At 45.8% G+C, this 72089-nt stretch overlaps 1 long non-coding RNA gene across 3 annotated transcripts; it reads right to left on the reverse strand.

The window, feature by feature from the left end:
• Window positions 1–1569: 1569 nt before the first annotated feature.
• On the reverse strand, window positions 1570–54104 carry LOC118079159 (uncharacterized). 3 transcript variants are annotated; one of them, XR_015948666.1, is made up of 5 exons: window positions 53964–54104; window positions 51439–51626; window positions 49685–49773; window positions 48841–48953; window positions 1570–1861 (listed from the first exon to the last, which is right to left on the reverse strand). It is a non-coding gene; the product is annotated as an uncharacterized LOC118079159 (long non-coding RNA). The 3 variants fall into 3 exon arrangements; XR_015948665.1 differs by lacking the exon at window positions 1570–1861 and having other exon boundaries at window positions 45710–48953; XR_004691809.3 differs by lacking the exons at window positions 1570–1861; window positions 51439–51626 and having other exon boundaries at window positions 45710–48953.
• Between the last annotated feature and the right edge of the window lie 17985 nt (window positions 54105–72089).

A 72089-nucleotide genomic window follows, 5' to 3' on the forward strand; every position in this document is an offset into this window, starting at 1 on the left:
TTACCTGTTTTGCATACCACGAACCCTTTCAACAAATTGCTTCCACACTACACTCTTAACTTTTGGAGGGAAATTTTCAAAGTCCAAGGGTTAAGAAATTTAAACGTTTAAAGAGTCATGAAATGGACCGTTTCCGCTTCCCATCTGGCTTTTATCAATTTTAAGTCAGTTTCAGAAGTACTGCTACACAATCAAAACATACAATCTCCCTTAGTCGGATAATTCAATTTTATAAATGAATTACTTATGTGCCTATAAGTAAATGCATTCCTATGCAGGGAGATATTGACTGCTGTCAATGAAATAATCAAGTCCAGGGAGGGGTGGGGGAGCTGTCCCTGGAAGCGGTCTGAGCTCTAGAGGGCTCATAGTATGCTAGCCTTGGGTCCAAAGGAGGGTAGAGGGAGAATTCACATCTGTATTTAAAACAAAACAAAACAAAACAAAAACCCACGTTTTTACAAGCAAGAAACCCTGGCAGGCCTCAAATTTCTACTGCTTATTGACGGAACCAAATGCCTTCCCTACAGGGCTAAGTTATGGGCGATGGAAATCTTGCTTGCTAATAGGTTCAAAATTGTTTCAAATTTGGGCATGACCCAGTCAAAGTAAAGCACGTTCAAGGTGCTTATTAAGAACTCATGTGGATCTTTTCTGCAAGAACTTCCCTGCCTATGATGGTGGCTGTGTGTCCTACTTTGTAGAGGGCAGATGTTTATTGGAAGAGCTGTCATTGGACTGCCTTCTCTTTGGAAGGCTATTTAGTCAAAGTCTGGGTTAAAGATATAGAGCCATAAGGAGGGCGAGCAGGAGGGACCTTGAAGTTGTCCTTCAACCATAGTTTCCTGGATGGCAGACTAAGAAGGCACACAGACCATAGTCTCCTTTGCTAGAATGAAATGTACTGTACTTCTGTCAAACAACAGTGATTGTTATAGAAATTTGCATCCATAAATATTTCTATTTAAATTACGGTAATTATTTCTAAATTTGCAACTACCACTGGGCCAGTAAGATACAATCTAAATCAAATCCCTTATGAATACACAGTGTAAGTGAGGAACAGGTTTAAGGATTTAGATTTGGTGGACAGAGTGCCTGAAGAACTATGGATGGAGGCTCGTAACATTATACAGGAGGCAGCAACAAAAACCATCCCAAGGAAAAGGAAATGCAAGAAAGCAAAATGGCTGTCCAACAAGGCCTTACAAATAGTGGGGGAGAGGAGGCAAGCAAAATGCAAAGGAGATAGGAAAAGATACAGGAAGCTGAATGCAGATTTCCAAAAAATAGCACGGAGAGACAAGAGGGCCTTCTTAAACGAGCAATGCAAAGAAATAGAGGAAAACAATAGAATGGGGAAAACCAGATATCTGTTCAAGAAAATTGGAGATATGAAAGGAATTACCATAATAAAGGACAAAAGTGGTAAGGACCTAACAGAAGCAGAAGACATCAAGAAGAGGTGGCAAGAATACACAGAGGAATTATACCAGAAAGATATGGAGGTCTCGTACACCCCAGGTAGTGTGGTTGCTGACCTTGAGCCAGACATCTTGGAGAGTGAAGTCAACAACAACAACAGACTATTTATTTATTTATACATACCCCGACTTTTTCCCTGATGGGACTCAAGCCAACATACAGATAAAAAAATGTTGTTGTTTAGTCGTTTAGTCGTGTCTGACTCTTCGTGACCCCATGGACCAGAGCACACCAGGCACTCCTGTCTTCCACTGCCTCCTGCAGTTTGGTTAGACTCATGTTGGTGGCTTTGAGAACACTGTCCAACCATCTCGTCCTCTGTCGTCCCCTTCTCCTTGTGCCCTCCATCTTTCCCAACATCAGGGTCTTTTCACATCTGTATGTTTTAAATGCAGATAATAGTTTTAAATACAGATAAAAAATAAGGACTGCTAAAAACAGAAGAATCAGTCATTAAAATGCTATTAAACATTGATAGAATTCAAATTACAGACATATAAAATCTGTTTTAAACATACCAGTAATTACAAAAAAGGGCCACCGACCATTTCATTAAAAGCAGTCAGTTCCTCAAAGCCTGTTGGAACAAGGTCTTCACCTGCTGGCAAGGAGGAAGCCAGTCTAGTTTCCCTAGGGAGAAAGTTCCAAAATCTGGGAGCAGCCACTGAGAAGTCCCTTGGCAAATTTAGTGTAAAGCAGCATCCTGTTCATTGGCAGTGTGTTCCCTTGTTGTTGTTGTTGTTGTTGTTGTTGTTGTTGTTGTTGTTGTTGTTGTTGTTGTTTTGTAGTGCCTAGCCTAGTGTAACTGGAAGGGTCAGGTGCTCCTGTCCATGCCACTGCCGGTCCAAGCAACACAGCTGCTAGGGTCAGCCCTATCATTAGGCTGAGTGAGGCAGCTGTCTCAGGTGGCTGATGCTGGGGAATGGGAGTGGTGGCAAGGTGTTGGAGGACGAAGGTGTCTGTGCCACCCATCTGCCTGGCATCTCCTCAGGTAGCAGGCTGCCCTTAGGTGCAGTGGGCAATGCCATCCCTGCATCAGGGTGGAAGTGATATCAAATTGCCACCCTTTTAAAAGTTTTTGCTTACATATCAAACCTGAATTGCAACTGCACCCTGTGGGATAGATCAGATCCACAGAAAGGTGTGCTTGATACAGAAAAGAGACTGATATGGGAAGTCTCTGAGTCTAAGGAACTGAGGCGGATAGTGGATATGAGAGATGAAGTTCTAGGCCTAATGGACAAAATAAAGGCTGACAAATATCTGAACCCAGATGGTGTCCACCTAAGTGTTGTCAAGGAACTCAAATGAGAAAAAATATGGTTCCAAAGCTTTACTAACAGAACTTGTTCCAAAACAACTCAAAACATTAAAGCTGCATCCAAATAGTTGCATAATATGTGTTTCTCCAAACACAGGTACAGAATCTTAGATAAATGAAATTACTTCATCCAGAGCTGAAAACAAAGCTCTGCCTCTGCCGCAGCCTCCATTACAGCCTAAGAATGTATTACTAGAGAAAACCATTTGCATACCTTTCTACCCAATTGCTTCAGAGAGAGAACAATGATGAAATCAAACACAATGGAGATTTGCAACTGAATACCCCATGTGATCTAAGTTAAATGCATCACGAGAGCTGGCAGAGATACGGTACATTCTAAGTTACCAGTAATTATCAACTGTTAAGCACTCAGCTGCTCTTGCTTAGCTTCAGTGGAATTATCCTTTTGTTGTTGTTATTGTTTAGTCGTGTCCGACTCTTCGTGACCCCATGGATGATAGCACACCAGGCACTCCTGTCTTCCACTGCCTTCTGCAGTTTGGTCAAACTCATGTTCGTAGCTTCAAGAACACTGTCCAACCATCTTGTCCTCTGTCGTCCCCTTCTCCTAGTGCTCTCCATCTTTCCCTACATCAGGGTCTTTTCCAGGGAGTCTTCTCTTCTCATGAGGTGACCAAAGTATTGGAGCCTCAGCTTCAGGATCTGTCCTTCCAGTGAGCACTCGGGGCTGATTTCCTTCAGAATGGATAGGTTTGATCTTCTTGCAGTCCTTTAGCAATACTCATACAGAGTTACTTCCCATTTCACTATACAATTAAACAGTTATATTTAACAAGCCCTGTAGTCTGTCCAATCAGGGTTTCTCATCACAAGGAAGACACCTAAGTGCATACAGTTTGGCCAGTCAGGATTCCCAGTTCTACACATGTACAGCCACCCCCATGTTGAGTCCCTGCTCATTCAGACCAACCATGCAGCAGAGGGTGTGGTGATCTGTGGGGACGCTTCCCTTATACTTTTGGTGTTATGGAATCGGAATTGGGCGATTCCTCCCTATGCATTCTTCTAAGCATAGGGGAAGTACCGGTAGTTTGAACCTAGGTTCCCTGCTCCGAAAACAAATGCCTCATAATTAAATTTATTATTTTATTTATTTAAATTCTTTACCGCTCTTCATCCAAGGATCACAGGGTGGTTTACAATATAAAAACACAAAAAAATCATAGCATAGTAACAAATGAAAACAATACCCCACCCACCCACCCATTTTTAAAAACGATGCCTTGCATTTTTGTTTTCCCACCATGCTGTGTAGAACAACTTTCACCAATCAACACCCCAGATGATTTGGGCAACAAGTCTCATCAAACCCACCCAGCAGGGCCATTGTAGTCCAAACCATCTGGAGAGGGCATCTGTACAATATCTGCCTTCACCCTAAATATTATTAGAGCACAAATAATAGAATTGTAGAATTGAGGAGCTGGAAGGGACCCAGAGGGTCATCTAGTCCAACCTCCTGCAATGCAGGAATCTCAACTGAAGCATTCATGACAGATGGCCATCCCACAATCTGTGTTGATGCAAAGACCTAGGTTCACATATTCAGAGACAGGAGCCATATAGGTGAGGAGAAAAGGGAGATATTACATTTTCATTTGTTGCTCTACCCACTTCTGCCTCTGGCCCCGTCCACCATTGGCATGTGGCCCTGGGAGGGTTGCTCAGAAGGGAATGTGGCCCTTGGGCTGAAAAAGTTTCCCATCCCCAATCTACAGGATTTTCTTTGCCATCTTCCCAAGAAATTGTGGTCCTGAGTTCACATCTATCTTCCACACCTCAAAGATAACAGCAATTAATGGCCAACCCAACTTTCAGTTTCATAGTAGGGTTGCTTCTGTGTGAGTTAGGCCTATGTACACAATAAGGGCCCCATCAAATCTGGAATCAGCCCTACTGTGACTGGAGGTAATAGTTTTTGCCAGCATGTCTGCACAGATTTCCCTGTTCAGAAATGCCTTATGGTGTTTGAGAAACACCCACCTTGTAAGAGCTAGTAGACCATCTTGGAAAATTCCACTCAAGGGACCACGCCATAGAGAATATTGTTATGAATTCAAGCGTTATAATTTAACCATGTCTTATAATTCTTGGAATCGCCAGGTTGGCCTCCTGGTGAGGTGATAGCCTGGGTGATGAGCCATTATGGGGGAACAAAAGAGGCTCTGTATGAGATGAGATGTGGGGGCTCCTTCCCTCAAGAGACGAAGCCAGAGTTTAGGATCAAAAGCTGCATTGAAGTGAGATAGAGGGGAAAGCAGCAAGCTGGAGAGAAAGAGCAATGTTTGATTTCAATCTGAATCTAGGATTGCTGCTGTGGAAGAAACAAGACCCTTTCGGGGAGGCAATGTTTGTGAGCCCCTCCATCATAGACTCAGGTTGTATATACAGTATGTGTAAATAAAGCACATATCATAAAGATGCCACAGTCTACGATATCCCTCATTCTAAAAAGGAAACATGAACCCTGGGTAAGTGCCTGGAACTCTTGGAATCTTGCACCACTCCAAGATTGGGGTGGTGTGCAACAAATCATAGGGCAGCGACCCGGAAATGGATATTTTCTGCTTTTGCTTCTGGACTGGGGAATGCTCTTCTCTCTACCATTTAACAACTCTCGGTTGCCTCAGACATCTCGTGAAGACTTACTATTTGCCTAGGCTTTTCCTGACCTGGGTTTACATGTTTACATCTTTTTATGTGTTTTTATACTACGGTTTTACTGGTTTGAGGTTATCTTTTTTGTTTTGACATTTTGATGATATATTGTATGGTTTTTATACGATACCATACACAACTTGGAGGTTTTTGAAATATTAAGCGGTTCATAAAAAGCTTTTAAATAAGTAAGTAATAAATGTTCTAGAAAGAAACCAACATAAATCCTATTCAGCAACTTTGACAGGTTTCGAGGTGCTTTTGTGAGGTGCTTACATTTCAGGATTACTGGGACAGGGTTGGTTGTGGGCAGGGGAAACAACATCTAGAATAATAAATCTGTACTGTTATGCAGGCCCTAAAAAGGGTGGGGGTTGATAAGCTTCTCTGCAGTCAGCTCTCCGCAAAGTTCAGGAGGTCCCTCTTTCCATGGGGGAAGTGCTTTAATCAAGATTACACCCCCCTTGAAGTAATTGGAGCCCTTCCTGAGTTTTCCTCCACTTTCCTTTAGGATGAAATTATCAAATTTCCATGGCAATTAAATGGAAAAGTTTGAACATATGGATCACTTCGTACAATAGATGGCATGAAGCAAGTGAAATTAAGTAGAAAGAATATGGAGGGGATCCCCAGGAAGGATTTCCACCACTGAAACATCAACCTGTTCTAAATCTGCGATTATCAAAGCCACTTCAAATGCATTTCCATCTATCAGTTCTAATCTTTTGTCACTAGCTAAACAAACTCCAACTGAAATGTTGGACGATGATCTGAAGCACAAACTGCAGAGGGGAATGAATTAATTAGGCAATTAAGAGGAAAGCAAATAGCCTGCACATTAATGTTAGCCAGACTGAAATAATTTTCTGCCCTTCCAGGATGGCTATATTTCTAGGTGGGACAGATTAGGGGCCCTGAAGCAATTGCAATTTTAGGGAGTCCCTAGGGTGTGACAATCTCCCTGCCTTTCCATAATATAGGCATATTTTATGCAAAACACATGACCATTAAACGAATCTTATTGAAGCTCCTTTCATTTGCCAACCAGGTAATAATGTGAAATGTGAAATGATATAATGTCTGCACAGCTTCCTTTAATCTGTGCTTAACACGTCAAATGCATCTCTGCGGCTTCCCTTGAGGTCTGCTGTGTGGTGATTTAATAAGAGCTAAGAGTTCTGCTGGATCACACCAAAGGCCTATCTGGACTACTAGGGGAAGCCCTCTTCCAACTTGTGACGCAGAACATTAGCAGAAATTGATGGCCATATCCTTCATGAAGTGCATTGAGTTGTACTGGATCAGTCACCATCCTTTGGCTTAACATGTTTCCCAGGGTTTTTGTGAGGATAAAATGGGGGAAGGGGAGGAGACTGTGAACGTCTTCTTGGGCTGCTTTGAGGAAAGGTGGGATAAACATGTAATAAGTTAATAACAATGCAACTCAATGCATGCTTACCGTGTTTCCCCTTTTTTAAGACACTGTCTTATAACTTTTTTTCCTTAAAAAAACCACAGGGTGGCTTATTTTGGGTGGGGTGTCTTATGGTCTCCTTGGCCGGGCCAGGCCGCTGGTTCGGGGTGCTGCTGGGCACTACGCACAGCGCTGCTGAGCTCTGTCCTACCTGACAAGGCTGTTGTATGTATTAGAACAATACAATGCATGCACAAAGATTTCAGTGCTCTGAGGTGCTATTGAGCTTGGACTCTCCTACATGGGGGGTTTTTAAACCCAGGTTTGGATAGCCAAGGCTTCTCCAGCTGTGACTGCCATCTGATGGGGGATTATTTTAGCTGTGATTCCTGCATTATTGCAGAGGGTGGGACTGGATGGCCCTTGGGGGACCCCTTCCAGCTGTACAGCACTATATTCCCAGGTCTTCAGGTTCACAGGTCTTTTCCATTGGTGACGGGGAAACCTGTGTCCCTCCAGATGATCATAGAATCGAAGAGTTGGAAGGGACCCTAAGGATCATCTAGTCCAACCCTCTGCAATGAAGAATCATCAGCATCATGCTCAGTCAAACCAATGGAGCAAATATAGATATAAATAGGGTTGCCATGTCTCCTATTTTTTCCAGGACACGTCCTCTTTATCACAGGCAGAGTCGTCATAGCGATCCATAATTAAAAGCAGGAGTTGCCAAATGCGTCCTCTTTTTTGCTTTTGCAAAATATGGCAACCCTATTAAATAATGAAATAGAAAGCCCACATCGGGCGCGTGCTCCCATCTTCCCACCGCATCCCCTTCTGATCGCCCTTTAAAGGTGTTTTCTCCGCTGCACCCCTTTTAAGACAGGCCGGACGGAAGAAGAAAGGGGCAAGGGCTCTGCTGGGTGCTCCGAGCTGCTGAGCGCTCCGCGCGCTCCAGCAGCTGGTTCTGGGCAGCAGGACGGCAAGCCTCCTTGGCCGGGCAGAGGCGAGGCCGCTGGCTCCGGCGCTCCGCCCGGCGCTGCCGGGTGCTCCGAGCTGCTGAGCGCTCTGCGTACTCCAGTAGCTCGTTCCTCATGGCGGGACAGCTGGCCTCCTCGGCCGGGCGGAGGCGAAACCGCTGGCTCTGTCGCTCCGCCCGGTGCTGCTGGGCGCTCCGAGCGCTCGCCACTGCGGAACGCTCCGCTCTGCAGCAGCCGGTTCCGGGCGGCGGGGCGGCAGGCCTCCTCAGCCGGGCGCTCCGCGCGCTCACCACTACAACAGCAGCTGCTTCCAGCGCCCACTGGCTGGCTGGGTCCCGCTGGCTGGCTGGGGCGCTCGGCGGTCTCGCTTTTAAAATCCAGTCACTTAAATAGGATCTCAGTCTAATTCAGCAACATCTTACTGCCAGTAGTGGCCATTGAGGGTGTTAGTTTTCATACACGGCATGGAGGTATGTCTTATTTTCGGGGTATGTCTTATCTTTCGCAAATGCTTAAAAATGCTGCCATGGCTTACTTTATGACTACGTCTTTAAAAAGCGGAAACACGGTACTTGGAAGAAAGGCATAATGTTCAATGTGGCTTTCTTCCAAATGAGGCCTGTGTAGGATTGAAGTCTAACATTCCGTCTTCTTGAAACCCAGTATCTCTCTATCTGCAGGAGTAGGAGAGTTCAGTCTGCATTGACCACAGAACTTCACACTAGTAACCTTGCAACAAAAAGAAGAAAAATAATGGCAAATCTCAAACTAATATATTTTTATATATCGCAAGATACATATATGTGGAGCAGAGCTCCTGGCTGTGACCATGTAACACCATTATTATTATTATTATTATTAGTAGTAGTAGTAGTAGTATTAAAATTGGTATAGTTCTCTATACCCATAGATGTCAGGGCGGTTCACAACATAAAATTATAATATAAAAACACAAAATGCATAATAAAATAGTTAGATAACTGCACTGCTTGCATCTGACAATCCATTTAAAAGGAACAAGTTCTGCCCACCCCACTTAAAGGTTGAGCAGAAATAGGGGCCACTGACACATCTAACAACCCTCCCAATTAAAAACCATAAGCCTGGGTAAATAAGAATGTTTTTGTCTGGCACCTAAAAACAGACAGTGATGGTACCAAGCAGAGTATTTCTGGGACTCAGCTATGTTACTGGTAGTAAAAATAAAACATTGTAAATGTGTTATAAGACAGTGACACCGGATGGCGCTGTAGAGCTGAAATCGGAACTCTATAAAATTTTCCATTGTGAGCTTTAAAACAGTTTCCCCCCAAAGCAGTTCCAGAGCCTTATTTAAAAAATAGCTGTAGATGCGGCCCTGTTCTCTGCCACCACCCTCCACACTTCCCGACTAGGGGGATAAATGCAGGGATGCAATTCAAAGTGGTGAATCCAGAATTTAGGAATGAAATTCAAAGTAAAAGGTGAAAGATTTATATGATCTGAGGTGAAACCAGAGTACTCTGAAATTGAAAGTGACCTTGGTAGAATAGAAAACTATGCTGAAACTAAAATGAATGAAATTCAAGAGACAGAAATGTAAAGTCCTGCATTTAGACAACAACAACAACAACAACAACAACAACAACAACAACAACAACAACAACAACAACAACAACAACTGAATCATACAAGTTCAGTGCTTGGATATTAGGATTGTAGTGGTCCATGAGCACAACATGAGCTAACAGTGTGATGCAGCTGCAAGCTAAAGCAATTTTAGATTGCATTCTTAGAACCACTGCTTCCAAGTCATAGTAACAATTTCAGTTTAGTCTGCATCTGAAGTACAGTGGGCATTTTTGGTTGCCACATCTTAAGGAGGACATAGACAAATTGGAATGTGTTCAGAGGAGAACACCAAAGATATTTGGGGTATGGAAAACAAGTTCCATGAGGAAAGTTTGAAAGAACTGGGTATGTTTAGCCTGAAGAAGAGAAAACTGAGAGGGAACACAATCATATTCTTCAAGTACCTGAAGGGCTGGCAACAGACATTTCCTTCTGCCTCAAAGGGCAGAACTAGATCAAATGGGTTTAAGCTGAAAGAGGGCAGATTTAGGCTGAACACTTGGAGAAATTATAAGAGCTGCTCAGCATTGGAACCAATAACCTGGTGGCAGAGTGTCCCTCACTTGAGGCCTTCCTTTAGGAGCTGAACCACCCTGTATTGAGGATTCTCTAGCTCTAGATTTTTGGAATCATGCAGGGGAGTGGAATAGGCGGCCTTAGAAGACCCCTTCCAATTCTGTGATCCTATGACTCCAAGTGCATGAGATAATTTCACTCGACTCTGAACATAAATCTGGCCCAGATGTGTAAAGAAGAGAAAAAGAAAGGCAGCATTTCTCTGGCAGCCATAGCGTGAGTGTCCTTGTGGCTGAAGAACCCTTGGAATCCCTTGGTAATTAGTTGGAACAAGATGACCTGGGAAGTTCCAGTAATGAAGTGCATCCTGATACATCTCAGTCAACAATTTAAATGCAGCAGCTGGATTATGATGTTGAGAACTAGCTGTTACAGGTAAGCCAACTAAAAAATGTATTTTGGGTTTTTAAAAGTTGATTAAAGTAATTGTGCTATTGCCATCAGCCTTGCAGCTGAGAGCTGGCTAATTAACTATCTCAGTAATCAGATGGGAAGACAGACCAACACAAGCCTCAAATCTTGCTGGAACCGTGGGAACAAAGCAATGGCTAAACTATAGCATCTGGAGATTCTCTTTGGTAAAGTTTTCTTGTTGAAGAAGTTAAGTTTCACTGACTGCACAAGATTGTGCGTAGGGTTGCCAGACTCAATAGAGGACAGGACTTCTGTGCCTTTAATTGCCCTGCTCTCTTCTGAGTCTGGAAACCTTAAAGAGAAACCAGCAGACCCTTTGTTTAATTTCCAAGCAAAGGGTCTGCTGGTTTCTCTTTAAGGTTTCCAGACTCAAAAGAGAGCAGGGCAATTAAAGGCACAGAAGTCCTGTCCACTATTGAGTCTGGCAACCCTAATTGTGTGCTTGAATTTAGGGTGTGGCTGCATCACTTGGGACATCTAAATTTACACACACAGTCCCATGGCTTCCATAGATCTGAAATTCCTTTGAACATTTTTGCAGTGATATCAGTAACTGCCATGCTTTTTAAAAAATGCATCTGTTGTATGCTTGTTGTGGGTCAGAAAACATTTATTGTCTCATATGTTTCTGTCAACAAGCACTACCTGGACTTACAATAGCTGCACTATTACGATGCTAGAATGTATGTTCCTTGGGGCATAGTCCACCCAGTCTTTTTAAAATGTGTGCATATGTTACTTTATAAAGGTGCTATAGAAATAGAGGAAATGGTCCTCCAATATAGGGAGAAAAATTTGATACAGTGCACACTTAAAGGCAAACCTTCATAATTCTCACTCTCTGAAACAATGTGCAAAACGAAACATAGCCATCCCTCAATATTTGCACCTCTCTGAATTTTGCAATTTTCCAGCCAAGTAATGTGTCACAAAAATGCATATACTAGGATAAAGTGTGCATACATGGGCACATATTAATGAAAATAAAATACAAAAATGTACAAAAATTGATCCACAATAAATAAATAAATAAATAAATCACATTACAAATACCAATGAATTTTCATAAGGACTTTTTTTAAAAAAAAAAAAGTTTCAGACTTGATGTGGAAATAAAAAGGACTGAATATAAGGTTGTAAAAATGAGAAATTGAGAGAAATCAAAACTGGCACAGTTGTCCATCCCTTGATACTACCCAGTGGTGTTTTCCCCCCTAAAATACAGAAAAGCTATTCTGTTCTAAATCCTGGCCATTTGAAGATTAAGATCATAAAACACAGAGGCACACGAGAAGGGATTGGACAGAATATATGACAAATGGGAGAGAAATTAAATACTGGAGGGGAAAAGGAAGAAACATGGTCCTTCACACGAAAGAAGGAGGCACATGGTGGTGTATTTTTCCCGTCTCTCCTGACAGGGTTGTTGGTTTGACGTGGTCACTGTGGCTGCAGAAAGGCCAGTCAAAGGCCAGAGTTATGGGCACATGACTCATTGTGGTGACTGGCTTAGGAAGCAACTGCCATAGGCTCTCTTCTTACCGTAGCTATTCACTCAACAGTGGGGAAAGAAAAGAAAAAAGCAAGAGCAGTAAAGGCATGGGTAAATAAGATATACAGGTCCTTGTGTGCGAATAGATTGGCCCCAAATGATAAGGATATATCACACATGCAATTCATGCAATGAAGTTGCAAAACTGGCTGCAAACGCAAGAAATGTAAAGCATTCAGAATGTGAAGCAATGGAGAGCACACCAACGATACTGTTCATCCACAACACCATTTGGCCACAGTCCAGGCAATTCAGAAGCAGGCAGGTGAGAATACCTTCACCTGCCTCCCCAGTGGAGGCTGGTTCCTTAAGAAAAGTGGACCGCTACCTCACCCACCCAGTTCACTTTGCTCTCAACCGCTTTCCACCTGCCCACCTTCTTACTTTCAACTAGTCCTGACAGTGGAACTGGCTCCTGTCTTAATAGAACTCAGCAGGGAGGATGATGGGGACAAAACCAGAAGGAGCTGGCTCTAACTCTGCCAGCCATTTGCTCTAGCTCTCCTAATACTACAGTACCTTCCCCCCAGTGGCAGAGGAAGGGGGTGTGGGGGGTGCTGGTTGCCCCGGGTATCATCACTGAGGGAGGGGGTGACAAAATGACCAAAAAAATGGGCTCACGGAACTTTTTAGTTCACAAGCATAACAAAACGTGGCTGGCACTGGGCGCCACACCGCGGGGGCCAGCACTTACCACGGGGCCTGCAGCATGCCTGAGCCACGCGTCTCTCCTGGGAGTGACATGGTGGCTTGGGTGCCTGCAGGCTCTGCGCTGCCTGAAATGGCAGCGTGTGGCTTGCGTCTGCCCACCGCCTCTCCCTCAGCCACCCTACAGCTGAGGGGGAGGTGGTGGAGAGGCTCCATGCAGTGTGCCCTGCCCCCATGGACAGCTCACCTCACCCCATGGGTGGCTTACTCCACCCCCAGCTGCAGGACGTGCGTGCCGCACTGGGCAACTGAGCGGCTAGCTACGCCAGTGTGAGAGAGCCAGTGTGGTGTAGTGGTTAAGAGTGGTAGACTCGTAATCTGGGGAGCCGGGTTCGCGTCTCCGCTCCTCCACATGCAGCTGCTGGGTGACCTTGGGCTAGTCACACTTCTTTGAAGTCTCTCAGCCCCACCCACCTCACAGGGTGTCTGTTGTGGGGGAGGAGGGGAAAGGAGATTGTTAGCCGCTTTGGGACTCCTTCGGGTAGTGATAAAGCGGGATATCAAATCCAAACTCTTCTTCTTCTTCTTCCACCATGCCTTATTCTCTAGGCCTCTCTAAGTCTTTCTCAATGAAAATACAAACTTGACATGCCACTATTGCACTGAAAACATTTTCCCAATCCTGGAGTCTTAAGGTTAGTTTCCAAATTCACACAGATTCAAATGTCTCAAAACACTGTCCTTGGATGCCTTTGCAGCAGACATCAAAGGCTCAAAGCTGCAACTTTGGCTCAGGCAGAAAGGCCTGAAATGCTCCAGGCTCCAGGAACTTTGCCCAGGAGAGAAATCACTGTTTTATCATGCCATTTTCTGTGGCAGATGGTGGCAGGATCAACAAACAACAAGGGCATCAGAATTAGAAAGTATTTAGCAGCTAAGTCCTTGATGCAGTTGTTTCTGTATTTGCATCCCTGAAAAGCAAGCACCTTTGGTACAAGTTTAAAAATGGAATTGAATCAACAATCTTAGGTTGCACCTTTTCCCAGGTAAGTCCTATTCAGCTCATTGGAGCCTATATAGGATTGCAGTGCACATATGTGGGAGTAGACACCATTGACTATAGTTGGGTTTACTTTTGTGTATGCATGTATAGTATCGAACTGTTAGCCTCTGTGCTCCTTATCTTTGGTATGGACATTTACTTACCGTATTTGCTTTTTTCTGTCACAATTCTATGCATGACTATGCAAGTTGCACTGTGTTCAGTGGTACTTACTGCCAGGAAAGCACATGTAGAACTGCAGAATATTAGCTGGTTATGTTAATACAGTCAAAACTTGGTTCTCGAACTGCTGAATGTTTCGGTTCCTGAACATCAAAAACCTGGAAGTACCAGTAAATGCTCTGGGTTTTTTTAAGTTCCTCAGAAGACGAACGTCTGATGCAGCTTCTGATAAGTGCAAGAACCAATAGGAAGCCATGCCTCGGAACTCGAATGTTTCGGAACTCGAACGTCCTTTGGTACATGGATTATGTTTGAATTCTGACTGTATTTTGATGCTCCTCTGAGCAATCTGGCCACTGTATTCTTCTCTAGTTTTAGCTTCCAGACTAGATACAAGGGCAGCCCTGCATGAAGCATGTTACAACAATCAAGCCTTGAAGTTACCAAAGCAAAATAAAAAAATTCCTTCAGTAGCACCTTAAAGACCAACTAAGTTTTTATTTTGGTATGAGCTTTCGTGTGCATGCACACTTCTTCAGATGCATGCACACGAAAGCTCATACCAAAATAAAAACTTAGTTGTTCTTTAAGGTGCTACTGAAGGAATTTTTTTATTTTACTTCGACTCAGACCAACACGGCTACCTACCTGTAACCAGTTACCAAAGCATTGTGGTCAGGCTGCTGTGGTCCAGGAACAGTTGCAGCTGGTGCTACTGAAAAGCACTCCTGACCACAGGGGTCACTTGGGCCTCTAGTGACATACATGGAGTACCCCTAGACTTGCCAAACCACACTTGTGAAACAACTCCCTTTTCCATTAAATAGCTCACATGGGCTTCCTGCACTCACACTGCTTGCTTGCTCGCCTGCCTGCCTCCCTGCCTCCCTGCCTCCCTGCCATTCTGTCATCATGCTGGGGGTGGTGTGTCCTACTGGTGGTCATGTGAACTGCAGCATGAGAACAGCCTTACAATTTTATGTATATAGGAAGATTCTCTCTCTCTCTCTCTCTCTCTCTCTCACACACACACACACACACACACACACACACACACACACCATACCTGCCAAGTTGCTGTCAGAGAAATAAGGGACCGGGCCGGAAATAGCAGACCGGAAGTAGCGCTGCCGCCATTTTGGAACTGGGCGGAGCATGCTCAGAAGTGACTTTTGATGCTGCTTTGCCCAGTTCCAAAATGGCCGCCACGCCAGAAGTCGCACTGCAGCCATTTTGGAACAGGGCAGAGCTGCATCAAAAGTTGCTTCTGAGCATGCTCCACCCAGTTCCAAAATGGCCACCGCGCCAGAATAACCCAGGGAAAAACAAAAAAATCAATTTTTTCAGCTAGGAACAGCTGGAAAAACGGGGATTTCCCAGGGGAAATGGGAGACTTGGCAGCTATGCACACACACTCGAGATGAAATTGAAACAAAGAGATTCTTTCACAGCCACAAACCACTGTATTTAGAGTTAGACAGATATGTCAATATCAGTTTCTCTCAGTTCTTCATTTTTCCAATCTTAAATTCAGTTCTTCACATTTCTACATCATTAAAAAATTTTTTTTAAAAAAATCCTTAAAGTCCTCATGAAAATCCATCTATGTTTTTTGTGTACCTTTCTCTTACTATACACATTTTATCTGCATTTTTGCCTAATATACATTTTTTCAAAGCCATTTTCCCTGCTAAAATACTTTTTCATATATTGTTTTCATTAATATATGCATTTGTATGCACCCTTTACCAATTTATGTGTGTGTGGGTAAAGGGCACATATAAATGTACTAGTGTATTTCAGCCCGTTTAATAACGGGCGCTAGAACATCCTGGGGTTCGGAGAAGCGCTTGTGCAGCGCTTCTCCGAACCCTGGGACCTGTCCTTGCTGTCGGCGGCAGGGGGACAGGAACGGAGGAGGAGAAAGCACTGCGTTCTCCTCCTCCGTTCCTCTCCCGCAGCCGCCGACAGGAAGAAGACATCCCAGGGTTCGGAGAAGCACTTGCGCAGCGCTTCTCCGAACCCTGGGACCTGTCCTTGCTGTCGGCGTCAGGGGGACAGGAACGGAGGAGGAGAAAGCGCTGCGTTCTCCTCCTCCGTTCCTCTCCCCCAGCCGCGACAGGAAGGACGCGTGCACTCCCCCCCCCTGCCTCCTCCAACCGCCGCTCCTCACGGCCAGGGAGGGTTGTGAGGAGGCCTTCGCCGGTCTCCACCCTCGCTTCCCTGACGTGCCCTGCAGTGAGGCGGTGTCCGGCGGGAGCGGCGGTTGGAGGAGGCAGAGTGGGGGGAGAGTGCGCGCGCGCAGTCTCTGCTGTCCAATCCCTGTATCCCTGGGGCACATGCGCAGTGACCCAGGGACACACGGGACAACTGGACGCAGGGACAACTTGGACATTATTATATAGGATATGTGCATTGAAGAATATGGATAGGTGTGACTATTCAAGAACAGCTCTGTTTCAGTCCACATGTTGTTTCAAAAAATGTTGATTTGGTATGCCTGTCTGTAAATGGTGAACTGCATTAAATTTCTCCGCCATCCCTAGTTGTACTTATCCTGGTATCACTAAGGGAAGTGTGAACACACCCATTGTCTCTGCCATTCTTCTTCCTGTCTGCATGATTTCCATTTTCAGCACATGATGGCTATCTTCAGATGCTCCCTGGATGGCTTCCAGCTTCTCAGCCATTTTGTTATATCTCACTGACCTCACCATAGTCCCTCTCTTCAGTTCCTTACTAACTTCTAATTAACATGCTCTCAGTTTCCTCTGCACTTCAAATGGAAACTTCTTCCTTAGATAAGAGCCTTACCTACTGGATGATGTTGCTCATCTTTCCTGGGTCTTAATGTGTTTTGCAGCAGTGACCCTTGAAGAAAAATCTTGCAAGATAGACTTCCTTCTCATTGCCATTTGGAAGAGCTCAAGCAGCACCTTGATTTTCGGGAAATATCTTTTCGTTTATGTCATACCTCAAACCACAAACTGTTTCAATCAGCGTTTTGTATTATTAGCAGAGTTCGGAATAGGCAACAAATGCCTTTTAAGTCCTTGGCTTTTGCCTTTATCATCAGACATCTGAGATGGCTTAGAGTAGAGTCCCCCCACCGCCCACTTCTCCTTCTGTTTATCTCCAAGCTAAGCCTCAGGCTGCATAATTTAACAGTAACATTATCACCCCAGAGTTGATGCAAAAAAAAAAAAATGTTTAAAGGATAGGGTCAGCAAGAAGACGATGACGGTCTCTTTCTTCTGAAGACTTCATTCGCCATTCCTGAAGATGGTGTTTCCTCACTTCCCCAGTGGTAAACTGGGGGAGAAGCATTCAAAGTTCTCTTTGTGTATACCAGGGTGTTGTCAATATGCACATGCAGCCACAGACGCCTTCCCTACTTATAGGGTTCTCTCCTGCTGATATTAAGTTTGAAAGAAGCCTTCTGTTGGAGCCAGTAAACTAGTTTGGTTGTGTGTGTGCATGGTTTTGCAGCTGTCCTCTGTTTGAAGACCTCAAGTGAGGGAGAGCTCATAGTGATCCTTGGTAACTGATTCTGTTGTCAAACTGCTCTTACTGTCAAGAGCCAGTATTCAGCTAAATAAAACTCAATGATTAGTGCCACCATGATAGCATTTCCCCTCACTCCTCTGCCCATGGGCACACCATCCCCAAATCTGCTCCAGAGGGCTGAGGGAACCCCCAGAAGAGATTTAGAGATGAGTGCAGTAGAGGAGGAGGAGGAGAGGGGAGGATGTTCCACTGTGCAATGAGAAATCATTGCACAATCCAATATATTGAGCACAATCCAATATATTTCTCCTAACATTCTATCAAAATCTATCCTCCTATAAGTTAAGCCTATTTATTCTAGTACTGCTTTCTGGAGAGGCAGAGGAGGATTGCATCCAACTAAGTTATACTGAGGGAAGACCTGTTGAAGTTTATGGGCTTGCTAATGATGCTCATTAATTTCAGTAGATCTCCTTTGAGCAAGACTAACATAGGATACAACCCCAAGTCTTTGCCCTTCAGGTATATCTCCCCAAGTGGCAGCCCTTCAGGTATATCTTCCCTCACTCTACCTGCTAGAAATTCTGAATCCTCCTCAACAGTATCACCACCTGAGCTTCAGAAATTGCCTGCATACTTTCTAGACCACATATTTTCAAACCTTTCAGACCCAGGATTCACTTTTCACCCACACATGTATTTGGGGACCCATTGCTTTATCCTTTACCATATATTTGCATGGTGGCTGTGCTCATGTTGCAACCTGGTTAGGATCACGGCATGACCCAATAGTGGGTCCTGACCCATCAGCTGAAGGTAATGTTCTAGATCTAGACTATTGTTAAGGCTCCTTACTGTTAGGCAGGTTTCTGGTTAGCTGTCCAAGACAATAGGATGGTGCTTCACCAGTGGAAGCTTGTAGGAAGTTGTGGTCCTCCAGATATTGTTGGATGCAAATTCCCCATGGGCACAGCCAGAATGGATCATGGGAGTTGCTGTCCAACAACTTCTAGAAGGCTATCCCTGGATTACAATGTGGCATTTGGGGACCTCTTTGTGTTTCTTTTTATTTTAAAAGGTTCTCTTAATAAAAAGAAGAAAAATAATGAATATGCACATATAGCTATGGTGATAAAAGTCACCATAATAAATAAATTAAGTACAGTATATTCTTGCCAGAAAACTAACATCAGAAAAAGATACGTGAAGGTCACAATAGCAAAGGTAGCATTTCTGCCTGCACATTTTTTTATAAGTTGTCTCTCTGTGTGACTGTGTTCCAGAATTAAATAAATAGATGCAATTATTCATACAGTTGAGAGACAGGGTTATAGTTACCTTTCCGTGAGTTTCGATAGGACACAAAATTATTCAAGAGCACTGTATGCTGGACTCTGTGCAGCTAAAAATGGAAACTGGGTTTGTTCCCAATATTTCAGTTAGGATCTGCCTGCCATAATACAACCCTTTATAAAAACCAAAAAGAGGATAATAAAGGTATAGTTGATATGTGACATGTCACTAAGGTGGTAAGCCTATGTCCCTGTATTTGCAAGCAAGCCTTATTTAACCCAGTGAGGCTTACCTCCCAGCAGTTACACATAGAAATACACTGAGAAAATCCCCAGATACTTGTGTATAGAATTTCAGCTTAGTTTAATTTTTGTAGGGTGAATTAAACATCTTTCCAAAAGGCTTGGACACAAGGTAATACCACTCCATATATAAATAAATGGCCCTTCAGATGACCTGTGTGTTCAGCATTGGTCCTGATTTGCTTGCACAAAGCTTACATGGTGTTCAGACGATGTTTAGTCTTTACTGATTTGTTTACAGGGTGGTTACATGACAAAAACATTCCTCCTAATTTACTTTCAGAGTGCTTACAAGTCTTCCCACTATTCATTCAATCCACACTTTTCAGTGCATTTCGCTAGCACTTTCCTAACCATAAAAAGTCATGCAAACACACAAACATACACACACACATATATTAAAAGTAGATTTATTGTGCTAAGATGACAAAGCTTGTGAATCTACTTTAATTGCACAAACCTATATTCCTTGTACTGTATGCACTTGACTCCCTCCTGCAAAGTAGCGAAAGTTTGGAGGCATCCTACAATCCATCCTTATAACCTACCCAAGTCCCATTGGTGTATGGGACCATTGGTACATTATCTTATAACAAGGTTCCTTTAGAGAGGTTCAAGGAAGCTTATGATTATAAGATCTTCCTTTGGGCATTTCCCATGCCTTAGAAGGAGATACCCATTGTGCCTTAGAGAAAATGGCACTCCTCCAACTGAGGGAGGGGCCAGATGTGTGTATGTGTGCATGAAACAGCTGTTGACAGTTTTGGATAAGGCAGAGGGGCAGTGTGTGTGGTGGGGTGCTGACACTTCCCAGCTGGAGAGAGCTGCCCAGTTGGTTCACTGCAGGCATGCTTGCCTATACCTAAATCCTGCTTGCATGTTTGGAAATAAAACTAGAGTTACAGAGATACATTAAAGTCTGAGATAGACATATCAGAAAAGTTTTCCAGCAGAAGGGAAATGCTTCTGCCTCCACAGTCAGAAGTAATTATGCCTCTGAATTCCAGTTGCTGGAAACCACAGAAGTTAAGAGTGCTTTTATGCTTGGGTCCTGTTCTCAGTTTTTAACCCTGGGCTGTGAGTGCTCCAGTTGGAGAACAGCCTTTACCAAAAGTGTCATGGGCTGTGAAGAAACTCGATCTCAGGACGCAAGGGAGAATCGTGCTAAGAGGAAGGCATGCTTGGCAAATCCACACTGTGATCAATTTCCGCCTGGAAACCAATGTCCCCACTGTGGAAGGATGTGTGGATCCATTAGCCTCCACGGTCACTTACAGACCCATTGTTAAAATCGTGTTTATGGAAGACAATCTTACTCGGATATGAGTGATCGCCAAAGAAGAAGTGAAAAAGTATATATTAGGTAAAAATTATTTCCAAGGTGGGTATATTTGGAGAACTGGATTTAAGAGTTGAAGAATGAGAAACTGAAAGAAACCATAACTGAAAGATTCACTCATCCCCAGCCACAGCCCACCTGAGAATCTTTCAGCAATGCTGGATCCAGCAGTTGTCCCCAAGCTGCAAGGCTGCTTCTTAGAACAGATCATGAGCCCATCTCAAACCTTGAAATCAGTGGGATTTAGGAATGCTTAACCTTGGCTGGATCATGCTATTGTTCCTTAGAACTGTCAGTCAACAGAATACTCTACTTGTTGTTGTTGTTTAGTCGTTTAGTCGTGTCCGACTCTTCGTGACCCCATGGACCATAGCACGCCAGGCACTCCTGTCTTGCACTGCCTCCCGCAGTTTGGTCAAACTCATGTTCGTAGCTTCGAGAACACTGTCCAACCATCTTGTCCTCTGTCGTCCCCTTCTCCTAGTGCCCTCAATCTTTCCCAACATCAGGGTCTTTTCCAAGGATTCTTCTCTTCTCATGAGGTGGCCAAAGTATTGGAGCCTCAGCTTCACGATCTGTCCTTCCAGGGAGCACTCAGGGCTGATTTCCTTAAGAATGGATAGGTTTGATCTTCTAGCAGTCCATGGGACTCTCAAGAGTCTCCTCCAGCACCATAATTCAAAAGCATCAATTCTTCGACGATCAGCCTTCTTTATGGTCCAGCTCTCACTTCCATACATCACTACTGGGAAAACCATAGCTTTAACTATACGGACCTTTGTCGGCAAAGTGATGTCTCTGCTTTTTAAGATGCTGTCTAGGTTTGTCATTGCTTTTCTCCCAAGAAGCAGGCGTCTTTTAATTTCGTGACTGCTGTCACCATCTGCAGTGATCAAGGAGCCCAAGAAAGTAAAATCTCTCACTGCCTCCATTTCTTCCCCTTCTATTTGCCAGGAGGTGATGGGACCAGTGGCCATGATCTTGGTTTTTTTGATGTTGAGCTTCAGACCATATTTTGCGCTCTCCTCTTTCACCCTCATTAAAAGGTTCTTTAATTCCTCCTCGCTTTCTGCCATCAAGGTTGTGTCATCTGCATATCTGAGGTTGTTGATATTTCTTCCGGCAATCTTAATTCCGGCTTGGGATTCATCTAGTCCAGCCTTTCGCATGATGAATTCTGCATATAAGTTAAATAAGCAGGGAGACAATATACAACCTTGTCGTACTCCTTTCCCAATTTTGAACCAATCAGTTGTTCCATATCCAGTTCTAACTGTAGCTTCTTGTCCCACATAGAGATTTCTCAGGAGACAGATGAGGTGATCAGGCACTCCCATTTCTTTAAGAACTTGCCATAGTTTGCTGTGGTCGACACAGTCAAAGGCTTTGGCATAGTCAATGAAGCAGAAGTAGACGTTTTTCTGGAACTCTCTAGCTTTCTCCATAATCCAGCGCATGTTTGCTATTTGGTCTCTGGTTCCTCTGCCCTTTCGAAATCCAGCTTGCACTTCTGGGAGTTCTCGGTCCACATACTGCCTAAGCCTGCCTTGTAGAATTTTAAGCATAACCTTGCTAGCGTGTGAAATGAGCGCAATTGTGCGGTAGTTGGAGCATTCTTTGGCACTGCCCTTCTTTGGAATTGGGATGTAGACTGATCTTCTCCAATCCTCTGGCCATTGCTGAGTTTTCCAAACTTGCTGGCATATTGGGTGTAGCACCTTAACAGCATCATCTTTTAAAATTTTAAATAGTTCAGCTGGAATATCATCACTTCCACTGGCCTTGTTATTAGCAATGCTTTCTAAGGCCCATTTGACTTCACTCTCCAAGATGTCTGGCTCAAGGTCAGCAACCACACTACCTGGGGTGTATGAGACCTCCATATCTTTCTGGTATAATTCCTCTGTGCATTCTTGCCACCTCTTCTTGATGTCTTCTGCTTCTGTTAGGTCCTTACCACTTTTGTCCTTGATTATGGTAATCTTTGTACGAAATGTTCCTTTCATATCTCCAATTTTCATGAACAGATCTCTGGTTTTCCCCATTCTATTGTTTTCCTCTATTTCTTTGCATTGCTCATTTAAGAAGACCCTCTTGTCTCTCCTTGCTGTTTTTTGGAAATCTGCATTCAGTTTCCTGTATCTTTCCCTATCTCCCTTGCATTTTGCTTGCCTCCTCTCCTCCGCTATTTGTAAGGCCTCGTTGGATAGCCATTTTGCTTTCTTGCATTTCCTTTTCCTTGGGATGGTTTTCGTTGCTGCCTCCTGTATAATGTTACGAGCCTCCATCCATAGTTCTTCAGGCACTCTGTCCACCAAATCTAAATCCTTAAACCTGTTCCTCACTTCCACTGTGTATTCATAAGGGATTTGATTCAGATTGTATCTTACTGGCCCAGTGGTTTTTCCTACTTTCTTCAGTTTAAGCTGGAATTTTGCTATAAGAAGCTGATGATCTGAGTTACAGTCAGCTCCAGGTCTTGTTTTTGCTGACTGTATAGAGCTTCTCCATCTTTGGCTGCAGAGAATATAATCAATCTGATTTCGATGCTGCCCATTTGGTGATATCCATGTGTAGAGTCGTCTCTTGTGTTGTTGGAAGAGAGTGTTTGTGATGACCAGCTTGTTCTCTTGACAGAACTCTATTAGCCTTTGCCCTGCTTCATTTTGAACTCCAAGGCCAAACTTGCCAGTTGTTCCTTTTATCTCTTGATTCCCTACTTTAGCATTCCAATCCCCTGTAATGAGAAGAACATCCTTCTTTGGTGTCATTTCTAGAAGTTGTTGTAGGTCTTCATAGAATTGGTCAATTTCACTTTCTTCAGCACCGGTAGTTGGTGCATAAACTTGGATTACTGTGATGTTAAAAGGTCTGCCTTGGATTCGTATCGAGATCATTCTGTCATTTTTGAGATTGCATCCCATTACAGCTTTTGCCACTCTTTTGTTGACTATGAGGGCCACTCCATTTCTGCTACAGGATTCTTGCCCACAGTAGTAGATATGATAGTCACCCGAACTGAATTCGCCCATTCCCTTCCATTTTAGTTCACTGATGCCCAGGATGTCGATATTTATTCTTGTCATCTCATTTTTGACCACATCCAGCTTACCTCCACTCATGGTTCTTACATTCCAGGTTCCTATGCAATATTTTTCTTTACAGCATCGGACTTTCCTTTCGCTTCCAGGCATATCCGCAACTGAGCGTCCTTTCGGCTTTGGCCCAGCCGCTTCATCAGCTCTGAATCTACTTGTACTTGTCCTCCGCTCTTCCTCAGTAGCATGTTGGACGCCTTCCGACCTGAGGGGCTCATCTTCCAGCGTCATAACTTTTATATGCCTGTTGTCTTTGTCCATGGAGTTTTCTTGGCAGGGATACTGGAGTGGCTTGCCAGTTCCTTCTCCAGGTGGATCACGTTTAGTCAAAACTCTCCACTATGTTTAGTCAAAACTCTCCACTATGACCTGTCCATCTTGGGTGGCCCTGCATGGCATAGCTCATAGCTTCTCTGAGTTATTCAAGCCCCTTCGCCACAACAAGGCATTGATCCATGAAGGGGATCTACTACTACTACAACTCTACTTAACAAAGAGCAAAGAGATCCAAGGAATACATCCTCTCTCCTCTCCACTTTCCTTTCAGCTGCCAAACTTCTATATACATGAATGTTTTCCCCCACATTACTTTCAGCCTTATTAAATGTGTCATGTTGTTATGGCCTCCGGTCCTTTTTTTAAAAAACGGAAAACAAATAAACAGCAAGAATTTGTCAATCTCCGTCCTAAGCGAGAGTGGCAGCAAACTTAATCTGGTGCTAATTAGGCTTGTGGAAAACTAAATCAAGCATCAGAAACCACAGATTATTTTAAGCTTCCTCCAGCATAAACAGAAAGGGCCGAGGATCGGTAACATTTTATTTTTGTTGACAGTTTCCCACTTTCCCCCCATTTCATTCCCTGCATCTGATAGGCCGGCCCTTGATTGCCTCTAGCTCTGTCTTCTTTTGGCCTCTGCACAGCAGTTTGTTAATCCTTCCTATTTATGTGTATTTAAGCAGGATTACAAACTTCAAATACACTGTAAAAGGAACCTGTATACAAGCCTTCAAAAACACTTAAATGGGCTGCTGATAGATAGAACAGCCTCTCAAGGAAATGCCCAACCTTCTGGAAAAAAACAATCCCGGGTGTTTATTTGCAAGCCATTTGCAATTACTACGCAGCGAGGGACAAAAGGACTGGAAAATGTAAGATGACGGTGGGTTTAGCATCACATTTCAACTTGTACAGGACAAGGCAGGGATCAGTGTGCTTTCAAGTCAACGGAAATGTCATTGGGTAGATGCAATTTGTTGGCTTATTGGCAGGCTAATACAATGGGGGGTGGGGGTGGCATTAGAAGGTGCCTTACACTGAGACAGATCATTGGTCCATTGAGCACAGTATGATCTGCACAGTGCCTATCCAGCCTTTCCAATTAGGGTCTTTCCCAGGCCTACCTGGAGATGCTAGGGATTGAACCTGGGATTTTCTGCAAGTAAAACACAAACACTACTACTACTACTACAACCCTTCCCCAATCAGTAGGGACACAGGAAGCCACTTTATACCTAATCAGACCATTGGTCCATCTAACACACACTGCATTTTCCCGATGATCCCCTGTTAATTTTTGTGTTATATTTGAGCTTCCACATGTTGTAAAAGCCACTTCTAGAAGACAGGTGGAATATACCGGTAGCACATGTTTAGAGATAATTTCTGTGCTGATTCAGCTGCAGCCTCCTTACCCCTGAAAATCGTGGGAGTAAAGTGAGGAAATTTGGGGTGGCATACTGGCATGCAGTTCTTTCCTGCTGTTTCCATGGATGAAAGAGTGGAGGAGTAACAGTGTTGTCCAAAGATGTTTGTTGTGTCGCACCATGCTCACTGGTGCAAATGAAATTTAGCATGGCATGCTGGTATAAAGGTAATAAAGTCATAGTTACATAACACAGCATGTCTGCAGTGAGAAAGGAACATTAGAAAATGGGACAGAGGCACTAGGATTACAATCTGGAAAACTAAAGCAACACTCCCCACATCCAAATGCACCCTCAGTATTGAGTACAGATGCTGATGGACTTCAGCTCCCACCATCCCTCACCACTGGCATTTCTGCCTAGAGCTGATGGGAGCTGGAATCCAACAACATCTGGTGAGGCACAAGGTTTCCTATCCCTGTTCTGCTTACAAAGAGCTCTGAATATGGGATATAGGATAGGGATAGGGATTCTTTTAAAGATGGACAAAGACAGGAAAAGGAACCAAAGGAACCAACAAACAACTGATCGATGATACTTCAGAAGCACTGGTCAAGGCAATTTGCAAGCCCTGTGCATGGTGTTTTGGAAGCATTGTATCATCATTGTTGAGTGTTCGGAAAGCACTGCACAATAGCACAACAGCAGAGACTTCAAAGGAGCTCCCCTTGACCAATGGACAGGGAGGCTCTTTGAAGGTGTGCCCCCACCACCAATAAACTGAAAGCGCATCTTCAAAGGCAGTTGTCTAACCCAGCATTTCTCAACCACTGTTCCGCGGCACACTAGTGTGCCGCGAGACGCTGGCTGGTGTGCCGCGACGTGCAGCGGCGAGAAGGGCGATTTGCATTGTCACGTGCCTGGCGGCCGCCAATCAACATCACTGACCCGCCGGAAAGCAATATTTCTCCTCCTCTTTCCCAAAGCTCAGTGCAAACGAGCCTGGCGGCCGCCAATACACAACACTGACCCGCCGGAAAGCAATATTTGGCAAGTGTTTCTTACAGTCATAATTATAATATAGGGCGGCACAGAGTTAAATTTCTTAACTTTTTTAATGGTGGTGTGCCTCGTGATTTTTTTCACGGAACAAGTGTGCCGTGGCCCAAAAAAGGTTGAGAAACACTGCTCTAACCCACAGTCAGCTGATTGGCAGTTGCAGCAACCCCAAAACTTTGATAGGTGTCCAACACCTGACATCATTGTGATGTCAGGTGATTTGAAGATGGGGAGACCTGTTCATGATGGTATCTGTTCTATGTAACTGAGGATGGCCTCAGTTACACTGGGTCATCCAATGTTCCTGGGTTAGGGGATAGGGAGAAAAAGTTACCTCTATTCCCTTTCTCTACATCACACATAATTTATCATCTACCCCACCCCACCCCCAAACTAAAAAGTCTCAAATGTTTTTTGCTCTATCCTCCTATGCTAGATGCCCCAACCCACTTGATCATTTTGGTCACCCTATTCTGTTCCAAAACCTGCCTATTGACCAAGGTCTTCTTATCACACCTCACGTGTCCCTTGATCTTCTGACCATACAGGAGCTGAGTAAGGTAAAGGGGCCACTGACCATCAGGTCCAGTCGTGTCCGATTCTGGGGTTGCGGTTCTCACCTCGCTCTATAGGCCGAGGGAGCCGGCATTTGTCCGCAGACAGCTTCCAGGTCATGTGGCCAGCATGGCAAAGCTGCTTCTGGTGAACCAGAGCAGTGCACGGAAACGTCGTTTACCTTCCCACCGGAGCGGTCCCTATTTATCTACTTGCACTTTGATGTGCTTTCGAACTGCTAGGTGGGCAGGAGCTGGGACCAAGCAACGGGAGCTCACCCCGTTGCAGGGATTCGAACCGCCAACCTTCTGATCAGAAAGCCCTAGACTCTGTGGTTTATCCCACAGCGCCACCTGAGTAGGACATATATTATTATGTGAGGAACTATGAAAAGCAAGTTTCCTATTTGATTATTTGATTTGGGTTTGTTCACACCATTACACTGAACTGAGTAAGAAGGTGTCTCTCCGCATGTACAAGCATTTATGTGAAAGAGTGTAAATTTTTTGATTTGTGTAGCTCAGCCATTGTGTATGCAGACCGTACCTTCATTGAATGTTACACATGAATAACTGAATGAATGTACAGCTCATCCATTTCTGCATAGCTTGAACACTCATTGAATGTAACATGTCAACAACTCTTTTAGTTAAAAGCCATGTGAAACCCTCAACGTTAGCACTCCTTATAGTGATCTTTAATAATGGAACTTAAAGAAAAACTATTGCCTCCAATCCAGTACAGTGCCATGCCGCATTAATTAGTAACTCAATATTGCATGAGAGGGCAATGAAAAGGCAAACAGAGGGAATGATATTTCAATGTGATAATTGTTTCCTAGCCGTAATATTTCTCTCCGCACTAAGTAAATAAAGCTGCCATGGCTTCCTGGGGTTGTCAGTGCTCCAATCCCCAGCTCTCAGGAGTCATCAAACAAGGATGTCTCAAATATTATTTTGGGGGTGGGAGATAAGTGTTTCTTGTGGAGGGGGAGGGGCTTCAGGATCTGCATATGGGGTTCTCCTGTTTTAATGTGGCTTCAGTTCACTTAGAGCAACCTGGTTCATCGAAGTAAATGGGGAAACCATTCAGAACGTGGGTGGGACTTTTGTTAGGGGAGGCAGAACCAACGTGATTGGTCAGTTAGTTAAGAATTTCTATCGTTTTACTTGATAGGGGAGCTGCCCCGCCACCCTCCTTGGGTATGCCCATGATCTAGGGATGGACGAACTGCATCACATTTGGATGAGTTCAAAATTTGATTGATACCTGCATTTTGGTTTGCAGCTATCTATCAGTGAGTGTGAATTAGGTAGGTTCTCATTCAAATGCAAATTGAATTGAATTTCTTTCACACACTATGAAGGGTGATGGCACTGATGATCTTCATACCTGGGCAGGTTTATGTGTTGTATGAAGGAATTTCCATGGGCGTAGGCAGGGGGGAAGGAGGGGGCAGCTGCCCCCCCAGAAGCAAAAAATTACGGTAATGTATTTTACAGACCATAACCAGCACTTTTCCCCTCCAAAAACTGAAGTGGAAAGGGCTTTGCTTTAGCAAGAACAGCTCAGTCTCCGCTTGCTGGGGGCGGGGGTGGGGGTGGGGTGGGGTGGGGGTGGGACACAGCTGTAACAAACACACATCAAATAAATAAAGCAAAGTGGCTACCAGTAGTTAAGCAGTTAAGAAAATGGAGCAGATATCCCCAGGCAAGATGTTCACCACTTCACCGTATTGTTCTTCAGTGGGAGTTGTTAATGAGCATTCAGGGATCGCATTAACAGTTCTATTGGCAATTTAATGAGGGTGCAGAGGTATCAATTTGACTAAGGTGGCTCTGCAAGGCTAAAAGGAAGTGAATAAGAAAGGGGGGCTGTAGCTTTGATAGACACAGTGATGTTTATAAAAAGCAGTGGTGTTCCAGTCTGCCCCTCCTCCTGCATCTGTATACTGTAAATCAGGGGTGGCCACCTCCCAAGAGACTCTGATCTACTCACAGAGTTTAAAACTGGGAGTGATCTACCCCCTTTTGGGGGGTTCAGGTCAAAGCTGTTGAGTTTTTTTTAAGGAAGGGAAGCCCTGTTTTTTGGGGTTTAGGTCAAACTTGTTGAGCTTCTTTTAGGAGGGAGGGAGGCCCATTTTTGCTTAGGGCTTCAGGTCATAGTTCAGCTTTTTTAGGGAGGAGGAAAATAGTGGGTGAGCTTTTTTTAGGGGTGCCAGGGATCTAGCAGTGATCTACCACAGACATCCAGTGATCTACTGGTAGATCACAATCTACCTGTTGGACGTGCCTGCTGTAAAACAAGCAGAGAGAAAGCTGCTTACAAGGCTCCTGTACAGGCGTACCAGTATCTTCCTCTTGCTGCAGAGTTCCAGCATCACAGCGTCACCCAGAGGCACCCACAAATATGAGTTATCCCTCTCTATTTTTTTCTTCCTTCTCTCCCTCTTCCATCCTTAATAAAATACGGGGGGGGGGGGACAGATAAGCCCCACATAGAAAGCCCATCAACATGGGGGGGATGACACTTTCAAATATGGTATTCACCAGTAATTGGGGGGGGGAAGGCCCCTAGGCCCCTAGGAGTTGGCTGCTATGCCTAGGAGTAGGACAATTCAAGAAAGCAGAATGATGCATATGCTATGGTAATATATCAATAGAATCATAGAATTGTAGTCGGAAGAGACCACAAGGGTCATCTAGTCCATCCCCCTGCAATGCAGGAATTTTTTTCCTAAGGTGGGGCTTGAACCCACGACATGGTTGAAATATTATGCTGATATGCAGCAACGCCTCGGAGCCATCGTGGCTGCGGCCGTGCCTTGGCTTACCCTCGCCCGCCCTGCCACCCCCTCTCGCCTGCCTGACCCTCTCGTCCTCTCCAGCCAAGCAGGATAGCCGCCGACGCTGCCAGCCCCAGAAGCACAAGGTGGCCGCCGCCGCCACGATGTCGTCGGGCCCGCTGGCCCTGTAGCCCTGCCCACATTCCCACTTTGTGGGCCCTCCCCTCCCATGCCTTGGCCCCGCCCCTGAACGACCATGGCTTCCTCCCCCCCTAGTTTTGATTCTGGCTACGCCCCTGGAAGAGACCCTACTGGGTCCCCACATTTAAATTCTTCCCTGGTCTCCTTGCTGACCTAACTTGGCCAGTTAGAACTGGTGATGCTACATTTATGTTGTATTTTATGCTGTTTTATGCTGTTTTAAAGTCGTTTTTAACCAGTGTTTTATATTTGTTGTTAGCCGCCCTGAGTCCAGTTTCTAAATCCGGAAGGGTGGGGTATAAATAAAATTTTATTATTATTATTATTATCCTTGTGGGCAGTGCTTTTTTCTAAAAATAGGTGGAGGGGTACTCTCATTTTCCTACTCATATTGAAATATGGCCCCTCAATGAGGCCAAACTTAGATTCACAAAATGTTTATGGGTATATGTGTCCTGCCCAGAAAAAGAAAAAAAAACACTGCTTGTTGGACAATGACAGTATTCCCCTTCACTTTGTCCTGGCAAATCTGACTGAACTGTGGAGACAGGCTACCTTTTCAAAGAAAAATGAGAAATTCCTTGCTAGAGAGAAAGAGGTGGGTGGTGGGTGGGACCGGTTGTGCCCCTTCCGTTGCTTTCTCCCACCAACCCTGTGATCACTGTGTGTGTGTGTGTGTGTGTGTGTGTGTGTGTGTGTGTGTGTGTGCGTGCACACACACACAACCTCAGTAAAGTCTGGCAGTCCCCAATCAATCAGCCTCAGTGGGTGTTTGGAGCTCACAGTATCACTCACTAAGCAGACTGAACTGCTATATCAGGCAAAAAGAAAGAAACCTTCTAGCACCCAGCAAGCTGGAACATTAGGCCCATGTGTTCTGTCTTGTTGCAGGTCAACAACTCACAGAAGATGAACATCATTGACCATGAGCTGAAAACACTCAACATTGACATTGCTGCTCTACAGGGACAAGACTTCCTTTGAATGGCAGCCTCAGAGAGAACTACACCTTTTCCTTAATAAAATACTGGGGGGGGGGGGACAGATAAGCCCCACATAGAAAGCCATCAACATGGGGGGATGACTCTTTCAAATACGGTATTTACGAGTAATTGGGGGGGGGGGGCGGAGAGGCCACTAGGCCCCTAGGAGTTGGCTGCTATGCCTAGGAGTAGGACAATTCAAGAAAGCAGAATGATGCATATGCTATGGTAATATATCAATAGAATCATAGAATTGTAGTCGGAAGGGACCACAAGGGTCATCTAGTCCAACCCCCTGCAATGCAGGAATTTTTTCCTAAGGTGGGGCTTGAACCCACGACATGGTTGAAATATTATGCTGATATGCAGCAACGCCTAGGAGCCGTCGTGGCTGCGGCCATGCCTTGCCTCGCCCTCGCCCGCCCTGCCACCCCCTCTCGCCTGCCTGACCCTCCCTTCCTCTCCAGTCAAACTGGGTAGCCGCCAACGCTGCCAGCCCCAGAAGCACAAGGTGGCCGCTGCCGCCGCCGCCGCCACAATGTCATCGGTCCCGCTGGCCCTGTAGCCCCACCCACATTCGCACTTCATGGCCCCTCCCCTCCCGTGCCTTGGCCCCGCCCCTGAACGGCCATCGCTTTGCCCCCCCCCTAGTTTTTATCCTGGCTATGCCCCTGGGAATTTCCCTGTTTGTCCTCAATCTCATGTACATTGATTTCATTGGATGAAATATTTCTTATAGCTACTTTATGTAGACAATGTTCATACCTCACTGACTTCAGCAACATGCATTTGAATAAGAAATTTAAAATTCTATACTCATATAGAAAAGCAAGTCTTGGGTTCAGGGTTGCCAACTTGAATAAAATATTGGGGGGATAAGATCACAAGATGTGGTGCACACACCCCATTTGAATGGCAATGCCCATCATCTCTGTGGGGACCTGGCCCCCTCAAATATTTTATTGGAGAGGCCAAAGGAACCTCAGCCCCTAGGAGTTGGCTCCTATGCTTGGGCTGCTACATAGACTTGAATTCATACACCAAGTCTCAGCAGGGGAATTGATGAATGGAGTATAGTTGCATTTGTTCCAAACTGCCACAAGATGGAGCATTCAGATACATTTGGGATGCAGACAATACAGTATTATAATGTACCAGTACGGTACTTTCCCCCCCAAGAAAAAGGAAGGTAGTTAGAAAGGGGTTGTGCTTTACAATGTGTGGTATACAATTCCCACCTTTTTATTCCAGTAAACAGGTTCATTGTTTCCCCCCTAAAGCTTCAAAAAATCTGAAAATGTATTTGACCAAAATCCAATATTGGCGGGAAAGAAATATGTGTGTGTATGTGTGTAATCTATAGGGCAAGCCAGTGGTCAGGGACTGAGGAGCAAACCAGAGGCAGGATCGAACAAGCGGAAAAAAGCTATGCCACAAAAAAATAACCAAGGATGGAATCCCAAGCCCAGGGGCCAAATATAGCCCTCTAGTTCTTTTTGCTTGTGGGCAGAGTTGGTGAGTTCTACAGGGCCCATTTAACACCCCACTGCCCCCAGGCTGGCATGCTAAGCATCATCAGGCAGCTGGATCTAGCCACCCTTTCAATTCCTTTTCTGATTAGAGCATTTATTATTACAGGGCAGGCTCACTGATGTGCCACCTGTGAGTGCAAGGGGGGCCCTGAGTTGCCTCTCGCTGCTCAGAAAGCCTCTGACCCCCAGCTCCCCCTTCTCTGTGTGATGTGTGACAGCTCACCTGAGGAAAGGTTCTGCTGAATTTGAAAGTCTGTCACAATTTTGTGACCTTTTGGTCTGTCCTAATAAAAATTATTTGCCCAACAGTAGAGTTGGGAGATTTTTCTGAAGCTGACATTAATACCACTGTCCCTTTGAGGGTTAATAAAAAAAATTGTAAAAGTGGCTGTCCATACAGTGTGATTTTAGGTGTTTATAAGTGAAGTAAATAAATAGGCTTGGATTGCTTCTCAGTGTTATGACTCCCAGTGCCTGCCTCATCTTAGGCACTGATGCCAACCATGGCTGGCTGGAGTAATTTTAAACCTTCATATAAGGGTGCTCCAAAGTTAAGTTTCGGTATGTGATCATGCAATTGTGTTAAGGGACCTGGAACTCTGCCAGTAAAAAGAGAAAGGAAGTTAACTCTAAATAAGGTGTCTGCATCATCATCAGTGTTTCCTGAGTCTCCTTTGGTGCAATATTTTATAGCAACACTTCCTGAATTCAACACTGTGGTATGAACAAATTATTAATTCATTCTCTCTGCTTACGGAAGATCTTATGTCCTTTTTTACAGTACCAGCTATTCAGGTAAATTGGGCCCATTTTAAGACTGGTGCCCCCTGGTTTAACTTACATTGCAAACAAGCTAGACAGCATCTTTGTGCCATTTACAAAGAATATAAATCTTCTGGTGCTTTAGTATTACCTAGAAATTACCAACAAGCAAAAATAGCATATAAGGAAGCTCAGAGAATGGCTAAACAAGAGTGGCAACAAAATCGCTGGCAGGCACTCATAGTCGCCTCTAGCTCACGTAGTTCACGGCAATTTTGGCAATTGGTTAATAGAAGATCAAAGAGGTACCCCCTAACAATTATTCCTGCCCCAGTCTGGGAATCCTTCCTTAGGAAATATTTTGCATCAACAGAACCCAATACCAACGCTCTTGATGATGTATTTGAGCATCTCCCCATTTGGTCCCCTATTGATCCTGACGAAATCTTGGATCTAATTTCTAAACTTAAAATTGGCAAAGCCCCCGGGCCAGATTTGGTTCCAGCGGAAGCCATAAAACTACATTCTGACTGGTGGGCAAAAATCTTGGCTGTCACCTTCGATGCCATTAATGCAACTGGAAGGGTACCAAAAATATGGAAGGATGCTATAATAATTCCGATATATAAAAAAGGCTCCCCAGATGATCCGGAGAATTACAGGAATATTAGCCTATTGTCAATAATTGGAAAGATATACGCACGTTTTCTGTTGCGTAGACTTACTCAATGGGCTGAAGAAAAGAAACTGATAGGCCCTGAGCAAGCAGGATTCAGACCGAACCAGTCAACAACGGACCATGTTTTAGTTTTGCACCATCTAGCCCGAAAATATTCTTTTTCAAACCAAGGCCAACTCTGTGCGGCCTTTATCGACCTTAAGGCTGCATTTGACAGCATCCCCAGAAGGTTACTCTGGGAAAAGTTGGTTCGATGGGGAATTGACAGACGACTTCTGTGGCTAATAATTCAGCTGCATGAGGGGTCGGCTGCTAGGGTGAGAATAACCCCAGCCGGCGATCTGACAAACTCTGTGCCCATCAACAGAGGAGTCCGTCAAGGTTGTATCCTAGCTCCTTTTCTTTTCAATTTATTTATTAGTGACATGAGGATACCATTGGCTGAATCTGAGACAACTATTCATGCCCCTCGTCTTGCAAACTATCGATGCCCATTACTACTCTATGCTGATGATGCAGTAATTTTGTCATTTTCAAGAATTGGCCTCAGGAGAGCACTTAAAATATTTGTTTCATACTGTAAAACCAATTCCCTTACTATAAATCAATCTAAATCAAAAGTACTAATCTTCTCAAAAAGTCGAAAATCCTATAAGTGGCAATTAGATGGAAAACCTATTGAACAGGTTTATAAATTTCAATATTTGGGAGTTTTTCTCCAATACAATCTGGGTTGGAAGGCGCATATTGCATATATTTCAAATAAGGCTAAAGCCCTTTCTTTTGCGCTTTTGCGCTTTTTCTTTTCCGATGTTGCTCTTCATGTGCCATCCGCCCTGAAGGTATTTAAAGCCAAAGTGATCGCGACACTGGCATATGCTGTCCCTTTATGGGGGACCGCAGTAAATTTGATGCCATTGGAGGTAATTCAAAACCAATTCCTAAGACGGCTGTTAAAACTCCCTCAGTGCGTTAGCAATGCGGCTATTCGCTTAGAATTAAAAACTACATCTTTAGAAAATACTCTTTGGAGGCGCAGCCTTTGCTATTGGTTGTCCTTATGGCATAGGCTCCCGAATCTGCACCTGATTCAATGTCTTTGGAGGGATGATTTTCCCAGCCCATGGGCAAGAGAGATCCATTCTAAAGTAGTGACCTATGGATTGTCCCCATCAGAACTATTAAAACTGGACCTAGCCACGGCTAAAAGAACCCTCATTCAAAAACTTGAGGAGATTGACCTCCAACAAAACACCATTCTGGGTAGTGGCACTTGCTCACCACTAAATCTTGGCATAGTGCCTTCCCAGCAGATACCATCTTATTTGACTTCCTTGTCTGTAGCGGTCCACAGATACGCCTTTATTAAGGCAAGATTTAATGCCTTTCCTTCCAATGTTATGAACAATAGATTTTCCAAAGGTCAGATTTCAGCTGTGTGTGTATGTGATAATAGATCTATTGAATCCTTACAACATATACTATTTTGCTGCCCACTACATTCAGTTTCTAGGACCAGATTTTTGTTCCCTTTATTATCGGAAACCTCGGGTGACTCCTTGGAAACACAGTTAACACATTTACTGCAAGATTCTGATCCGAGTAGGTCCCTTTTTGTTGCCAGGTTTCTGATTACAGTCTTAGCTTATAAGAGGAAAAATGGATTACTTTATGATTATTGATCTCGCTTATATAATACTGATTTATAGTGATAATCTGATATTTTAAGTGCTGTATTGCTCTTATTTTAATGGAATCTAGAAATTTATGATTTTAGATATGTATTTTAATTTTATTAATTTTATTTTGTCATATTTGCTTTGTTGTACAATGTATATTGGTATTGAATATGGGCCTATGGCCGTAATAAACTATCTATCTACCGTTGTCCTAAAGATATAGCTCTCTGGTCCAGAAAGATACATAAACAAACAAACAACGAAGAAGGGGGCTGAAATATACTCGGAGTCGAGAGTGAATTTCATGCTCTTTATTCAGCTCATAGTCATCAAGGAGAAGAAGAGAAGAATCGCTCTTTCCCCAAAACCATCTGCTTATATACATTATTTACACAAAATAAAAAAATTCCTTCAGTAGCACCTTAAAGACCAACTAAGTTTTTATTTTGGTATGAGCTTTCGTGTGCATGCACACTTCTTCAGATGCATGCACACGAAAGCTCATACCAAAATATAAACTTAGTTGGTCTTTAAGGTGCTACTGAAGGAATTTTTTTATTTTGCTTCGACTCAGACCAACACGGCTACCTACCTGTAACTATTATTTACACAATGGGCCTTGCGTGATTGGCTACTTCAGGGCTACACCTGTGGGCCAATCAGGTTGTGGATTGACTTCTGCCTGCAGCCTGATTGGCTGCTCCTACAGGCCAATCAGGTTGCAGATTCACTTCTGCCAGCCGCCTGATTGGCTGCTCCTGCAGGCCAATCAGGTTGCGGATTCACTTCCACCTGGAGTTGGATTGGATAGCTCCTGCTGATTCTGAATCCTATTGTTCTAGGATTCAGCTCAGTACATAACAGGGGCGTTTAAGTCAGCTCTGCTACCGTCTTTCCCCTTTTTTAAGACACCGTCTTATAACTTTTTTTCCTCAAAAAAACACAGGGTGGCTTACTTTCGGTGGGATGTCTTATTTTTTTTTTTTACCGGTACAGTTTTTACAGCTCAGGGCGCTGGCTCAGGGCGCTGCTCGGTTCTCTTGAGTGCTCGGCGCTGCAGCAGCCACTGGTTCCGGGTGGCGGGGCAGCAGGCATCCTAGGCCGGGCCAGGCAGAGGCCGCTGGCTCAGGCGCTCCGCCTGCCGCTGCAGGGCGCTCCAAGCTCCTTGGCCAGGCCAGGCAAGGAAGAAGCAGTGAGCCCAGCGGTGGCGACAAGCACAGAAGCGGCAGGGCGGCGATGGACGAGAAGGCGGAGCGCGGGGATGCAGCCAGCAAGGCGGGAGCGCGATCAGCTGTTAAGCGGAGCTCTTGGAGCGCCACTTCAGAGCTGATCGCGCTCCTGCAGTGCCAGCTGCATGGAGTGACTCTGTGAGTGGAAGTGCCTGTGGGGGTTGGTTTCCGCGGAGCGGAAGTATGGCTTATTTTGGGGGTATGTCTTATATTTCTCAAATGCTTAAAAACCCTGCCATGGCTTACTTTCTGACTACGTATTAAAAAAGGGGAAACAGGGTAGGAACCTTTTGCTCACATAGCCAATTTCTCTATGAAAAAATAAATTTCCTTTATGGAACATTCAGTCAGCATGGGGGGCTGGGGAAGTTGCTTTTTATATGTGCCTTCCTTATTGCTATCAAATGCTTTAAAAAATGCTCCATCCAATTATGGATTTAGTTGCCAGAAGACAACCTCTGTGATGTAGTTGTTAGAGTGATAGAGTAGCACACAGGAGTGGGGAAGATGAGGGGCAACACTGCACCAAAATGCCTCCCTCTCACTGCCAAGAAGTGTGTGTGTGGGGGGGTTGTTTTCTGGCACCGGTGGGAGCAGTGGGGCAGGTGGGAAAACGTCCTTTGTTTTTCCACCGCCTGAAGTAGGTGCTTCAAAACCCACTTTATTCGTGGGCTTGCCCCAGTTTCAATGAAGGCAAAGTGGATTGTAGGATGGCAGAGAAAAGCTGAAAGAGTAAGGGAGAGAGGACAGATAGTGACACACCCCCACTGACTTCTGCCCTGCCCACTATCAGCATGGCCCCTGACAGATAATTTGTGAAGAATCCAGTCCTTGACAGGAAAAAAAAATCCCTGTCCCTGAGGGGACATATTGCAATATTTTGTGGCAGCTTCCACTTGCCAGTGACTATTACCGTAGCCATGATGGCCGACCACAAAGGCAGTATGACAAGTGGCAGTTACTGAAGACCAGAAATGTTGCTGCATGAGGTGAAGGACAAGATGGTGCCCCCTCCTAATTCCACATTTCAAAGCCAACTGGGCTGGCAGTTGAATCTTATTTTGGTTGGACAGCATTGCCCACCGCACCTGAGGCAGCAGGCTGGATTAGTGAGCCCTGGAGATGTCATGTAGCAACAGCTGGGGGCTCAGGAGGAATAGCCGTGACTACCACCTGAAGCAGTTGCCTAATGGTAGGGCCGGCAATGGAAGAGGGGCTGTTGAGAGCCAGTATGATGTAGTGGTCAGAGCAGGCATCCCCAAACTGTGGCCCTCCAGATGTTTTGGCCTACAACTCCCATGATCCCTAGCTAACAGGGCCAGTGGTCAGGGATGATGGGAATTGTAGTCCAAAACATCTGGAGGGCCAAAGTTTGGGGATGCCTGGGTTAGAGTATCAGACTAGGGTTCAAATCCCTACTCAGCTGTTAAGCTCACTCTGTGATCTTGGGCCCAGTCACTGTGTTTCAGCCTAACTGACCTCACAGGGTTGTTGTGGTTTTAATGGGAGGGGACCATTTATGTTCCCTTGAGCTCCTTGAGGGAAATGATGGGACATAAATGCAACCAACCAACCAACCAACGCTGCCTTCTTGCCCTACTTAAGGGATGTGTCCAATTGACCACTTTAGGAAAGAAAATACCGCCCTAGATTGGTCCCTGATATGATCCAGCAGGACTCTCTTCTTTTGTCTCATGCTTAGGATGCTGCTTATTCATGTGCCCCTTGCACTCTTTTCAACAGACCTTGTGAGGATGAAACAGCCAGTGAAGTGTGCCCTTTGTATTTGACATAATTTTCAGGAAGGAGACAGAAGGCCAGAGGCTTTGCAGGTGTACCTGTGTTTTTTTCCTTTCTATTTTTGACATAACAGCCTTATTTTGGGTTTACCACAAAGCAACAAAATTTACCCTTCAATGTACAAAAGGTTCTAAATTTAACCATTTATGTATGCATGTACAGAGCACCATATCTTCTCCACTAAGCAACCACTGACTCTTGTAGACATATTTCCCCCTCCTCTGTGGAGGGGAAAGCAACCAATGACTAGTTTGCAGGGGAATTTTTTTGCTTGTGCCATTTCAGCTGCTGCCCTCATCAACAGGCACCCTCATCATCAAGGTACTTTCCCTAGTGTGGACAACAAGGCATGAGATAGAGCAAAAAGTTGCCTATGGCAGGACAGCAACCTTATTCCTCTGCCTCACTACATTCCAGGCAGTTTTGAACCCTAACTACAACAAACCGACCAAGGAGTTGTCCTTTTACTCCGGGTGAAAGGTGAGACACTGCACTGCTAGAGTCACCAAGCAAGAGGCCATTGGGAAATCAAGAGAAGCCCAAGGATAAAGAAGGTGGGGTGGGGTGGGGTGGGGGTGTTTGACAGGTAAATCTCCGCTCAGCCGCACGAGGGCGAGGAGATTGGACAGGGCCGTCCACAATCGCTCTCCAGCATAGCTATTCCTTAGGGCCAACAATGCACAGGACCAGCAGATTGATGAGAGAAGAAGGAGCAAGCTGGTTCTTCTTGCCCACTTGTGGCAGAAGCAAAAGGATTGCTGGAACATGGAGCCCTTGAGGTTGGCATCAGTGCCAAAGGCGATTGAGACGGAGAAAGAAAGGTCTCCAATAACACCCCTGAAAGCCAAGGTAAAACATGTGGTGCTTTGGGTTTCTTTTGCTTGGTTCAGCCAAAATCTAGTTTCTTGCAGCATTTCCTCATTTCCTTATGAGTTTAGTAGAAATATTGGTTGGCTTACCCCGCACCTCATATATATATGTTTTTAAATTGCAACAATAGTAGGTTTGTTTTTGGCAATGGAGAGAGGGATTCTGTATTGGATTTCTTTGGGACGTATTTTCCTGAAGACTTGATTCTTTGGCCAGATTTGTCTCCGGTGCAATAACGCCACTGGACTCATGACAGGTGGAAGAAGCTGTTGTGCAGTAAACCCAGCTATCTATTCCAGAATTGCTTACTTCAACTGCCATCTATCTTTCACAGCCCTGGATTTTTTTAGCTGGAGGTTCTGGGGTTGGAACCTGAGGCCAAGTCATTTTTAATGTCTTGTGTGAAGGATGAAATAGTATCATAAACACACTTCATATACAGAAGCTGACCGGTGACAGAGCATCTGCTTTGCATGCAGAAGGTCCCAGGTTTGGTCCCTGGCATCTCCAGGTTGGGCTGGGAGGGACCCTTGCAAATCTTGCTAATGGAAATTTTTGCAAAGCAACTTCTCCTGTTATAATGCATTTTTGCATGCTGTTTTCACTAATGTATGGACTTTGATGCAGACTTCATATATGCATTGTTTTACGTGTTACTTGTGGTACTGAAAAATTCGAGGTAGACAAGACAATTAGACAAATTTATAGGGCATATGAGTTGAAATAACATAAGCATGAAAATAGAATTTTGCATGATTGTGAAGATATTGATAACAGTGGATCTATGATTTTAAGCATAAAGAAAGTTAAACTGCGCAAGTCTAAAGCAAGACTTTAAAAAGGCGAATGAAGGTAGGGTGGAAGTCATATTTTAATATTTGTATTAATATTAGTTCTATGGATATGTTCATTGTTCCTTTTTTCTTTTCCTTCTTTTTCTTTTCTTTTTTCTTTTTTCCCCATCTTGGAGATTTTTTTTTTTTTGAATTTTGAATTTTGGGAAATTTTTTGCTTTATGTATATACAAAGCTGAAGAAAATGTGGTGTATGTGAAATGTAATTTTGATATTGGTTATTGGATATGTAAACTAAATAAAGATTATTGTAAAAGAAAAAAGAAAGAAAATCGAGGTAGTGTGCATTTAGAAAGATGGTTGTGTTCTGGTTTGTCAGGAAGGGTGGATTTAAATGCAGACTGAATCCAATTTCCCACCTATCCCTATGCAAGGATGACCTGGCCGGAGACATGCATATGGGAGGAGAGCATATGCACTACCACTGAGTTAGTTATCCCAGAGCCAAATGCACAACACCCCTTCACTGCAGTTCATTGGGCCCAGGGAAGATCTGCAGCTCAGTGGCAATGCATCTGATTTGTAACCATGAGGTCCCAGGTTCTATCCCCTGCATCTCCTGGTAAGACTAGGAATGCAACCTGCCTGAAATTGCAGAAATTGGAAAACTCAGCAATGGCCAGAGGATTGGAGAAGATCAGTCTACGTCCCAATTCCAAAGAAGGGCAGTGCCAAAGAATGCTCCAACTACCGCACAATTGCGCTCATTTCACACGCTAGCAAGGTCATGCTTAAAATTCTACAAGGCAGGTGTTATGTACTGAGCTGAATCCTAGAACAATAGGATTCAGAATCAGCGGGAGCTACCCAATCCAACTCCAGGTGGAAGTGAATCCGCAACCTGATTGGCCTGCTGGAGCAGCCAATCAGGCGGCTGGCAGAAGTGAATCTGCTACCTGATTGGCCTGTAGGAGCAGCCAATCAGGCTGCAGGCAAAAGTCAATCCACAATATAATTGGCCCACAGGTGTAGCCCTGAAGTAGCCAATCACGCAAGGCCCATTGTGTAAATAATGTATATAAGCAGATGGTTTTGGGAAAAGAGCCATTCGTCTTCTCTTCTCCTCCTTGATGACTATGAGCTGAATAAAGAGCATGAAATTCACTCTTGACCCCGAGTATATTTCACTGGCGACGAAGGTGGGATCCTGCTGAGCTGACCGCCACCACGCACTGCACCGCAGCACCGCCACCTGCTGCACCGCTGCATCGCACCGTGCATCCAGGCTTCAGCTCCAGGACCCAAGGAACCCAGAATGGCAACCGACAGCAGCTTCTCGCCATTCAAACCAGCATCAGGAGACTGGGAAGGGTACGCCGCCCGTTTCAACTTCCTCCTGCAAGCGAAAGAAGTCACCAACGATGCCATGAAGAGGGCGACATTCTTCAGCGTCTGTGGAGAGGAGACGTTTGAAATCGCCCGGGCTCTCCTTGCACCTAGAGATGTCGCTACCGTCTCTTACAAAACAATAATGGAACGGCTGAAGGAGCACTTCTCACCACAGCCCTCGGTGGTAGCTTGCCGAAATGCCTTCTACGCAAAACGGCAAGCCCCGGGGGAAACCATAACTGGGTTTGTGACCTCCCTCCGCCAAGCCGCCCGGTTATGCAACTTCTCAGAATTGGAGAACATGCTTCGTGACCGCCTCGTCGGTGGCCTGAGGGACGAGATGTTGCAACGACGCCTCTACGCCAAAAAAGACCTCACGTTCCAGATTGCTCTGGAGGAAGCCCTGGCAACCGAAGCCGCCGAGAGGTCAACGCAAGAGGCACGACCGGCCCCGCCATCCCAACCGAGGGTCTACCACGAAGACCTCACCGACGAATCCGAATCTGACAGGGAGGAAGTACACCGAGTACAGCGGCGCACTCAAGCAGCACACACACCACAGCAGCCTCAACGAGAAGGAGGGAACTGTGCAAGCTGCGGGGAGAACCACGAGAGGAGGACCTGTCGTTTCCGTAACGCAGAGTGCAGGCAGTGCAGAAAATTGGGACACATCGCCCGGGTGTGTCGGGCTCGACTCACCCGTCGACAAGCATCAGATGACCGACCCAGGAGCCCCAGGTCACACGGCACCATGCACCAAGGCAACTCGACGGAGATCACGGACTACCAGGTATTCCAGTTGCCCCATCCCAGCACAGAGAAAATTTATATAGAGGTACAGATAGAGGGAGCCCCATGCCGCATGGAGCTGGACACGGGTTCAACTCTATCCATAATCTCGGCCCGAACATTAAGGGAACTGTGCCCTAATGGGGGTCCCAAACTAAGGCCGGCCCCATTCACCCTCCGGGACTTCCAGAAACGTAAGGTCCCTACTATGGGGGTGGGGACCTTCAGGGTGCAATATCGAGGGCGAAAGCAACAATTGGACTTGCTGGTAGTTAAGGGCCCCTACGTTAGCTTACTGGGACTGGCATGGTTTGGACCTCTGGGGCTAGCCGTTACTGGGGTGAACCGCACTAGCTTACAAGTGGACGTGGACGCCATATGCAAAGAGTTTCCAGGGGTTTTCGATGGGGCATTGGGACGATATACAGGACCCCCCATTGCCCTACAGCTAGACCCCGCTGTACGACCCATCAGGCACAAGGCCCGCCGGGTCCCGTTTGCCCTGAAACCCCGCATAGACGAGGAATTGGACCGGCTCGTGGAGCAAGGAGAGCTGGAGCCGGTGCCCAACGCCCCCTGGGAAACTCCAATTGTCACACCCGTCAAGCCTAACGGTTCGGTCCGCATCTGTGCAGACTACAAATGCACCATAAACAAGGCTCTCACGGCCCATGCATACCCAGTGCCAGTGGTCAGCCATGTCCTCGCCACCCTGGCTGGGTCAAAAATCTTTGGCAAACTGGACTTGGCCCAAGCGTATCAACAGTTGCCTGTGGACGAAGCCACAGCAGAGGCTCAGACGATTGTGACGCACAGAGGGGCATTCAGAGTAAAGCGGCTGCAATTTGGCGTTAGCGTGGCACCAGGCATATTCCAGAATCTAATGGACTCTCTCCTTAAAGGGATTCCTGGTGTCACCCCCTTCTTCGATGATGTACTGATCGCCGGGCCCACACCAGAGGAATTTGAGGACCGCCTCCGCTCCGTCCTGCACCGTTTCCAGACGGCGGGCCTCAAGGTGAAGCGGGAAAAGTGTTTACTGGGAGTGCCGCAGGTGGACTTTCTGGGATTTAAGGTGGACGCAGAAGGGGTCCATCCAACCGGTGACAAGGTACGGGCCATTTGTGAGGCCCCAGCGCCCAAGAGCAAGCCCGAACTTCAGTCATTCTTGGGACTATTGAACTTTTACCATGCCTTCCTTCCCCATAAGGCAGCGGTAGCGGAGCCCCTACACAGACTCCTAGATAAAAGGTCCCCTTGGGTGTGGGGCCAGCGACAAAGGGCCGCATTCCAGGCAGTCAAGGACTTGCTCGTCTCAAACTCGGTCTTGGCACACTTCGACGAGAGGCTGCCAGTGGTGCTGGCATGCGACGCCTCTCCCTATGGCATCGGCGCTGTCCTGGGACACCAACTCCCGGATGGAAGAGAGGTGCCGGTGGCATACTTCTCCCAGACGCTTGCTGCAGCCGAACGAAACTACTCACAGATTGACAAGGAGGGTCTGGCAATCGTGAAGGGCGTAAAAAAATTCCATGATTTCTTGTACGGGCGGCCCTTTACCATAGTGACTGACCACAAGCCGTTGCTTGGCCTGTTTGCCCCTGAGAAGCAGACCCCCCAAGTGTTGTCTCCACGTGTCCTCAGGTGGTCAATTTTCCTTGCCGGCTACCAGTATGCACTAATCCACCGCCCTGGGAAGGCGATGGGCCACGCAGACGCCCTCAGCAGGCTACCACTACCAGAAACAGGACCCGACCCAGCGCCTGCGCAAGAGGTTATGACCCTGGAGCTGCTTCCCGACCGACCCATTCAGGCACAAGAAGTTGCGCACCATTCCACAAAAGATAGGGTCATCTCCCGGGTCCTGGACTGGGTGTGGCGAGGATGGCCCAGCAGCAGCCCCGGGCCAGAATTCGCTGGCTACACAAACCGCAAACATGAACTGTCGGCCCACAAGGGGTGCCTGTTATGGGGAAGCAGGGTTGTTGTTCCCCAGCCCCTCCGCAAAAGGGTCCTCACAGCCCTACACGAGACACACCCAGGGGTAGTGAGGATGAAGGCCCTTGCCAGGAGTTATGTGTGGTGGCCGGGGATTGACAGAGAGATAGAGGCCTGGGTCCAACACTGCCAGACCTGCCAAGAATCCCGCCCGGATCCCCCAAGGGCCCCAGTCCAGCCCTGGGAGTCCGCCCGACATCCATGGTCACGCTTGCACGTGGACTTCGCTGGCCCCTTCCAGGGAAAAACATTCTTCATAGTGGTGGATTCCTACACCAAATGGCTGGAGGTCGCACTGGTACCATCCACTTCTACGGCGGCAGCCATCCGGGTACTACGTAAGCTGTTTGCGACCCACGGGCTCCCTGACACCCTCGTTTCGGACAATGGAACCGCATTCACGTCAGAGGAGTTCCAGACCTTCACAGCGCAGAACGCCATCCGCCACATCCGCTCAGCACCATTCCACCCTGCCACCAATGGCCAAGCGGAGCGCATGGTGCGGACCACCAAGGACAGCCTCCGCCGCATGACACAAGGGGACTGGGAATACCGCCTGGCTGCATTTCTTCTAGCACAGCACAGCACCCCAAGCACAACGATGGGCCGGAGCCCAGCTGAATTACTAATGGGCCGGCGCCTTGCAACTAGACTGGACCGACTTCACCCCGACAGAGCTCAGGATGAGGTAGTGGTGGGGAAGGGCAGGAACCCCCGGACATTTGTGGCCCAGGACCCAGTGTATGCAAAGAATTTTGGGGCAGGCCCAGCATGGGTACCCGCCACAGTCACCAAGGTGACCGGTCCCGTGTCGTACGAGGTACTAACGGAAGGGGGGCAATGTTGGCGCCGCCACTGCGACCAGATACGGCGACGATTCCCAGGAGGAACCCGGGAGGAGAGCGGGACAGAGGGGTCCCAAGGGGACAGCAGGGCAGTGAGGCCTGTAGAGCGAGAGGGGTGGGCAGAGGAAGCAGAAGCAGTAGGCACAGAGGGGCGCCCCGAGGCTGGAAGGACACCGGAACCAGAGCTACAACCTAGTGGTTCAGTGGCGCCAGACCAGACAGCCCCGGCACAGCCAGCAGCCTCGGAACACGAGCCAGAACCAGAACCCCTGACCAAGGAACACCCCAGGCCACAACGCACACGGAGGCGGCCAGCAGACCTTGGGGACTACGAATGCAACTTCCCGGGCAGGACTGGAACTTAGAGGGGAGGGGTGTTATGTACTGAGCTGAATCCTAGAACAATAGGATTCAGAATCAGCGGGAGCTACCCAATCCAACTCCAGGTGGAAGTGAATCCGCAACCTGATTGGCCTGCTGGAGCAGCCAATCAGGCGGCTGGCAGAAGTGAATCTGCTACCTGATTGGCCTGTAGGAGCAGCCAATCAGGCTGCAGGCAAAAGTCAATCCACAATATAATTGGCCCACAGGTGTAGCCCTGAAGTAGCCAATCACGCAAGGCCCATTGTGTAAATAATGTATATAAGCAGATGGTTTTGGGAAAAGAGCCATTCGTCTTCTCTTCTCCTCCTTGATGACTATGAGCTGAATAAAGAGCATGAAATTCACTCTTGACCCCGAGTATATTTCAGCAGGCTTAGGCAGTATGTGGACCGAGAACTCCCAGAAGTGCAAGCTGGATTTCGAAAGGGCAGAGGAACCAGAGACCAAATAGCAAACATGCGCTGGATTATGGAGAAAGCTAGAGAGTTCCAGAAAAACGTCTACTTCTGCTTCATTGACTATGCCAAAGCCTTTGACTGTGTCGACCACAGCAAACTATGGCAAGTTCTTAAAGAAATGGGAGTGCCTGATCACCTCATCTGTCTCCTGAGAAATCTCTATGTGGGACAAGAAGCTACAGTTAGAACTGGATATGGAACAACTGATTGGTTCAAAATTGGGAAAGGAGTACGACAAGGTTGTATATTGTCTCCCTGCTTATTTAACTTATATGCAGAATTCATCATGCGAAAGGCTGGACTAGATGAATCCCAAGCAGGAATTAAGATTGCCGGAAGAAATATCAACAACCTCAGATATGCAGATGACACAACCTTGATGGCAGAAATTGAGGAGGAATTAAAGAACCTTTAATGAGGGTGAAAGAGGAGAGCGCAAAATATGGTCTGAAGCTCAACATCAAAAAAACCAAGATCATAGCCACTGGTCCCATCACCTCCTGACAAATAGAAGGGGAAGAAATGGAGGGAGTGAGAGATTTTGCTTTCTTGGGCTCCTTGATCACTGCAGATGGTGACAGCAGTCACGAAATTAAAAGACGCCTGCTTCTTGGGAGAAAAGCAATGACAAACCTAGACAGCATCTTAAAAAGCAGAGACATCACCTTGCCGACGAAGGTCCGTATAGTTAAAGCTATGGTTTTCCCAGTAGTGATGTATGGAAGTGAGAGCTGGACCATAAAGAAGGCTGATCGCCGAAGAATTGATGCTTTTGAATTATGGTGCTGGAGGAGACTCTTGAGAGTCCCATGGACTGCTAGAAGATCAAACCTATCCATCCTGAAGGAAATCAGCCCTGAGTGCTCACTGGAAGGACAGATCGTGAAGCTGAGGCTCCAATACTTTGGCCACCTCATGAGAAGAGAAGAATCCTTGGAAAAGACCCTGATGTTGGGAAAGATTGAGGGCACTAGGAGAAGGGGACGACAGAGGACAAGATGGTTGGACAGTGTTCTCGAAGCTACGAACATGAGTTTGACCAAACTACGGGAGGCAGTGCAAGACAGGAGTGCCTGGCGTGCTATGGTCCATGGGGTCACGAAGAGTCGGACATGACTAAACGACTAAACAACAAAGCTGCTTGCCAGTGGGCAGTGAGTGGCTTATGAGAGGAACTTTGCCTTTGAAATGGCCCTTAGCTCACAGTCATTTGGCTTATTTCTATAGGGCAGGATTTGTCATGGGAACTTTAAACGTCTTGCGATTCAGTGCTTTTACAATTCTCCACAGTGTTTGGTTAGCAGAATACATTAATTGCATAGGCAATGTTGGGGATCCACCCACCCCCTTTTCTTTTACTATGTTGCACATTTGGTAATCTCGGTCAGACTCTTCTCCTTTTTCTTCAGCTACACAGTTCTCCGATTGCAAAAGAAGCAATATTTATCATTATATGATTTTCCTGTAAAGGTGAGGATTTTCCTCACTTCTCAAGTCTTGAAAACAAATTATTTTAATAATAATTATTCCACATCTGTATCAAAAAGATGTGGTGGAAGAGAGGAGAGACAAGTGGGAAAAGAACAGGGTGGAGAACATTGATAAAAGAGCTTTCATTATCTGTACTGTACTCTCTTCGCATGCATAAGAACTAATATATGCCTCTCACAACTAACCATTATAATCAAAATATTGCTGCATGGAGGAGTTCTCCTGTTCCAGACACTCCATTCTATTCCGCCTGGTTTTTCTCCTCTCTCCCCACCCCACCTAAAAAATAAAATAAGCCAATATTATGTGGCTACTCAGCATGTTCAGTCCTCGTTGGACTGTTTCAGGGGTTTCCTTCCCTTTAGCCCCACCCTCAAATATATTTTTGCACTTATGCAAACTTCAGGGTTTCCCCTAGTTGGCTGATTCCTCCCTCTTATTGGGCTGCTTTTGACTGCATAGGTGAAGACACTCAAACAGAGGAAGCATTACTACCAGTATGGGGCAGAAATTGTCATAGGCCTAGCGAATACATGGCTGTGGCAAGATTTGAACTATGGCATGGGACTTCTGATCTCAAGTTCTTAGCAATAACCACCACATTGCACCATTTCTGTTTGTTTCCTGTTGCAATATGGGAAAACACCCACAGCATCAGGGTGTTTTAGAGCCTAAGAGAAGTAATCTGGGCTAACAACATAGACAATTTTAGGTTCTGGACGGAATGCCCCTACACCCTTATGTAGGTCTTAAGAGCTTTCTGATGCTTGAGGTGCCAGGCCAGGCTTCACCAACCAGCCACATGCTGCCTGGGGATATTGGGAGTTGGAATCCAAAACAGCTGATTGGTGAAGATGGTGCTAAAGTGAGAGCCAAGTGACATGTCCTTCTTTGTGCACTGGTTTCCTGCTTATGTTTGAAGTAGAGAGTGGCCTGGCAGAGTCAATTCCAGGATTAAGGGAGACTCTCAGTCTAGTGTTTTATGATCAATGGCTCAGTGGTAGAGCAAATACTCTGCATGTAGAAGGTCTCTAGTTCTATCCCCAGCATCTCTCATGTCTAAAACCCTGGAGAGCTTCCAGCAGTCAGTGGACACCAGGAATGCAGACCTTGTGCGCCTCCAAAACTTGTTACAGTTGAATTCCCACCATCCCCAGGCAGAATGTCCAGGGGTCAGGGCTGATGTAGTCTGACAACATACAGAAGGCCACAAGTTTCCTATTCCTGGTGTAGATGATATGGAGCTAGATGGCCCAACAGTCTGACTATGTAAAGCAGTTTCCTGTGTACCTCCTGCTTGAAGAAAGGTGATAGCTCAGTGGCAGAGAACATGGTAGAATGTCCCAGGTTGAGTCCCTAGCATGTCCAGATGGAGCTGGTTAAGACTCCTTCTCTGAAACCCTGGACAGACAGTTCCAATCAGTGTAGACAGTACTGACTTGGATGGGCCAGGACTCTGACTAACCTTAAGGCAGCTTCCTATGTGACCTGGTGTTGGGCAGTTGCAGCAGTGATGATCCAAAGGGTGTTTGCAACAGCTTGAAGCCACCATCTCCTACAACCTCCTGCAGCAATTTCCTGTAGAAATTTAATAAATATATAAATAAAGACACAGTTCACCCAGGCACAGTTTTCCCTGTTACAGTAAGGTGTGTTTTCATATTTAAATTATATCATTTTAAAATTTACAGGTGGGTAGGTGTGTTTGTGGGTGGGTGGGTGTATATACATCCAGACATATCTGGAATACCGCGGCCCCAAGCAGTGTCCAGGCAAAAAAAATCTTTGGAAAATTTTGCGGGGAAAAAAAAAAAGAAGAAGCTCAATTTTGGGCAAAAACAAAAAAGCTCAACAATTTTCCTGTCCGGATTTTCACTTTGTGAAATACGGCAACCCTCACACACATGGACGTTTTATGCAAAAGAGGTATCCTCTTTTTTGGGTCATCCTACCATCAAGGCGAGGGACCCAGGTGGCGCTGTGGTTAAACCACTGAGCCTAGGGCTTTCTGATCAGAAGGTCGGCGGTTCGAATCCCTGTGACGGGGTGAGCTCCCGTTGCTTGGTCCCAGCTCCTGACAACCTAGCAGTTCGAAAGCACATCAAAATGCAAGTAGATAAATAGGTACCGCTACAGCAGGAAGGTAACCGGTGTTTCCATGTGCTGCTCTGGTTTGCCAGAAGCGGCTTTGTCATACTGGCCACATGACCTGGAAGCTATACGCCGGCTCCCTCGGCCAATAATGCGAGATGAGCGCGCAACCCCAGAGTCGGTCACGACTGGACCTAATGGTCAGGGGTCCCCTTTACCTTTTTACCATCAAGGCACCACTTTTCTTTCATCCTGGTTCATTTCCATTATCAGAGCTTGAAGCAGCAGAAGCAGCCAGAGCAATTGCCTGTGGAAAGGTAATGTGCAGGGCAGAGTTATTTATTGATTTGTTTGTTTATATTTCTATACTACCCTTCATCCAAGGATCACAGGGCAGTTTACAATATAAAAAGGCAAAAATACATAGCATAGTAACAAACAAACAAAACAATAATATCTGAAGAAGTGTGCATGCACACGAAAGCTCATACCAATGACAAACTTAGTTGGTGTCTAAGGTGCTACTGGAATGAATTTTTTAATTTGGTTTTTCCTGAACAGTTTAGAGATTGTTTAACTAGTCAGAGTCTTAGGAGAAGAGGAAAGATATGTAATGAGAGTGTGAGGTGAGACTCCCTGGGAAGACCATTCCACAAGCAGGGAGCCACCACAGAAAAGGCCTGTTCTCATGCTGCCACCCTCTGGACCTCTCTTGGAGGAGAGGGCCTCCAAAAATGATCTCAAGGTCTGAGTAGGCTCATATGGGGAGAGGCAGTCCTTGAGGTATTGCACTTCTCAACTGTTTAAGACTTTTTAGATCAAAACCAGCACTTTGAATTGGGCCTGGAAACTGATTGGCAGCCAGTGCAGTCAGGCTGCAATTGGTGTTATATGCTCAAACCATCCTGCCCACAACCTGGCCGCTGAATTCTGCACCAGCTGAAGTTTCTGAACAGTCTTCAGAGCCATGCTCTTACTTTTTGTGTCTACTGACATCAGAATTCTGACTTCAGTGGGGCCCAGAACTGGGTGAATATGTACATTTTGGCTTCTCTCAGCTTCTCCTGTTTTGTTTTGTTTTAAAAAATCTTAAATTCAGTTATCCACATTTCCACATCAGTCTGTGATATATATATCATGGAAATTCATCAGCATTTAGTGCAAATGTATCCTAATATATGCATCTTGGAAAGCAATTTCACCACTACAATGCATTTTGTATGGTTGTTTTCTTTCATGAACCTGTGCCTTTTTATGTGCACATTACCTGATACACGTGGTACGCAACATTTTGTACACATCCACCCGATGCTATGGAATACTCTGCCAATGGAGATTCAACAGGTGCCTCCTAAATCAGTCCTTAATTAATTCTGTTCAGCTAAGCTTATGCATCTTTCAGAAAAAGCTTATAATTTTATGTGGTTTTATTATATATACGATAAATATTATTGTAAACCACTTTGATATTTTTCATGATATAGGTGTTTGTGTGTGTGTGTGTGTGAGTGTGTGTGAAAATGAACAAAGGTGATTTATTGGCTGGAGAACTGCATTGCAAAATCTGGAGACATGTGAATTTCAAAGGATGACTGCATTTTGGTTCTTGTATTGTTTCAGGAAGTATGGGTTAGCTAGATTCTCCATTAAATGTGAATGGAACATATTTTCTCCAACATCCCTAGTAGCGCAAGGGCTGTGGAAGTTTCCAGGGCAGTGGAGAGGGGGAGTTCAACATTAGATCTTCATACTCCATGTGGTGATATAGATAACAATATGTACATGTGGTATGTCCCCCCCCCCCAAAAAAAACCACAGTGCGAGAAAAACTGTGAAGCCGGTCATCACTTCTCTCGTGGTTCCTGCTGCCTCAACTGTCCCCTACTTCCTGCAGAGGGCAGCAAACCACAAGAGCAGGCACTCAAAAAAGCAGCCTACTGTACCTGGGAACTTTCCTTAGTAATATACGTACGATATGAGGGAGATGCGTACGATATGAGGGAGATGCCGGTAAGAGATGCCTTGGGGTTCTTGCTGGGAACCTCTTTCCCTCTTCCTTGCTCCTTCTTTGGGCAGTGCCAGGGCTCTGTCAGAGCCCTGGCACCGCCTTCTGAAAGCCAGGAAAACCTCATGTGGTCACATCTTTATGCAGGTGTGTGCCTGTGTGGAAGGGAAAGAATAATTAAATGGAGAGTGGGTTTCCTCCTCTCTACTTGCCTTAATTTATTTCCCTACGCACCTCTTGTGATGGGGCACCAGGGACCTTGCAAGAGCAAAAAGCCCTTTCCCTTTTACCTCCCAAATGTCTCCCAAGACGCTGTCCAGCCCTGCCCTTTAAACAGCCGCTGCCCTCATCACTTGGAAGCATCCACTAGTCCCGTGGAAGAATAAACTGGGATTATTTGCTTCTAAATTAAAAAAATTAAATGAAACCTTCCCCTGTTGTTTAATTACTTCGACAGTTTTAATTTAAGAGAAAATGTGCTAATGTAAAATATGTAACCACATGTTAAAGTAAAAGTTTGTGATCTCGGTATATCACGATGTTTAGCTGGTAACATATCACGATGTTGTACACCAGGCGCCATTTCATTAAGTCCATTTTCTGTTCCCATCATGATCTGTCATAAAATGGCGCTCTGTTGCACACCTCAGTGAAGGCAGTGCCCGGGCTCTGGCAAGTCAGTGCCAGGGCTCTGACCCCATCTGGGAGCCCTAGCACTGCCCTTCCAAAGCCGGAAGCTAGGAAAGGAGAGAAGGGCTCTAGGACCCTGCCAGAGCCCTAGAGCTGCCTTCCCAGAGCCTGGCACCTTATTTTGCTGCAATGCGGGAATCCAGCAATTTTCCTGCACATGGTGCAGAGCTGTCACCTCCTTCTTAGAGCCCGGCAACTTGTTTTGCTGCAATGCGGGGATCCAGCACAGAGATCTGAGCTGAAGTGGTACAAAATTGTGATGATTCATAATTGAGAAGTTCCATTTTAGGCGTGCCACATATTGGTTTAACAGATTATTAAAATCTGTCCATTTTATCCTCCTTTGGGAGGGCAATGTCAGGGATCTGGGATGTTACCAGAACTCCGGCACTGCTTTCCCAAAGCTGGGAAAACCTCATCTGATCCGACTTTGGTTTCTTTATTTAACTTCCCTACACACATTCACTGGGACTCTTGCCTCACCTCCCCTAAATCTTCCAGGTTGTTGCCCAACTCTGCCTTTTGAACGGCCACTGCCCTCAGCCAGAGCTAACTCAGAAGATGCTGCTAATGCCATGGAAGAATAAACTGGGATTATTTGCTTCTAAGTTTTTTAAAAAATAAATTAAACCTTCCCCTGTTGTTAATTTACTTCGACAGTTTTAATTTAAGAGAAAATGTGCTGATGTAACCACATGTTAAAGTAAAAGTTTGTGATCTCGGTATATCGCGATGTTTAGCTGGTAACATATCACAATGTTGTACACTGGGCGCCATTTCATTAAGTCCATTTTCTGTTCCTATCATGATCTGTCATAAAATGGCGCTCTGTTGCACACCTCAGTGAAGGCAGTGCCCGAGCTCTGGCAAGTCAGTGCCAGGGCTCTGACCACATCCGGGAACCCTCGCACTGCCCTTCCAAAGTCGGAAGCTAGGGAAGGAGAGAAGGGCTCTAGGACCCCGCCAGAGCCCCGGAGCTGTCTTTCAGAGCCTGGCACCTTGTTTTGCTGCAATGCGGGAATCCAGCAGTTTTCCTGCACATGGTGCAGAGCTGTCACCTCCTTCTTAGATCCCCGGGCTCTGAGATGCTATCAGAGCCATGGCACGACCTTCATATGATTGAGCTTTGTGCAGGTGTGTGTGTGGAAATGGGGGAATAAATAAATGCAGCATGGGATTCCTTCACTGTCCGGTTTTTTTAGTTTACTTTCCCTTGCACCTCCTGTACTGGGACCTTAGGAACCTGGACTCACCAAGAGCCATGACTCGCTTGAAAGCTACCACTAGTCCCAGGGAAGAAAGAACTGATTGAACTACTTTGCTTAATTGTGGTATTTCTAATGACTATTTCTGAGAAATGAGGTTGCCCTGCATCTGGTGGCTTTTAGGGACTGATGTTTTGTTACCTCTGAAGAGCCACCCCCTTATCTCACTTTAACCTACTACTCTCTCTCATGTTGAGGTGGTTTGTGAAGACTGGTCACTTCAGTGCTGCTAATGCCACCAAGCCAACATTAAGGGTGGGTCTTTTTTGTGCATATCCCTTTGCCTCAGGCTTATTACCCATCGGTTAGTTAGTGTTTCAAGAACACAAGTAGGCGGCAGAGTGGAGCATATGATTACAAACTGTGGACCCACTATTTATTTTGCTGCAAGTATATCATCATCTGTGACTGTGTCAGGACAGGAAACTGGGGGAGAAAATTTGGAGCCCCACTCAATTGAATGTGTAGGAGGATCCCGTATATGGGAAAAAATGTGTAAAGCCACAAATTTCCCCAGAAAGGTGATGGACAGCTTACCTGACTATGGGAAGGTGGTGGAAGGGCTCTGGCCATGTCCCAGAAAGCACTTGTGCAGCTAGTGGAAGGGCTTTAGGACCCTGCCGGAGCCCTGGAGCTTCCTTTCCAGAAGCAGCTGCCTTGATCCACTGCAGGGCTGGAGTGGTGCCAGTAGTATCTCTGTACAGAGCGCTAAGCTAGTGCAAAATTAAGAAATTCCACTTGGTGGCGCCAAATATTGGTCTTGCTCTGGCTGCCATTTTAAGAAGTACATTTTGTCTGGTCCATTTGTAATCTGTCAAAAAATGGCGCCTGTACAGATCAATATTTGAAAATGTGCTGATTTAATGTACCAATTATATGTACGATAAAAAATACAGTTGCAACAATGTTAAAGGTAAGTAAAAATGTGTAAATTTAATACCCCATGAGTAGTAACAGGGGCTAACCAGTTTTTGTCCCCATGTGAAGCCTACAAAGGGGTGCTATTGAGGCTCCAGGCCTCTGTGTGTGTGAATGCAGATGCATGGGGGTGGGGGTATGCAAAACTGGATCTTTGACCCCGGTGAAATAAAGCCTAGTTTTGCCCCAGCCCTTCACCTCCAAATAATTCCGCCCTAATAATAATAATAATAATAATAATAATAATAATAATATATTTATACCCTGCCCATCTGGCTGGGTTTCCCCAGCCACTCTGGGCGGCTTCCAACAGAAAAATAAAACACAAGAATCTATTAAACATTAAAAGTCTTCTAAAAGTCTGGTAGTTGTTTTCCTCTTTGACATCTGTTGGGAGGGCGTTCCACAGGGCAGGCGCCACCACCGAGAAGGCCCTCGGTGCTGGACCTCAGTGTCCGGGCAGAATGATGGAGGTGGAGATGCTCCTTCAGGTATACTGGACCGAGGCCATTTAGGGCTTTAAAGGTAAGAACCAACACTTTGAATTGTGCTCAGAAATGTACTGGGAGCCAATGTAGATCTTTCAAGACTGGTGTTATGTGGTCTTGGCGGCCGCTCCCAGTCACCAGTCTAGCAGCCGCATTCTGGATTAGTTGTAGTTTCCGAATCACCTTCAAGGGTAGCCCCACGTAGAGCGCATTGCAGTAGTCCAAGCGGGAGATAACTAGAGCATGCACCACTCTTGCTAGACAGTCTGCAGGCAGGTAGGGTCTCAGCCTGCGTACCAGATGGAGCTGATAGACAGCTGCCCTGGACACAGAATTGATCTGCACCTCCATGGACAGCTGTGAGTCCAAAATGACTCCCAGGCTGCGCACCTGGTCCTTCAGGGGCACTGTTACCCCATTCAGGACCAGGGAATCCTCCACAACTGCCCGCCTCCTGTCCCCCACAAGCAGTACTTCTATCTTGTCAGGATTCAAACTCAATCTGTTAGCCACCATCCATCCTCCAGCCGCCTCCATGCACTCACACAGGACCTTCACTGCCTTCACTGGTTCTGATTTGAAAGAGAGGTAGAGCTGGGTATTGTCCGCATACTGATGAACACCCAGCCCAAACCCCCTGATGATCTCTCCCAGCGGCTGTATGTAGATGTTAAAAAGCATGGGGGAGAGGACAGAACCCTGAGGCACCCCACAAGTGAGAGCCCAGGGGTCTGAACACTCATCCCCCACCACCACTTTCTGAACACGGCCCAGGAGGAAGGAGTGGAACCACTGTATAACAGTGCCCCCAGCTCCCAAACTAGACGGTCCAGAAGGATGTTATGGTCGATGGTGTCAAAAGCCGCTGAGAGATCCAGCAGAACTAGGAAACAGCTCTCACTTTTGTCCCTAGCCCGCCGGAGATCATCAACCAGTGCGACCAAGGCAGTTTCAGTCCCATGATGAACCCTGAACCCTGACTGGAAGGGATCCAAATGGTCCACTTCTTCCAGGCGTGCCTGGAGTTGTTCAGCAACCACTCGCTCAATCACCTTGCCCAAGAATGGAAGATTTGAGACTGGGTGATAGTTGGCCATATTAGCCTCATCTAAAGATGGTTTTTTAAGAAGCGGTTTAATGACCGCCTCTTTCAGTGGGGCTGGGAATACTCTCTCATAGAGGGAAGCATTTACCACCCCGCAGAGCCCATCGTCCAGCGCTTCCCGGCTAGCTTTTATTAGCCAGGATGGGCAAGGGTCAAGGAGACAGGTGGTTGGTTTCACTCGTCCAAGCAGCCTGTCCACATCCACGGAGGTAACAGATTGAAATTGATCCCACGAAACATGACTAGACAGGACTCTAGCACTCTCCCGCCCCTGCCCTGCTCCCACGGTGGAGTCTACCTCCCTCCGAATCTGAGCGACTTTATCTGCAAAAAAACTTTGCAAAAGCATTGCAGGAGATATTGGGGTCCCTATCAGGCCCCGATGAAGAAGGTGGTTCGGATAGATTGTGAACCACCTGGAACAGTCTCCTGCTGCTGTTTTCTGCAGATGCGATAGAAACGGTGAAGAAGGTCCTCTTTGCGTCGCTATTGCCACTTGGTAGGCTCGAAGTTTAGCTCTAGCCTGTGTTTGGTCGGATTCAGAATGAGTTTTCCGCCACCGGCGCTCTAGCCTTCTCAGCGACTGTTTCATCGCCCTCAGCTCCGGGGAAAACCATGGGGCTGTCCGGGCTCCATGCAATCGGAGAGGGCACTTCGGAGCCAAACAGTCAATGGCCCTGGTTAACCCCACATTCCACTGGGCCACCAGGGAATCAGCTGAGAGGCCATCAACATGGGATAAAGCATCCCCTACCACTCTCTGGAAACCATTTGGATCCATTAAGTGGCGGGGGCGGACCATCCGAATAGGTCCCACCTACCTGCAGAGGGGAAGGGTCGCGGAGAAGTCCAGTTGCACCAGGTAGTGAGTGATCTGACCATGGCACTTCGTTAGTTTCACTTTTACTTAGTGTCAGATCACCAACTTCCATAGAGGTAAACACCAGGTCCAAGGCATGTCCACGGCTATGAGTTATTCAGGGACAGCCCCATGGAGGCCATGCTTTCCACGAAGTCCCGAGCGGCTCCTTGTAAGGTCGTGTCGGCATGGATGTTAAAATCCCCTAAGACAACCAAGCTAGGTGTCTCCAGGAGCACATCTGACACGACCTGAAGCAGCTCGGGCAGGGAAACCTTGGTGCAGCGGGGAGGTCGGTACACCAAAAAGAATCCTGTACTGCCCCTATTGCCCAACTTCCAGAACATGCACTCAGAAAACCTGGTCTTACCAATAGGACGCCTGGTGCAAACTAATGACTTCCTAAAAATCACTGCAACCCCCCCTCCCCGCCCAGATGGCCTGGGTTGCTGTGCATAAGAGAAACCTGGTGGACAAGCAGCGGCAAGGACAGGCCCATCTGCTTCATCCAACCAGGTCTCTGTCACACATGCCAGGTCAAATCCTCCATCCACAATCAGGTCGTGGATGGCAGTGGTCTTGTGGATCATTGACCTGGCATTGCACAGCAGCACCTTCAGGTCATGTGGGTATCCCTTGCTGATTCCAGTATCCATCCGGTCAGGGCCAGACCCAGGTATTCAAAAGGAGGTGAGATAGTAGTAATGGGGGATTTCAACTATCCTGATATTTGTTGGATGTCAAACTCAGCCAAGAGCATAAGGTCAAACAGATTCCTCACTGGCCTTGCAGACAATTTCATTGTCCAGAAAGTGGGAGAAGCAACAAGAGGATCAGGCATTTTAGATCTGGTCCTAACCAATAGTGATGACCTGGTTAGTGGGGTAGAAGTGGCAGGATCATTAGGTGGGAGTGATCATGCTCTTCTGGAGTTTATTGTTCAGCGGAAAGGAGCAACCAAGCATACTAAGACTCAAATCCTAGACTTTAAGAAAGCCGACTTCAGAAAACTTAGGGAAATGCTGGGTGAGATCCCATGGACAGAAATACTAAAAGGGAAGGGAGTTCATGATGGTTGGGAGTTTGTTAATAGAGAGATATTAAAAGCACAACTTCAGGCAATACCAATGAGACGGAAACATGGAAGGTGCCTAAAGAAGCCATGGTGGCTATCTAAAGAACTTTTAACTGAGTTAAGATTTAAAAGGGATATGTACAAAAAATGGAAAAGGGGGGAAATCACCAGAGAGGAATTCAAACATATAGCCAGCACGTGTAGAGACAAAGTCAGAAAAGCTAAAGCACAGAATGAACTCAGGCTCGCCAGGGAGGTTAAAAGCAACAAAAAGGGCTTTTATGGGTATGTCCGTAGCAAAAGGAAGAGCAAGGAAACAGTGGGATCACTTAGAGGAGAAGATGGTGAAATGCAAACAGGGGACAGAGAAAGGGCAGAACTCCTCAATGCCTTCTTTGCCTCAGTCTTCTCCAAAAAAGAAAACAATGCCCGACCTGAAGAATATGGAGCAGATGATTCAGCAGGGGAAACACAGCCCAGAATAAGTAAGGAGGTAGTACAAGAATACTTGGCTAGTTTAGATGTATTCAAGTCTCCAGGGCCAGATGAACTACATTCAAGAGTATTAAAAGAACTGGCAGAGGTGATTTCAGAACCACTGGCAATTATCTTTGAAAATTCCTGGAGAACAGGCGAAGTTCCAGCAGACTGGAGGAGGGCAAATGTTGTCCCTATTTTCAAAAAGGGGAAAAGAGAGGACCCAAACAATTACCGCCCAGTCAGCCTGACATCAATACCAGGAAAGATTCTAGAGCAGATCATTAAGCAAACAGTCTGTGAGCACCTAGAAAGAAACTCTGTGATCACTAAAAGTCAGCATGGGTTTCTGAAAAGTAAGTCATGTCAGACTAATCTGATCTCATTTTTTGACAGAATTACAAGCCTGGTAGATGAAGGGAACGCTGTGGATGTAGCCTATCTTGATTTCAGCAAGGCCTTTGACAAGTTGCCCCATGATATTCTTGTAAAGAAGCTGGTAAAATGCGGGCTAGACAATGCTACCATTCAGTGGATTTGTAACTGGCTTACTGACCGAACCCAAAGGGTGCTCATCAATGGCTCCTCCTCATCCTGGAGAGTAGTGACTAGTGGGGTGCCACAGGGTTCTGTCTTGGGCCCAGTCTTATTCAACATCTTTATCAATGACTTGGATGATGGGCTTGAGGGCATCCTGAGCAAGTTTGCAGACGACACCAAATTGGGAGGGGTGGCTAGTACCCCAGAGGACAGGATCACACTTCAAAATGACCTTAACAGATTAGACAAGTGGGCCAAAGCAAACAAGATGAATTTTAACAAGGAGAAATGTAAGGTACTACACTTGGGCAAAAAAGGAACAATCTCACACCTTACTTTTGATATCTATGCTACCAATTACTTCTGCCATTTTAATGTTAGAGAAAATGTGCTGATTTAAAAATTATATGTACTACCAAATAACAGTTGTAACAATATGTAAAAGGTAAGCACAAATTTGTAAATTTATTCCTCGCTGTGTAGTAGCAGGGGCTAAACAGTTGTTTTTCTTTACCCCAAGTGAAGCTTCCAGAGGTGTGGTATTGAGGCTCCCAGCCTTTGTGTGTTTGATGGCAGATGCGTGGGGTGTGTGTGCCAAACTGGGTCTTTGACCCAGGTGAGATAAAGCCTAGTCTTGCCCCTGCCCTTCGCCTCCAAATAATTTGGCCCTTATTTCAGACATAGTGTGATATTGGTATATCGCGATGTTAACCTGATAACATCGTCGTCGTTTAGTCGTTTAGTCGTGTCCGACTCTTCGTGACCCCATGGACCATAGCACGCCAGGCACTCCTGTCTTCACCGCCTCCGCAGTTTGGTCAGACTCATGTTGGTAGCTTCGAGAACACTGTCCAACCATCTAGTCCTCTGTCGTCCCCTTCTCCTTGTGCCCTCAATCTTTCCCAACATCAGGGTCTTTTCCAGGGAGTCTTCTCTTCTCATGATGTGGCCAAAGTATTGGAGCCTCAGCTTCACGACCTGTCCTTCCAGTGAGCACTCAGGGCTGATTTCCTTCAGAATCGATAGGTTTGATCTTCTTGCAGTCCATGGGACTTTCAAGAGTCTCCTCCAGCACCACAATTCAAAAGCATCAATTCTTCGGCGATCAGCCTTCTTTATGGCCCAGCTCTCACTTCCATACATCACTACTGGGAAAACCATACCTTTAACTATACGGACCTTAGTAGGCAAGGTGATGTCTCTGCTTTTTAAGATGCTGCCTAGGTTTGTCATTGCTTTTCTCCCAAGAAGCAGGCATCTTTTAATTTTGTGACTGCTGTCACCATCTGCAGTGATCAAGGAGCCCAAGAAAGTAAAATCTCTCACTGCCTCCATTTCTTCCCCTTCTATTTGCCAGGAGGTGATGGGAACAGTGGCCATGATCTTGGTTTTTTTGATGTTGAGCTTCAGACCATATTTTGCGCTCTCCTCTTTCACCCTCATTAAAGGTTCTTTAATTCCTCCTCACTTTCTGCCATCAAGGTTGTGTCATCTGCATATCTGAGGTTGTTGATGTTGAGCTTCAGACCATATTTTGCGCTCTCCTCTTTCACCCTGATAACAGATAACATAAAGAGGAACCTGATAACATATCAGCTGCTAAAATATCATGATGTTGAAAACCAGGAATGCGCCAAGCTGAGGTCACACCAAATTATGAAGATCCACTTGGGGGCGCCAAACATTGGACTAACACTGGACTCCATTTTATGAAGTACATTTTGTCTCTAATCTGCCATTACCTGGCACCTTGGGTGTAGACCGATATTTGGCGCCACCAAGTGGATTTTCTGAATGTTGCACCACCTCAGTGAAGGCGGTGCCAGGGCTCTGAGAAGGCAGGGCTCTTTGATACTGTCATAGCTTTCTCAGCTTTGGGAAAGACAGAAGGGCTCTAGGACCATGCCAATCCTGGTGCTGCTTTACCAGAGCCAATAGTCCTCCCATTTTATCTGTCTTTTTGGGAGGCATTAGAATGCTACCAGTGCCTGGGCACTGCCTTACCAATGCTGGGTAAAACTCATGTTATCACAGCTTTGGTTTATTCACTTCCCTGCACCCCAGCACTGAGGCCCTCACCTCACCTCCCTAAAGCCCCCCCCCTAGTTTCTGCCAAGTTTTGCCTTTTGAACATCTTCTGCCTTTAGCCAGAGCTCCCTTGGAATCTGTTTTAGACCCCTGTGGAGTAGCAGTTGGTGGGACATTGCCCCGCTTCCCTCTACATAGCTCCATCCTTATTTCAGACCATCTATTATATCTGATGTTAAGCCCTCTTGTTTTCTGAACTGTGTTTATGTAGGATGTTCATTTCAGTCTGTCAATCTGCATGCCATTTCAGTTAACAGAACCTCATATATGAGAGAATACATTGCCTGTAGGATCTGCTTTCTTTGCAGGGTATAATACTCCTGAGGTACTTAACGCTGTTGCCAGTCCATTATTCCTGTTCTCTTGTTTGTGTGAAGGGGTGTGTGTGTGTGTTTCTATGTCTATCTCACCTTAAATTTGATATCTATGCAACTGATTACTTTGACCTTTTTAATTACCGTTCCTATAAAATATCACTTGTAACAATATTGTAAAGGTAAATTAAAAATTATAAGTTTTAGACCCCCTCAGTAGGAGCTATTGCAAGGATATTACCCTGTTCACATCCACGTAATGCCAATCTTATTTCAGACATCTTGTTTTCTTGGTATATCGCGATGTTTTGGTAGTAACATATCACGATGTTGAAAACAATACATCGCGTTGAGCAGCCGCCATTTCTTTAAGTCCATTTTCTGTTTCCCTTATGGTCTGTCATAAAATGGTGCCCTGTTGCACACCTCAGTGAAGGCAGTGCCAGGTCTCTGGCAAGTTAGTGCCAGGGCTCTGACCACATCCGGGAGCCCTCATGCTGCCCTTCCAAAGCCGGAAGCTAGGGAAGGAGAGAAGGGCTCTAGGACCCTGCCAGAGCCCTAGATCTGCCTTCCCAGAGCCCGGCAAATTGTTTTGCTGCAATGCGGGGATCCGGCACAGTGATCTGAGCTGAAGTGGTACAAAATTGTGAAGATTCATAATTGAGAAGTTCCATTTAGGCGTGCCACATATTGGCTTAAAAGATTATTAAAATCTGTCCATTTTATCCTCCTTTGGGAGGGCAATGTTAGGGATCTGGGATGTTACCAGAACCCTGGCACTGCTTTCCCAAAGCTGGGAAAACCTCATTTGATCCTAGCTTTGGTTTCTTTATTTAACTGCCCTGCACAGGGATGCTGGTGGCACTGTGGTCTAAACCACAGAGCCTAGGGCTTGCTGATCAGAAGGATGGGGGTTTGAATCCCCCTGATGGGGTGAGCTCCCATTGCTCGTTTCCTGCTCCTGCCAACCTAGCAGTTGGAAAGCACGTCAAAGTGCAAGTAGATAAATAGGTACCGCTCCGGCGGGAAGGCAAACAACATTTCCGTGCGCTGCTCTGGTTTGCCAAAAGTGGGTTATTCTTGCTGGCCACATGACCCAGAAGCTGTAGGCTGGCTCCCTCGGCCAGTAAAGTGAGATGAGCACCACAACCCCAGAGTCGTCCACGACTGGACCTAACGGTCAGGGGTCCCTTTACCTTTACCTTTACACACTTTCACTGGGACCCTCACCTCCCCTAAACCCTCCAGGTTGCTGCCCAGCTCTGCCTTTTGAACAGCCACTGCCCTCAGCTGGAGCTAACTCAGAAGCTGCTGCTAGTTTTGTGGAAGAATATACTGGGATTATTTCTTTTGGTGCTAGTATTTGGTTTTGTCAGGGCAGGGTGCTGGGTGCTGGGTGACAAAATCTGAGGCTTCACTCAGCTGAATGTGGGGGGGAAATGTGTGGAGGGCTGATTACCCAACTGGGATGCAGTACCCCAGAGGTCTCCTGCCAAAGCGCAGAAACTGCTTGTGCAGCTTTGGGAAGAATGGAAGGGCTCTTGGACCCTGCCAGAGCCCTGCAGCTTTCTTCCCAGAAGCAGGTGCCTTGCTCAGCCACAGTTCCTGATGCCACATGTTTCTCTGTACAGGGGCTTCAAATATTGGCCTCGCCCTGGGTGCCATTTTATGAAGTCCATATTCTCAGGTCCATCTGTAAGAAGGATCCTAAAGCCAGATTCTGCACAGGGCACTGAGCTGAGGTAGCACAAAACTGAGTAGATCCATAATTGAGAAAAATCTATTTGGTGGTGCCAAATATTGGCATTGCACGGCGTATTAAGTCCGTCTGTCACTGGCTTCTCAGAGCCCTGGTATCCTCCTGCCAAAGCTGGAAGCCTAGCATGGAAAGGAGAAAAGGGCTCTGCAGTATCCTTCCCAGATTTAGGCACCTTGCTTACCTGCAGTGTCAGATCCTGCAGGTTGTTTGTTTTTTTTTACAAAAAGTGCTGACCTGCAGTGATACAAAGTTGAGATCCATTTGGAGATACCACATATTGGCCTTGTTTATCATGTGATCTTAGCTTTGGACAGATGTAGTCTGTTGCTTAAGCTTCTTTTCTCCCTTCTTCCCTTCTCTGTCTCTCACTGTGTGTGTGTCTGTATTTTCCCCATGTCTAGTCTATCGGAGAACATTTTCTCACCATAACTTCGATATCTATGCTACCAATTACTTCTGCAGTTTTTCTCTCAGAGAAAATGTGCAGATTTTAAATATCTGTACTATAAAATAAGAGCAGTAACAATATGTTAAAGGTAAGTAAAAATTTGTAAGTTTTAGACGCCTCAGTAATAGCAGTTGCCAGGACATTACCCCATTCGCTTCTACATAGTTCCATCCTTTTTCCAGACATCCTATTATTGGTATATCACCAGGTTTGGTTGGTGACCTATCACAGTGTTGAAAGCCAAACACCACCCAGGCCTCCTTGCACCCCTCTTTGCTTCTGAACTATGTTCATGTAGGATGCTGTTCTCACTCTGCCAATCTGCATGCCTTTTCAATTTACAAAACCTCATACAGTATATGATATATTGCTTGGGGGGTCGGCTTTTCTTGTAGGGTATATTCCTCCTGAGGTACATAACGCTGCATCCAGTCCATTATCCCTGTTCCAATAGGTAACCTGGAAGCCAAGTAAGTGCTTCCCTAACTTTGGAAAGAAGGAAAAAGCTCTAGGATCCTATCAGAGCCCTGTAAAATCCTTCCCAGAGCCAGATACCTTGCAGTGTGAGATCTGGCAGTTTTCTTGTGTAGGGTGCTGAGCTGAGATGGTCAAAATGCAGAAGATCCGCAATGGAGAAGATCTGTTTGGGGGTGCCACATAGCGGCCTCAAAAGTTTACTAAAGTCTGTCCATTTTAACCAACTTTGGGAGGGTGGAGGCTACCAGAGCCCTGGACTGCTCACAATTTCTTCATGTATTTTCCCATGCGACTCACTTCCCCAATGCCCACATGTTCCTGCCTGCTCTGCCTTTTAAACAGCTGTTGCCATCAGTTGGGTCTGGCTTGGAAGTGACAGCTAATCCTATGGAAGAAGGAACTGGGGTTACGTATTTACTTCTGAGTTGAAGAAGATGAAAATAAACATTGCCCTGTTGCTTAAGCATCTTTCTTCCCTTCCAGCAGACTGGAGGAGGGCAAATGTTGTCCCTATTTTCAAAAAGGGGGAAAGAGAGAACCCAAACAATTACCGCCCAGTCAGCCTGACATCAATACCAGGAAAGATTCTAGAGCAGATCATTAAGCAAACAGTCTGTGAGCACCTACAGTAGAAAGAAACTCTGTAATCACTAAAAGTCAGCATGGGTTTCTGAAAAATAAGTCATGTCAGACTAATCTGATCTCATTTTTTGACAGAATTACAAGCTTGGTAGATGAAGGGAACGCTGTGGATGTAGCCTATCTTGATTTCAGCAAGGCCTTTGACAAGGTGCCCCATGATATTCTTGTAAATAAGCTGGTAAAATTTGGGCTAGACAATGCTACCATTCAGTGGATTTGTAACTGGCTTACTGACTGAACCCAAAGGGTGCTCATCAATGGCTCCTCCTCATCCTGGAGAGTAGTGACTAGTGGGGTGCCACAGGGTTCTGTCTTGGGCCCAGTCTTATTCAACATCTTTATCAATGACTTGGATGATGGGCTTGAGGGCATCCTGAGCAAGTTTGCAGACGACACCAAATTGGGAGGGGTGGCTAGTACCCCAGAGGACAGGATCACACTTCAAAATGACCTTAACAGATTAGACAAGTGGGCCAAAGCAAACAAGATGAATTTTAACAAGGAGAAATGTAAGGTACTACACTGGGGGGGGGATGAAAGGCACAAATACAGGATGGGTGACACCTGGCTTGAGAGCAGTACATGTGAAAAGGATCTAGGAGTCTTGGTAGACCACAGACTTGACATGAGTCAGCAGTGTGATGCAGCAGCTAAAAAAGCCAATGCAATTCTGGGCTGCATCAATAGGAGTATAGCATCTAGATCTAGGGAAGTAATAGTACCACTGTATTCTGCTCTGGTCAGACCTCACCTGGAGTACTGTGTCCAGTTCTGGGCACCACAGTTCAAGAAGGATACTGACAAGCTGGAACATGTTCAGAAGAGGGCAACCAAAATGGTCAAAGGCCTGGAAACGATGCCTTATGAGCAACGGCTTAGGGAGCTGGGTATGTTTAGCCTGGAGAAGAGAAGGTTAAGGGGTGATATGATAGCCATGTGCAAATATATGAAAGGATGTCATATAGAGGAGGGAGAAAGATTTTTTTCTGCTGCTCCAGAGAAGCGGACACGGAGCAATGGATTCAAACTTCAAGAAAGAAGATTCCACCTCAACATTAGGAAGAACTTCCTGACAGTAAGAGCTGTTCGACAGTGGAATTTGCTACCAAGGAGTGTGGTGGAGTCTCCTTCTTTGGAGGTCTTTAAGCAGAGGCTTGACAGCCATCTGTCAGGAATGCTTTGATGGTGTTTCCTGCTTGGCAGGGGGTTGGACTGGATGGCCCTTTTGGTCTCTTCCAACTCTATGATTCTATGATTCAATCTCTGTGTGTGTGTGTGTGTGTGAGAGAGAGAGAGAGAGAGAGAGACAGACAGACAGACAGACAGACAGACAGACAGTGTCTCCCACTTGACTTTTAGGGAGCACTATCTCTTCTTATATTTGAGATCTATGTTACTAATTGTTCTATGGTTTTTCCCTTAGGGAAAATGTGCTGATTTAAACATTACATATACTATAAAATAACAGTTGTAACAATGTGATAAAGCTAAGCAAAAATTTGTAAGTTTTAGACTGCTAAGCAGTCACAGTTGCCATGACATCTACTCTTGGCCTGTGTAATAGTTCCATCCTTATTTCAGACATCATACCATATTATCTCAGTGTATCGTGTTGTTTAGCAGGTGACAGTTCACAATGTTGCAGCCTACTTCGTTTCTGACCTATGTTTATGTAGGATGCTCATTTCAGTCTGTCAATCTGCATGCCTTTTCCATTTACAGGACCTCATATATGACAGAATACATTGTCTATAGGATCAGTTTCCTTTGCAGGGTATTATACTCCTGATATACTTAGTGCTGTTTCCAGTCCATTATTCCTGTTCTCCTTTCTACAGTACATAGTATTATGCTATTTCAGACAAACATATATCCCAACTGCCCCCCTAGTGGTGGAACTCCAGAAATGAATAAGTACTTAATAACACAATATGGTTCAATTGAACCACTGTGTTAATTTTGGCATTTCTAATGATGAGAGATTGTACTTTCTTGGGCTTTCTTGGGCTCCTTGATCACTGCAGGTGGTGACAGCAGTCACGAAATTAAAAGACGCCTGCTTCTTGGGAGAAAAGCAATGACAAACCTAGACAGCATCTTAAAAAGCAGAGATATCACCTTGCCGACAAAGGTCCGTATAGTTAAAGCTATGGTTTTCCCAGTAGTGATGTATGGAAGTGAGAGTTGGACCATAAAGAAGGCTGATCGCCGAAGAATTGATGCTTTTGAATTATGGTGCTGGAGGAGACTCTTGAGAGTCCCATGGACTGCAAGAAGATCAAACCTATCCATTCTTAAGGAAATCAGCCCTGAGTGCTCCCTGGAAGGACAGATCGTGAAGCTGAGGCTCCAATACTTTGGCCACCTCATGAGAAGAGAAGAATCCTTGGAAAAGACCCTGATGTTGGGAAAGATTGAGGGCACTAGGAGAAGGGGACGACAGAGGACAAGATGGTTGGACAGTGTTCTCGAAGCTACGAACATGAGTTTGACCAAACTGCGGGAGGCAGTGCGAGACAGGAGTGCCTGGCGTGCTATGGTCCATGGGGTCACGAAGAGTCGGACACGACTAAACGACTAAACAACAACAATGATTATTTTGGCGAAATGGCATTGGCCTTCAGCTGCTGGCTTTTAAAGGCTGGTGTTTTGTTACCTCAGGATACGACAAATCCCCTTATCTCACTTTAACTGCTGCTTTGAGGTATATCTTCCGCAAAAGAAATGGCTTAGGAGTAAACACCACACAAATGCGGAGCGGCATCCCTAAGGAGACTAGATGCCTCCTTTGGGCAACTCCTGCAGCCAAACTGGTGCTAAATGCATTGCTCTGCTTTCCTTTGGACTACATCAGTTACGGGGTGGTGGTTCTTGTCGGAAGGGCTCTAGCTAGGACCCTGCCAGAGCCCTGAGCTGCCTTCCCAGAAGCAGGTGCCTTCCTTAGCTGCAGTGCGGGATCCAGAAAGAGCAGAAAGCCCTTTCCACATTGGCACCCAAATCCCCCCCCCAAGTTGTTGCCCAGTTCTGCCTGTTGAACAGCTATTGCCATCAGCCGGAGCTCGCTTGGAAGCTTCTGCTGTTCTGATTGTCTGGTGGAAGAAAAACTTGTTTAAGTCTCTTTCTTACCTTCTCCTCTTTTTGTGTGTGTTTCTGTGCCCCCATCCTGTCTACCTGGGAAAAATCTCTCACCTTACTTTTGATATCTATGGTACTAATTACTTCTGCCATTTTAATATTAGAGACAATGTGCTGATTTAAAATTTATACGTACTATAAAATAACAGTTGTAACAATATGTAAAATGTAAGTACAAATTTGTAAATTTATTCCTCCCTGTGTAGTTGCAGGGGCTAACCAGTTGTTTTTCTTTGCCCCATGTGAAGCCTACAGAGGGGCGCTATTGATGCTCCCAGCCTATGTGTGTGTGATCGTAGATGTGTGGGATGTGTGTGCCAAACTGGGTCTTTGACCCAGGTGAAAAAAGCTTGTTCTGCCCCTGCCCTTCGCCTCCAAATAATTTGGCCCTTATTTGAGACATAGTGTGATATTGGTATATCGTGATGTTAAGCTGATAACATATCAGCCAGTAAAATATCATGATGTTGAAAACCAGGCATTGCGCCAAGGTGAGGTGGTGCCAAATGATGAAGATCCACTTGGGGGCGCCAAACATTGGACTCACACTGGCCTCCATTTTATGAAGCACATTTTGTCTGTAATCTGCCATTACCTGGCACCTTGGGTGTAGGCCGATATTTGGCGCCATCAAGTGGATCCTCTGAACATTGCATGACGTCAGTGAAGGCGGTGCCAGGGCTCTGGGAAGGCAGGGCTCTAAGATGCTGTCAGATCCCTGGCACCCCTTTCTCAGAGCCCTGGCACCACCCTCCCAAACCAGGAAACCTAGTCATAGCTTGCCCAGCTTTGGGAAAGAGAGAAGGGCTCTAGGAGCCTGCCAGAGCCCTGGAGCTGCTTTCCCAGAGCCAGTAGTCCTTCCATTTTATCTGTCTTGGGGGGGGCAGTGTGAGGGCTTTAGGATGCTACCAGAACATAGCTGTGAAGTTCTCCCTTTTTTTAAGGGAAATTCCCTTATGCTGAATAGGCTTCCTCGCGAGAAAAGGGAAAACTTGACAGCTATGTACCAGTAGCAGAACTTCGCATATGAGATAATACATTGCCTGTACGGTCTGCTTTTCCTGTAGGGCAGGCATGTTCAACAGGTAGATCATGATCTACTGGTAGATCACAGGGTGTTTCTGGTAGATCCTGGTTGATCTCTGCCCATCCCAGCGATCTCCTTAGAATAAAGCAAAAAAACAAAACAAAAAACCCAACAACTTTGGCTTCCCCCAAAAAGCTCAAAAACTGCTACTTTTTTAATACTGTGAGTAGATTGCAGTCTATTGGGAGCTGGACGTCCCTGCTGTAGGGTATAATACTCCTGAGATACTTAGTATTGCTTCCAGTTCATTATTCCTGTTCTCCAATTTCTGTGAATGTGTGTTTGTGTGTTTCTATGTCTATCTCACCTTAAAGTTGATATCTATGCAACTGATTACTTTGACATTTTTAATTGCAAGGATTTTACCCTGTTCACATCCATGTACTGCCATCCTTATTTCAGACATCTTGTTTTCTTTGTATATCGCGATGTTTAGGTAGTAACACATCACGATGTTGAAAACAATACATCGCATTGAGCAGCCGCCATTTCTCTAAGTCCATTTTCTGTTCCCCTTATCTGTCATAAAATGGTGCCCTGTTGCACACCTCAGTGAAGGCAGTGCCAGGTCTCTGGCAAGTTGGTGCCAGGGCTCTGACCACACCCGGGAGCCCTCACACTGCCCTTCCAAACCCGGAAGCTAGGGAAGGAGAGAAGAGCTCTAGGACCCTGCCAGAGCCCTACCTTCCCAGAGCGAGTAGTCTTTGCCATTTATCTGTCTTTGCCAGGACCGCGTGAGGGCTCTACCAGAGCCTGGGCACTGCCTTACCAATGCTGGGTAAAACTCTTGTTATCACAGCTTTGGTTTATTTACTTCCCTACACACCAGCACTGAGGTCCTCACCTCACCTCCCTAAAGACCCTCTATTTTCTGCCCAGTGTTGCCTCATGAACAGCTTCTGCCTTTAGCTGGAGCTTCCTTGGAATCTGTTTTAGACCCCTATGGAGTAGCCATTGGTGGGACATTGCCCTGTTCCCCTCTACATAGCTCCATCCTTATTTCACACCATCTGTTATATCCGATGTTAAGCCCTCTTATTTTCTGACCTGTGTTTATGTAGGATGCTCATTTCAGTCTGTCTGTTGGTGATCATTTTCTCACAATATCTTTGATGCCTATGCTACTAATTACTTCTACAGTTTTGATTTTAGAGCAAATGAGCTCATTAAATTTTTTATCTGTATCTATAAAAGTAACAATGTGTTAAAGGGAAGTAAAAAATAAACAATGTACATATTTTCGAAAACTAAGAAATCTTTAATGGGAATTATTTTAAATAAATAAATAAATGGAATAAAAATTGGTAAGTTTTGGAAAAACAACAATCCAGTAGTACCATGCGCTTACCTGGTATTTTGTCCCAGGTGAAGCCTTCAGAGGGGAGCCATTGAGGTTGCCAGCCTGTGTGTGAGTGTACGCAAATGCATTTGGAAGTTGCCAAACTACATCTTTGACCTGGGTGAAATGAAGCCTAGTTTCGCCCCCACCCTTCGCCTCCACATAGTTCCATCCTTATTTCAGACATCATGTTATATTGGTAAATCACGATGTTTAGCTGGTAACTTATCACGATGTTGAAAGCAAACATGGGACTGGATAGACGCCACAAAATAAAGAAGATCCACCTGGGGGCGCCAAATATCGACCTTGAACTGGGCACCATTTTATAAAGTATATTTTATCTGGTCCATCTGTAATCTACCATAACATGGCGCTTCTGTGATATTTGGTGCCACCAAGTGGATCTTCTGAAAGGTGCACCACCTCAGCATAGACGGTGCCAGGGCTCTGGTTAAGCAATGCTATGGGGGCTGTCAGAGCCCTAGCACCGCCTTCTAAGAGCCCTGGTACCACCCCCCCAAAGCTGGAAGCCTAGCAAGTGCTTCCCTGGCTTTGGGGAGGAGAGAAGGGCTCTAGGACCCTGCCAGAGCCCTGCAGCTGCCTTCCCGGAGCCAGGCACCTTGTTTTGCTGCAATGCAGGATCCGGCACAGAGATTTGAGTTGAGGTGGTGCAAGATTGCGAAGATCCATAATCGAGAAGTCCTATTTAGGCATGCCACATATTGGCTTGAAATATTATTAAAGCCTGTTCATTTTATCCGCATTCGGAGGACAGGGAAAGGGATCAGAGATGCCACAAGAGCCCTGGCACTTCCTTCCTAAAGCTAGGAACACCTCATTTGATTACAGCTTTAGTTGCTTTATTTACTACCCCACACATCTTCACTGGGGCCCTGGGGCCCTTGCCTCATCTTTTCCAAACCTCCCCAGGTTGCTGCCCAACTCTGCCTTTTGAGCAGCTCTCGCCATCAGTTGTGGCTGGCTTGGAAGCTGCCGCTGGTCCCATGGAAGAAGGAACAGAGGTTATATAATTTCAAGTTTAAAAAAATGAAAATAAACCTTGCCTGTTGCTTAAGCCTCTTTCTTCCCTCATTTACTTCTCTCTCTCTGTGTGTGTGTGTGTGTATGAGAGAGAGAGAGAGAGAGAGAGAGAGAGAGAGAGAGAGAGAGAGAGAGAGAGAGAGAGAGAGAGAGACGGTGAATAAATATGGGGAATATTTTCTTGCCATATCTTTGATGTCTACACTACTAATTTTTTCTGCAGCTTTACTTTGAGACAAAATGTTGTATTTGTTGTATATAGTAACGATATGTTAAAGGTAAGTAAAAATGTGTAAGTTTTAGACACCTCAGTAATAGCAGTTGCCAAGACATTCTCTCGTTCTCCTCTAGAGAGCTCCATCTTTATTTCTGACATCATGCTATATAGGCATATCACGATGTTTAGCTGGTAACATATCATGATGTTGAAAACCAAACATCGCCCAGTTCGTTTCCGAACAATTCAAAGTGTTGGTGCTGACCTTTAAAGCCCTAAATGGCCTCGGTCCTGTATACCTCAAGGAGCATCTCCACCGCCATCGTTCTGCCTGGACACTGAGGTCCAGCACTGAGGGCCATCTGGCGGTTCCCTCGTTGCGAGAAGCCAAGTTGCAGGGAACTAGACAGAGGGACTTCTCGGTAGTGGCGCCCGCCCTGTGGAATGCCCTCCCATCTGATGTCAAAGAGAACAACAACTACCAGACTTTTAGAAGACATCTGAAGGCAGCCCTGTTTAGGGAGGCTTTTAATGTTTAATAGATTACTGTATTTTATTTTTCTGTTGGAAGCCACCCAGAGTGGCTGGGGAAACCCAGCCAGATGGGCGGGGTATAAATAATAAATTGTTGTTGTTGTTGTTGTTGTTGTT

Source organism: Zootoca vivipara, chromosome Z2 (assembly GCF_965207765.1).
Source record: "Zootoca vivipara chromosome Z2, rZooViv2.hap1.1, whole genome shotgun sequence".
Taxonomy (NCBI): domain Eukaryota; kingdom Metazoa; phylum Chordata; class Lepidosauria; order Squamata; family Lacertidae; genus Zootoca; species Zootoca vivipara.